The sequence below is a fragment of the Lytechinus pictus genome, chromosome 2 (assembly GCF_037042905.1).
Source record: "Lytechinus pictus isolate F3 Inbred chromosome 2, Lp3.0, whole genome shotgun sequence".
Taxonomy (NCBI): Eukaryota; Metazoa; Echinodermata; class Echinoidea; order Temnopleuroida; family Toxopneustidae; genus Lytechinus; species Lytechinus pictus.
In genome coordinates this window covers 61274714-61335661 of record NC_087246.1, presented here as the reverse complement: position 1 = coordinate 61335661, position 60948 = coordinate 61274714, and the positions used below count along the sequence as shown (strand labels likewise).

The 60948-nt window shown below is 34.7% G+C and overlaps 3 protein-coding genes across 3 annotated transcripts; 1 reads left to right on the top strand and 2 right to left on the bottom strand.

The window, feature by feature from the left end:
- The first annotated feature begins 494 nt into the window (after positions 1 to 494).
- LOC129269220 (centrosomal protein of 89 kDa-like) lies at positions 495 to 18514 on the top strand. Its single transcript, XM_054906691.2, has 16 exons — positions 495 to 722; positions 961 to 1396; positions 2547 to 2667; positions 3219 to 3301; positions 4540 to 4612; positions 5487 to 5696; positions 6475 to 6621; positions 7109 to 7236; positions 7534 to 7790; positions 7924 to 8042; positions 9702 to 9882; positions 10554 to 10721; positions 11212 to 11353; positions 11999 to 12088; positions 13176 to 13345; positions 14625 to 18514. Exons 1-16 carry the CDS (start codon positions 601 to 603, stop codon positions 14794 to 14796), a joined length of 2619 nt encoding a protein of 872 aa, XP_054762666.2. The 5' UTR covers positions 495 to 600; the 3' UTR covers positions 14797 to 18514.
- Positions 18515 to 19088: 574 nt separating this feature from the next.
- LOC129269277 (sorting nexin-16-like) lies at positions 19089 to 42709 on the bottom strand. Its single transcript, XM_064095307.1, has 6 exons — positions 38720 to 42709; positions 38116 to 38264; positions 32776 to 32845; positions 29284 to 29429; positions 28260 to 28412; positions 19089 to 25160 (listed from the first exon to the last, which is right to left on the bottom strand). The coding sequence occupies exons 1-6, from the start codon at positions 38723 to 38725 to the stop codon at positions 25046 to 25048; spliced, it is 639 nt and encodes a 212-aa protein (XP_063951377.1). The 5' UTR covers positions 38726 to 42709; the 3' UTR covers positions 19089 to 25045.
- Positions 42710 to 49884: 7175 nt separating this feature from the next.
- Positions 49885 to 52171, bottom strand: LOC129269268 (uncharacterized). The gene has a single exon (XM_054906746.2). It carries the CDS (start codon positions 50653 to 50655, stop codon positions 49885 to 49887), a length of 771 nt encoding a protein of 256 aa, XP_054762721.2. The 5' UTR covers positions 50656 to 52171.
- Positions 52172 to 60948: the final 8777 nt, after the last annotated feature.

Genomic DNA, 60948 nt, shown 5'->3' with positions numbered 1-60948 from the left:
CTTTGGCCACGTTGGGGGTATTTGTTGAATTGCCATCATATCTCTATAAGTGTATTGGTCTAGTTCATAAAACGTGGAAATAAGAGTAACCAAGTATCACTGAACGTCTTGTGCGAGTTATAGTAGTTTTCAAAATCAGCACTGCTGCTCTATTGAATCGCGTGATGCAGGTGAGACGGCCAGAGGCATTCCACTTGTTAATATTATTGATGGTCATAATCTTTATCATCAGTTCGTCATCTTCATTTCTGTTTCATTCAGTACAATCATTTATTTTTTTTGCATTCATTACATAACTTACTGATAAAATAAAAAGATAAATTAATTGATAAATAAATCAATATTTTAAATCGATTGATTAATTATCACTCAATTACTTTGTAAACATTTTATAAATGTATCAATGAAGAAGTGCATTAATGAAGGGAAAAAATATATACATTTGTTAATTAAAAAAAAAAATAATGTGACACTGTACTTCAATAAACAGCAAGCCCATCACCAAATAGTACCTTGCGGGCAACAGGTGACTTCACACCTAGGGAAGGAGGAGCACTGGATGCTTCTGAACAACAGCAGAGGAATCTGGAGAGTAGCAGTATGGCAAGAAGCAGCATGTATGATTACGATGACAGTGAAGAGGAGGACGATGAGGAGGAAGATCTGGATTATATGGGCATCAGTCAGAGGGAACGAGAGATGGAATACAATGATGATCCTGGGTATGTTTCATCTTTTTTTTTGCCATCTTGTTTACAGTGAAGTGTTAATATATTGTTATCTATAACAATACATTCATATATAATATACATATTATGTTAAAATATACGATGCCCATTTCATGGAAAGACTTAATCAGTGAAAACTCAGAAGGGTAGATGTCAAATAAAGCCAGCTTCATTTCTGATATTTTAGGAATATTTATATTGTCAGAAACTAATCGTTATTTTGATTCCTTAGTTATGCTCGGGTGGAAGATGTCCAAGAAATGCTCTCTCGTGAGAAAAGAGGCACTATATCAAATCGAGCTAGGATGGAGACTCCGTCTATTTCAGGGGAAGAGGAATCGCCCAGGCTTACAGACCGCACTGGAACTGATACAAACCGGTCTTATCCAGTTCCCTCTCCTCGGGATCCGTCCACATTGCCGAGCACCAGTTATGCTGCAGATATCCATTCTCAAGGTCCTGATGAAAGTCGGTCACAAGGTCACTCAGAAGGTCGTGATCAAAGACACTCATCAGGAGACCATTTGCAGGATGATGTAGATGGTGGAGGAAATTCTGGCAAGAGGAAAAAGAAAAAAGCGAAAGAGAAGGAGAAGAAACAGAAGAAAGGAAAGGATAAACCCAATGAGATTGAAGGGTTATATGCCCAACCAATCAAAAAGCATGAGGTAATACGACTTTTGTTGCCCTTGTTTTTTCAAGAAATTAATGGTCAGATTTAAAATAAGAATTAAGATGATAAAAGACCTCTGGCAGTGCAAGTTTATTTCATCAAAACTCATGCTATAATTTTTGTCTTGCCCCTATAGCTGAGCGAGACTATAGGCGCCGCTTTTACAATGGCGGCGGTGGTAAACAAGATCGCCTTGTCAACATTGAAATCTTAACCAAGGTTAAGTTTTTTAATTGTCATCGTAACTTAGAAAGTATGTGTACCTAGGTCATGAAATGTTGACATGAGGTTGATCAAGTATTACTAAAAATACTGCCTGAGTTTCAGGTCACATGACAGAGGTCAAAGGTCATTTAGAGTCAATGAACTTAGACCATATTGGGGGAATTAACATTGAAATCTTAACCAAGGTTAAGTTTTTGAAATATAATAACTTGGAAGTATATGGATCTAGTTCATGAAACTTGGACATATGAATAATCAGTATGAGTGAACACCCTGCATGAGTTTCAGAAGGTCAGTGAACTTTAGCCATGTTTGGATATTTGTTGAATTGCCATCATAACTTTGAAAGTTTATGGATATAGTTCATGAAACTTGGACATAATAGTAATCAAGTACCAGTTAACATCGATCCTGTGTGTTTCAGGTCACATGACCAAGGTCAATGAACGTTTGCCATGTAGGGGGGTATTCGTTGAATTGCCATCATAAATGAAAGTTTAATGATCTAGTACATGAAACATGGACATAAGGGTAATCAAGTATTGCTGATCATCTTGCACAAGGCTTAGGTCACATTATCAAGGTCAAAGGTCATTTAGGGTCAATAGTTTAATCATATGACCAGTGTTTTTTTATTTTTATTACTTGTTCAATAGTTTTTGTCTCGCCTGCATAGCAGAGCAAGACTATAGGCGTTGCCTTTTCGACGGCAGCGGCATCAACATAAAATCTTAACCAAAGCTTAAGTTTTTGAAATGTCATCATAACTTAGAAAGTATATGGACCTAGTTCATGAAACTTGGTATATGGGTCTTCAAGTATTAGTGAACATCTTGCTTGAGTTTCAGGTCACATGACCAAGGTAAAAGGTCATTTAGGGGGAATTGAATTAAACACGCATAGTTCTATGTTTCTTTCAGCCACTGGAGCGACATGCATCTATATTATCCAATGAAAGTGATTTTACTGGAGTATCGGCCGAAGACTTCTCAGATCTCATCTCACCAACACCATCGTGGAAAAGAAAACCACAGTCGCCAGGTTTGTCATCTGAAGCGTTGCCATAGATTTAGCTTAGAGTGAGATTAATCTCAATACCTATCCCTCAAAATTTGAGATCAATTTTAGTGTGAATTTGATAAAATATATTGTGACTCTTTGTAAGATAGACCCCAGGTTTGTATTAAAAGTTAACTCACTATTTTATGGCAGGAGGGGTGTCTTTATAAGTATTATCACCCCTAGAAACAATGAAGGTCCATTTGAATGTTAATTTGAAATTGAAAATGATCTTATTTTGTATTATTTGGATTAAATTAGACCTTTATAATATAGTAAATTATTCACATGTTGCTTATCCAAATTGCTCATTATTGATTATTACTCACATAAATGATTACCATCATATTGCCATATTCAAAGCAAACTGTTCTCATGATCCATGATCATTAAAGTTTTGTATGTGTTATATTTTTAAATGGCTTGCAATTGCAATAGAATCTACAATGTATTTTATCTCCTCAGTTACATGGCCGTGATAATGATTTTATTATGATTTTAAAATGATATCATTTTTGTTGTTATTGTAACAGATCTTGGCAATGCAGAGGTGATCTCCAGTAGAAGCTCTAAAACATCTAAAGGACCCAGATCGAAAAATACTTTTAATGAACCTGTGAGTGTTAACATAATCTGTGTCTTGTGTACAAAATGATGAAGCAATATCAGTTTTCCTAACAAGAATACAAACAATTGTATTAAAAAAAGAATAGCAAAACAAAGCATACAAAATATGGATGATAAGAAACAAAGTCCAAATAAATGTGTGATATTGTGTAGTGCAAATATTCCTTTAAACATGCTTTGTATGCTTTGTTTTGAACTATATTGGGTGTTTTGGCAGTGCATTAAAATGCATATTTTGGTCTGCTTGTTTTGTCTGTGCAATATCAGAGCTTAATGCATGATGCACCAAATCCCCATAGGACTATATACAAAAGTGTTGTGAAATATCATGCTATATTGGGCTCAAATAAATAATGATCATTAAAGAAGGTATTAATTTCGGATGGCATTTTTCATGGGATACAAGACCAGTAAAGGCCATCATCTATATAGAGCGTTTTAGCCATATATTAAAAACACGTATTTTGGTCTGCATCAATTGGTTGTGCAGTATAATGACCAAAATTCCGAAGAGTATCTCATAGGCTCCTGTCCAAAATTTGCGGTGCGCAGCATAAGAGCACAGCAACACTCAATGACGTCATAATGAATCACATGCAAGTCGCTCTCAACTACCAAATTTGAGAAGTGATGATGCCATTTATGTGATAAGTGATTATGACTTGTTTAATCAAATTTCTCCCTTTTTGATTGCTAGGGGTGGGATAGATGATAATAATTATATTGGATGGCTTTCTTTCATGGAATACCAGAAATATTCCACTTGTAAAGGCCAATATTCTACTCATCTTCGGTTTGTGGAATATTTGCCCAAACTCTTGGAATATATCTGGTATTCCATTCTGGGCCATCCAATATAATATAAATATTGCATTCATTACAATTTGTGCAATGTATCCCCTAACTCAAAAAATATTGGTAGTATCCCATTCTAAGCCATCCAATATACTATCAATATTACCCTGCAGGGTATAATTTATTTGATATTGCATGGAAATTTGCTTTGCATTTTTTATTTTGCTGAAACCTGAGACTATGGACGGTCATATGTTGTCATTAGCTATCTCACTGTGAATATTGTCTGGGTCAGGCTTATAACAGATTTTCAATCTTCTTTTTTATTTGATTTACTTTAACTTACACCCTAAATAGGAAAAAAAAAAACCTCATTTTTTAGTTTCATTGTGATATCTGGCCTATTGATATATTAATTTATATGTTTCACAGATGATTGAGAAAGTGAGAGTCGACAACAATCAGTATGCAGCAGCTCCATCTCCCCTAGCTCTTCAAGATAATGGTATGTGAATGAACCACCCTTCAATAGACATGATAATTCATATGATCTGCTATACATGTCAGCATGCTTGATTACTTAGCATTCATCAAAAATTATGTTTAAACCCCATTTTAGGTTATCTTGATAATTTATACCTAGGTTTAACCCTGGTCTAAACTATAATTTTAGGCAACACTTCTATGGATTGCTGGGTTTCGTAATATTCCTATCATATTAAGGGCCAAGATAATGTAACAAATAATTCATAAAAGATCATATTATTTTCGTATTTTCAAGTTCTTCTCATTTAAAGCCCAGGTATTTTTTTTCAACTTTTGGATGCAAGATTAGATTAATTTTTAGTTGGGGAATGAGTTGACATCTAGCATTCCATAAAAGTGTGGCCTAAGTTAAGCAAGGACTAAATATGGCTATCAGAATATTATCCATTCCCTTTTTTAACAAGCTTTTATGCAGTAACATTTCCACAGCACACGGCACATGTCAGAATTCACACTATTAGTAGTCATCAGTCATTAATTTGTGCAGACAACTCAACCTGTTCGCACAAGAAAACTAACTTGAAAGTGCAGCTTTAAACTTAGGTACAAATCTATTTCGTCTTTTGTGGAAAGTAAATGCAGGAAAGACGATGAGACCCAGTTTGATAACCCTTGAATCAACAGTTACAACTTATATCTCTACATGCATGGCTAATGCAAGCATACAACCTGCGCGGAGGAGACGATGGGGTCGGGGTTTTGACCTTTGATGCTCAACATTTGGTGATTATATCAATAGTATTGATCACTGTCAAGCATTTTGTGTCTGTTTAGATGCATGCAGAAGTAAAAGTGATTATAAACCAATATGTTTGATCTGTACTTTGATGCAGACATCTATAGTCATCTGAACCGTGCTGAATCGCTCAACCAGTCCGCCAGTGATGATTATCTGAGACGGACCAACGAGCGTCTAGAAACGGAGCTGGAGCTGATTCAGAAGGAGAGGAACGATCTGATGAACACTCTAGATCAACGCACAAAACAATTGGTTGAAGAGAGAGGGAGGAGATCAGATATGAATAAATCCTTGGGGCTTGTTGGTAAGTCACAGTCTGCATACTATTTACATTTGAAGTTGCTGTCACTCTTGGATATTTTAGCCAGGGTATGCGGATGAACGTATGGAAAAGTGTTTTGTTATTTAATCCTTTTTCTTGATCTAAAGAATTGCCTTTTGTTGACAACATTTAAAGTAATGTCTTCAAATAAATAAATTAATTTTCTGATACTTTTTGTTATTAAAAGGCAATTTAAGAAATAGGAGTAAATGAGAAACGGCTTGCCATATGTACAGTGGCATATGCTGGCTAAAGCAGTTGGGCAGGTGTTTCACAAATATTGAAGTGAGTCACACTTAAATTTCTAGCTGCATGTGGCAGAAAATATACCCCCGCATTACTGTGCATTAATCAGTGAGATTGCCGGCTAAATTTCATGTGCGTGTTGACATTTAATCATGACTTTAGGTTGCGTTAAACACTGAAACACCCCTCAGGCATGACAGCTTAATAAGACTTGCCAGGTTTCATTGTGGATGTAGAAAACGATAGGAATTTACCCAGTAACAGGTGTTGTCCATCTTCTAGAGTGAAATCAAGTTTTATGACCAAAAGACTGTATGTCATACTCTGTACATTTGACCAATTTCTTTACATGGTAAGGTAGTTGTCTCACTTTTCCTGGGCCAACAATGTGTGACCCTACTACTTCTATTACTTCTTCCGCCACCGCCACTACTACTTTATAGTCTCTGACAGTTCAATCCAACCATATTTCTTTAAATGTTAATATCAGTGCCTCATTCATTGACATTGTTAGCTGATCTAGAGGCCCAAGTGGAGGATTTAAGTAATACTTGCCAGCACCAGAGGGATGAGAAGCGGGCACTTCAAGAAGCCAATAAAAGACTCAAGGGCGAGAATATGAACCTACAGGACATGGCCCAGTCTAACCAGGAGGATGATGGTGAGAAGAGGGAGAAGGATGATGATGGTGATGGTGATGATGATGATGAGGATGATGAAAATGATGCTGCTGATGATGATGATTATAACTAGTGTGATGATAATGATGATTATGATGATAATGATGCTGATGATGGTGATGATGATGGTGATGATGATGATGAGGATGATGATGATGATGAGGATGATGATTATAACTAGTGTGATGATGATGATGATGAAGATGATGATGATGATGGTGATGATATGATAATGATGATGGTAATTGATACATGTAAATGTTGGAAATGGTGGTGCTGATGATGGATGCAATAATTATGATGTTAATGATGTAATGGTGTAATACCATATTTGGATTGGTGAAAAAAAAATCAAACATATTGATTGCATACTAACCGGATGAAATCATATCAGAGCACACCAGAATGTACTGCTATTTGAGTGAGATGATATATACACCCATGCATTATCTTTATTTCTATATGCAGGAATGTACTTGAATCAACTCAAGAAACAAGCAGAGGCAGTGATTCGGGAGAATGAAGATCTAAAAAATGTTATCCATAAACTCAACATTCAACTCAGTAGATACCAAGCCAAATATGCACCTCCACAGGTATAAATAGTTATCCCATCATTTATAATCTTTACAAATCATCTGAAAACCTCAGATTTTAATTCAACACTGAGCAGATACTTGTTCTTTTTTTTTTTAAGTAGAGCACACTAGTAAACCTGAGGGAAGGGAGGGAGGGGGTGCAGTGCTGAATAGACCCCCCTGATAGAATTTTGGTGACCATTTTTTTTTTTTGGGGGGGGGCTTGTCAGAATCTTCATCTGTCTCTCTTTCTCCTTGGTCTGTCTGTGTTTTCATATCTCTGATTCTATCTCTGTCTCTCTTTTTCTCTCTCAGAAAGGGGATCCTCCTGGTCTACCTTCCAGAGGAAGTACCCCAAGATGGCTGACAGACACCAAGTACCTCTCCCCTCTCATCACCGCCTACGAGGCTCAACTCGTGGAGAAGGAGGAGGAGATCCAGGCAAATGTGGAGGAGGTTGAGGAGCTCAGAAGGAGCGCAGAGGAGGTGATCAGGGAGAACCAGAGGCTCCTTCGGAAGTTGGAGGAGACCGGAGGAGGGGCGGGGCCAAAAGCAAGGCATTCAGAGAGCTGGTAAGTGTGCTCTGCTACTTCCACTGCCGCCGCCGCCGCTGCCGCCACCACCACCACCACCATCATCATTATTCCTTGCTGCTGCTTCTATTTTTATTACTAAGAGCAACCCATTCCCCTTCTTTTGTTCCAGGTTGAATGAAATAGAAGAACAAGCTAGACTGGTCCTGGAAGAGAATCAAGTGGTCCTAGAACAAATGGACCTTCAACAAAAGAAACTCCATGATCAACAGAGGAAACATGCTCAGGAAAGTGAGTACAATATAAAAAAAACGAATAGCTGTTTCTCAAGCGTTAAGTTTCAGATTAGTCTGCACCCGCTCTGTCTACTTTCCATTTGGTCTCATCCCACATGGTCTTATTCTCTTCCATCTGCAAGCTTTTTGTCTACTAACCATTTGGTCTAATTACCACTTAGTCCATTTACCATTTTGTCTTATTTCCAGTTCGGCTACACTCGTTTGTGTGATAATATTCAATATGGAGTGTTGCAAGACACCAGCAATTGATTGAAAGTCACTTATAGGTCTCCCAAATCAGTTGAAAGTCATGTATTTTTTTGCAGATTTGCAATTGATTGATAGTCTGCTTCTTGCATCAACAAATATAAATTGATTCACTTTGGTTAAAATTGATCTATCACTTGTAAATTTTCATCTGAGATGTGTCGCAAATATATTCTGCAACACCCCTATCACCACTTAGTCTGTTGGATTAGATGAACTATCTATGAATCAAATTTTCATCTGAAAAAGTGTGAAATGATTAGTAGACGAATCGGAAATGAAACCATCTAGGCATTAGACTAAATAATAATTAGACTAAATGGGTATAGATGAAGTGTACTGTAGACCAAACCACAATTAGACCAAAATGATAGACCATGTCAGTTCGTTGGCCTTGTGATATTAGACTGTCTGAGAAGAAGACCAACTGCTTATAGACCAAATTAATATGTACCACTCAAGCAACAAGGTGAAGCTAGAATGCAAACACTGACAATTACCAAAGTAGTCATCACCTGTACTAAGCTATTTAACACCAAGAAGAATGTCAGATCTATCCAAGAAGCCTGAATTCATCCATCCGCACAATGAATTTTCCAGGACCATGAGATAATTTTCCAAATGTTTTACTTTTCTTTTAAAATGCCTGAATCTTATCTTGGCTAGAAATTGCATAAAACTCCAATGCCTGTGTGGTACACTCCATCATTGCATTGGTCAAAACATGCTTATTGGATGTCCACTAGTATCATTCAATGAATTTTTTTACACATTGAATATCATGGATATGTTGGTTTTAAACCTGTCTTTTGGTCAGACTTAAAGGGGAATTTCACCCTGATAATAATTTTGTTTTAATAAAAGTAGAAAAATAGAGAATGTATTGGTGAAAGTGTGATGAAAATCCATCAAAGAAATACAGAGATATGAATTTGTAAAGCTTTTATTTTGAGGTCAGAGATGAGGAGCTCATCCATTAGTCATGTGATACAATTTTTTTCAAAAATTGACATTTTCTCAAAAAATTATAATTTCTTTTATTTATGCAGTAGATATATCATCAGACACATTTCATTCCCCCTTCTTTAAGAAAACAAATTTGCATCCGTCATTTTCCATTAAAAAATACAAATTTATGGAATTTATATCACATTATACATGGGGAAGCTGCTTGCATATAACGTCACTTGATAAAAACTTTAAAGATTTATAAGCTATTCTTTGATGGATTCTACCCGAATCTTCACCAATATCTTTCTCTAATTGTTTTGCTCAAAACCAACTTAAGGTCAGGGTGAAACTCCCCTTTAACTCTCAGTGAAACACCACTCTAAAGAACTACGCCACATTTATGCCTTTTTACCATTCAATGATAAACAATATATTTTTCCATTTTAAAATCAAGCAATAAGACTGACAAAACGCCTCACCATGGTAGAATCCGAGAAGAATAGCGTGGAGGGTGAGCTTTCGGAGCTACAGATGAAATATGGTGCCCTCAAGGACCAACATGAGAGATCAGTTCGAGAGGCAGAGAGTCAGATGCCAGTTCAGGAGCATCTTGATACTATTGCAGAATACAAGAGGTGATTTTGTCTGATAAAATGTGATCTTGCCAATATAACCACTCAGTTATCTACTTTTCAGTCAACCATATGATAACATTAGTTTTTATATCATAAACAAAATGCCTTCTCTTTCAATGTTGTTTACTGTGCCAGCCATAGTCTCTGTTTCTGTTATGACTCCAGTAGGAACTCGGCAGGACAACTTTCTGCTCTTTAATGCCAAACTGGTGTAACCCATTACATAGGAAATATTTTTACATCTCAGTTCATCAGTCATTGAGGCTGACCTTGTAGACGACAGAAATTACCCTTGGGCCTTGTATTACAATGGAAACAATGGCCGAACAAGGATTTGAAATCACAACCTTGTGATCATGAGTCCAGTGCTCTAACCACTACGCCACATGACCCACTTGTGTTCAGGAGTGTTGTTTACAGTCAGAATAAATTACAAATATTCACTATTTTCATATAATCACTTTCCCGTAAAGTATCTGTCCAACCCCTTATATATTTGACCATCCTGAAATGATATGTATCTGTTTTTTAGTTAATATGAACATTCGTAATGCAGTTGTGATTTTTTTAATGGAATTGCCTGCAATTGTCATCATAAAAACCCCCAAACACAAGCAGGAAATATTTTAAAACTTAATAGTTAATCAGTTACGTGTTGTTTTGTTTTGTAGGAGTATGCATGACATGAAGCGGCAGGTGGAAGCCGAGACGGAGAACACGCTTTCCAGATTGACAACGGTCGAGACAGAAAAACAGAGTGTTGCAATGAGAGTAGCTGATTGCCAAGCAGAGAACAGCCAATTGAAAGGAGAGATACAGGCAATGCAGAAAGCTCAAAAGTAATAGTCCTAAAATGCAGAAACTGAAATCTTAAGTAGATATGAACATGATTGAATTGAGTGATATCTTCCATGATAAAGACTGAATAGAGACATTTGTGTAGGAGGGGGGAGGCCTCAGATAGGGACTTTAAATACATGTAGTATGCTTAGCACTCAATTATGTATCCATCAAAGATCAGTGCAAAGTGTTTGTTTACCAGTATACATATACGGGTTTATAGCACAAAAAGCCTTATTTTCTTCTTTTTTTTTCATTGAAAATGTAAGCAAATTAAACTGAATTCTATCAACCTAACCTGTACATGTTTAAGTTGCAAGACAGTAGTTTGCCTTATTTGGAGATGAAAAATGAAAACTAGTTTTGGATTTTTTTGTGTCAAGCTTTTTATTAGACCTCTGATTGTATTCATCACTAATCCACACTTCCTCTATATATCTTCCTTCCTCTCTCTCCCCCTCTCTTCCTCTTTCTCCTTCTTCCATACAGACGTTTACAATACAAGCTGACAATGTTAGAGAAAGAGCTGTCTCATTCACAATCCAGAGAGCAGGCAGCCAATCAGCATTTAAATAGAGTCTTGGAAATAGCTGAACAAACGGCAGCTGAAAGAGATTCATTCAAAAAGATGGTGAATATTCCCCTCTTTTTTCCTGGGTAGAGGGGAGGCCCACTAAACTTTGGAGATATGTCCTGTATTCTGTAGCTGGATTTCATTTAGAACATGGTGTAAATCTGCTGGAATTATGAGAAGTCCAAAAAATGACAAAATTTTGTTTACATTTTATGTTTCTAATGTTTACTGTGATCTTTCCTAATTCTTTAATTAGCTGATTTATCCTCCCCAGACAGTTAAGAATGATTTCAGTGAGCTGATAAGTTGAACCACAACTTTATACCAGAGGTGAAATTAAACATGACTTCAGAATACTGGCCAATAAATTCTTTTTTTTCATAACCAATGGCTGGAATAGTAATACTCTGAGGCAAAGTGTTATTGTATCAGGCCTGGTTGCGTTCAAAAAGCCTTTCATAAAGTTATGCATGACTTTATGCACGACTGGAACATGTTCTCAGGTGCTAAGTCAGCTTCATATGGATATATCATGGAGCACAAGAAAGGGTCACCAGTCATGCATAAAATCATCAGTAACTTACAAACAGCTTTATAAAACACACCAGTACGTACTCAAAGAAAAGATTTCCTAGAAACAAAATTATGTCATTTAAGGCCATTCTATTTATCCTGCATTCTGAATTTAAATGTTATTTTTAGGCACATACACAGGCTCAAGAGAAGGAGAGAGCGGTCAACAAGATGATAGCGGGCAACGTTGCTATCGGGAGAATGGAAGAGAAACTTAAGGTAGGTACCAAAAAACAAAATCATGAAGAAAAAAAAACAAAGAAGAAGATTAACAAAATTAGAAACATAAACAAATTAAACAAACACATTATCACAAAAAAATTGTTAAAAAAAGGAAGTCTACCTGAGCCCCTTTGTGAAAAAGAATTGAGTTTAAATGCAACTTAATAATTGAGCACAAGTCCACAAAACTTGCATTTCATTGGTTGAAAGTCAAGTTGCAATTGATTTCTGGAGTTGAATTTGATTGCTACTCTTCCTGCATCAGGCCCCTTGATGAAATCTATAGAAATCCTTTAATAGAAAGCTCCTGGGATTGCAGCATAATTGATTACAATGCTGAGAGTGAAGCAATCAGTATAGTTTTAACTGCCACACAGTCAAGTGAAAAGTTAAATATACACATATAATCAACCAACCAAATGAAGCAAAGATCACTTGGCCCCTCTTCATTTAGAAGAGTGCAAGACTACATTGTCATCGGTGTTTCGTTGCTTAAAAAAAAATTCTAATGACTGCCCAAATCGCTCAACAGCTTTCTTTGCAAACTTTGATGGTGTGGTAAAATGATATGGCAACAAGAATCCTGATCTCAGCCTTTCTCTTGAATGGTAGTTACTTATATTTTAAATCAAAGAAAGAGTAATTAAATGTCATTATTTCATGAATAAATTATCCAAGGTAAAGTTGATTATTTGAAGATTTTTTTTATGAGACTATTCATAATATCTGGAAAAAAATTTGGACATGCAATGAATTTGATATGTGTTTGTTTGCATTTAGATCATTTAGATTTTTTTTGTGTTAAATAATGGATATATATTTAGGTTTAAGATTATTTCAAATTCATATAATTTTTTTTCCACATTTGGCTTCTCTTTTGTTGAATTCTAATGTTTCATTGTTTTTATTTTAAGAGATCTGTATATTCAGTTTTATTTTGTGCTATTTATTAGTTAAATACTAGTTATATAATCATAATAAATTGCATGTTCTGTACATGGCCATTGTGGAAAGCGATTATGTAAATGACGATGCCACCCTAAATAAAACTACAGATAAATGAATTAATATTTGATGATTGCAGATGTATAAACTGAGAGCTGGTAATAAAATGGATGACATCATGGGACGTATGAAAGACCAAGATGAGCTTCATACGTCAAGGTTGAGCCAGTATGAGAGAGAAATGAAACATCTTAGTCAGCTTGTCAGAGAAAAGCAAGATGCGTTAGACGAAGTGGCTGCTGATAAACAGTAAGTCTTCATTTCCTTTAGACATAATTTTGATATATAGTACTAGTGGGGCATTGCATATGCTTAATTTCAAATCAGTCAATCACTAATCCTGTGATGAAATGTAAATTTGTAGTTGATTTGAGTCAATTGCAACTCTTCTTTGCAACATCATATTGCACTTAGTTCTTGCTGCACCTCATAGGGCTACATTCATTTGACATTTTGAATACCATAGTAACATGTTTTTCAAAGATGTTTAGTTAAGAGGTTTAGTTTAGCAAGGGTTGTGTTCAAACGGTCTTTGACAATCGCAGGACTAAAACATCTTTCAAAATGCAAACATGTCCTGTGAAAAAGGTGCATTTAAGAAGGGCAATTTGGTAAACCATGATAAAATTTTTTTTTTTGTACAGTCCAATTCAGGTTCGATACTCTACACCAAGGGCTGCGTTCAAACCACACTTCTGTCCCCCCCCCCCCAACCCAATTTTTTTAAATTCAAAGATGGTTAGTACAAGCCACAGTCGTTGTTAAGTCAAATTCATCCACGAAATAAATGTCCTGTAAAATATGAGGTGATCACATTCCTATCACAGGTGCATGTAGGAGTACATTTCTAGATTCTTTGTTTGAGTGAACAATGGATGATATCTACTATGTGTTGTAGATTTCTGTCACCTTGCGTGGAATTTACATAAACATAGTTGATTTCATTCTGGTATTTCCTGTGTGGGTGTTGATTACTTGATTTGTTTGCTGGTACCATCATGAATAGCAAATCTTTATGATCTTTTGCTTTATACAGAAAATTTATTTTTCTTTCCAAATTCCTGGCTCAAATTTTGTTTTCTCTCTATTGTTTCATTTAGATAGGAAAAATTAATTATTGTGGTAATGTTTGTAGAATGGATTAATTTTCAGTATAATACAGCTTTGAGTATGAGATAATCTCAGTGAAAAAAAAAATTTGTTTCATTGAGGGACTTGTATTTAATTTTATTGACTAGTATGTATCCAAAATGAGACCAAATTAAAACTCCCACAATATTTGTATAATTGACCGGTATATTTAACATTAATTATGAAAAAAAAGAATAAACAAATATTTCACCTTGTGATATCAGTGGTATTCACATCATCATGGGCGATTTGGCAGGGTGCCATTAATGTCGCATCCACACTATGTTTTTTGTTTGTCTCCAGTAATGTAAGACCTGATTTTGAATCCTCATTGAACTTCCAAAATCATCATAAATTACATTCATGGTGCTTAAAATTGTACTATTCACTCTTGTAGGAAAGTTGAGGAACAGTTGGAGGTTGTATGGCAGAGTGCTACGGAAGACAATAAGAGATTAAAGGCACGACTTGCTAAGTCAATGAGATCATCATCCGCTGCAGACTCCAGTCACATGCCCTTCGGATCAGATTCGGACAATAGAGGGCTCCTGTCATCAGAGAGTGACTGAACAGTTTATACTCGAGCAGTCGGTATACTTCTCACTAGGTGGTTTCAAACCGCCTCGATCACAAGAATCCCCGTTAAATTACGAGAACTTTTTTAGGCTGAAAAATACCCATTAATTATTCCTGCATTCACACCGCCCTGAAACATACCCTTCGGGATAAGTTCCTGAAGTTACGAGCATGCGCAGTATGGTCTGATAAGCAGCAAGGCGCGAAATTCAAAATCACTAGCCCAGCAGCAACCCATGCACGGCGCCGCACCCAACGACACGCTGGGCTAAAAGTTCCCGGAATTTGCTTTCAGACCGCCAAAATACCCACGACCTTGGAAAAATCCCCGCGAAAGTTCTCGTAATTTCGCCAAGTACCTACTATTTATCGGGTATTTTCTTTCGGGGATATTACGCGTAGTTTGCTTTCACACTGCCAAAATACCTGGTATTTTCTGATCGGGGTAAATTTCCCGATCAGAGAATACCTGGAACTGGCGAACTTCGAGGCGGTCTGAAACCACCTACTTAGTCTCATACCATATTAAAGCCTATTTGGTCTACTATCAATTTGGATTAATTATCTTTTGGTCTACACTACACCTGGTCTGTTACCCAAATAGTCTACTTCTCAGGTCGTCTGATGCCCAGATGACTTAGTTTACTAAATATTTTGCATTTTTTCCAATGAAATTTTTTTCATTACCAGTTCATTCACCATTTAGATTAGATGGTGTTAGATCAAGAGGATAGATATAGATGAAATGGGTAGAGCCCACCTGGAAATTAGACAAAAATTGTTATTGGGCTAAATGGCCATTAGACAAACTGATTGTAGACAAACCAGGGTTAGACCATGTGGAATGCGGCCATATTGTAAGTAGACAAAGCGGGTGTAGAAAAATCAGCAAATTACTGATTGAACACATTGGCCTGTATTCAAAGTTTTCAATTCTACCATGGTACAAATCTGTGGACCACAGTTGTATGCAGATTTTTGTGTCATAATTATGCTAATTTCATCGCGTACACTACGAAAGGTCCATCTAAATTCCCGCTTTTGGCAAGGTGCGCTAAATTAAGGCTCAAATGAAACACAATAGTATGAGAAATCTGCATAGCCCATGGCTTTGTACCATGGTATATTTTTATTGGAACCTATTTTGAGAATACGGGCTATACAGCTCAAAGGTCGTAACCCAAATGTCTGTGATAAAAATGGTTGTAAAATGTGCAGGTCCCTGGCTCTAAGCCACTGATACACAGTGCCTGGTGTAAGGATTACTTTGATTGGAACCATTGCCATGACAACCAAAGACTCTGTTGGTTCATCATTTTGATTCTCTATTGGCTTTTAAACTAGTATCAAACTCAGGATTACTTTAAATGAATAAGTAAAGAACTACATGTAATTACAGATGTTCTTCTCTAGAGTACAGTATATGAATTTTCCATTTTGAATTATGAAAGAGTCAAGTTTCCTGGCCATGCAGAAAAATAAATGAAATGCCAGGGCTGGTATTGCAGTAAGTAATGTCTATGATGAACAGTGAGGATTGGCAATGGAAAGGAGCTGATAGGATACCTGCTGTAAAGACTCCGACTTTTAGAAAGGTACCTAATTACAGTACTGATAATATGAAATGGGATGTCACAATGTTTTGATTCTTTACAATGAATTTGCAAAGTAAGCAGGAATTTGAAAATACATTGGAATGTGTGAAAGGTAGTGAAATATTCTTATATGTAAGAATCATCTTCTACTTTTCAATTATCATTGCAATATCAAAATCAGGGTGATTTTGCTGGTTATCTTGAAATATATATATGTACATGTATATCTGAATTCATATGCTTTTGTTTGCTTAGCTTGCCATATTTTGAATTTACACTTGTATTCTAAAAAGAGAATGTCAAATTAGTGAAATTAGTGACTATCTTATGTTAAATAACATTTCTATCTATGTATTGTATTCTGAAGTGTTAATGTTGAATATGGTTTAGAGGATTCTGATTCCTCAATCGGTCAACTTCTTTCAGTGCTAATTCTAAAGTATTTTGTACTTAATTCTGAAATCTTGTCATATTAAAGAAAAATGATGACCGAGGTATAAAAAATAGAGAAAATAAACACATTTAAGTTGCATGATTGAAGAGAGAGAGAGAAAAAAAAACTACCAATACTTTTAAGGGAGTATACATATACCAAAGAAAATCATAGTAGAGCGCACAATTACCTTGAATCAATCTGTGTATGCGTCTCATTTTTTTCTCGAAGAAATGCCTTACTTTTAGTTGGATCACCCTGTATAACTTGGGAAAATATCTTGGCTTTGTGTCTTCTTTTCTTTATAATACTGGTATACATGCAGTATATGTCTCTGTAATGTACTAATTATCCATGTTTTCAATGACACATTCCTTTTAACTTTGATCTATCTTTGAATACTACATCACCTTAGTTTTTGTTGCATCACCCTGTATTTCATGGGAAAATATCTTGGCTGTGTGTTTTCTTGTAATTATGATTATAATATATTACATGATGTATGTTTCTGTAATTATCTGTTCAATGACTCATTCCTCCTATCCTTGATCTATCTTTGAATACTGCAATGCCTTAGATTTTATTGGATCACCCTGTACATCTTAGAAATATTTCTCAGCATTGCAATTTTATGTCATTGTATGTTTCTCTGTAATGTATAAATTATCCATCTGTTCAATGACACATTCCTTCTAACCTTGATCTATATATAAGCACCTTGATTGATTCACACTTACTTTAAAGTGTACCTTGTTTTATATCAGTTAAAAAAAAATCTTTGATGGAAAGCCAGATCGAGGCATATAATCATATACTTAAGGCCTAAAATGAGTTTGATCTGATTACATTTTTGCGATACTTGTACGTGTGTGCTTATTTAGGCTATGCTGATTTAGTGTACTTGAAAAACATAAAATGGGTTTAGCTGGGCCAGGTATTAGACATCTGAAACGTCTCTGGCTTAAACCTCTTTTATGAATTTAGGACATAAGGTTTGATTGCTTAGTGGAAATTCCATGCTTGTCATTTATTTGTTAATCTGAAATGCAGATTTTCACCCGTGAAGAATGGTGAAGATTTTCTGCTCAAATACTCAAGTGATTCAAGGGATTTATTTGTATAAAAGCAAAAATATCTATTATTACTCGACAGTAAAAAAGTATTCTTATTTCATGACAATATAGTAAAACCCCAATTTGACTATTATAAACATGATGCTAGCAGTTATATTTTAGATGGGCGGTTAGAAGGGTTTGTTAGTTCCATTTTATATTAAGCATTATTTGTATGAAAGTGAATTATTATTACTCAACAGTAAGCAAGTATGCTGGTCTAATTTCTTACTTCCAAGAGATTTCTTCTACGCAAAACCAGTGGGCATATATTCATCAGTCAATGATATGATAAACAACAATTTGGTATTTCTGAAATTCTTCTTAGTCTCAAAATTGGTGTTCCGATGTATTTTGTACTTAATACAGTTGCATATATGCACATAGACATAAAGTGGGAACTTCCGGTGATTCAATTAGTAAATATGAGTGTGCCAATTTCTTCTTTTGGTTATGATTTTTTTTTATTGTTATTCTAAATAATTGTACATGTATGGTTATTTCAAGGTCATTTTCTACTCTGTTTGTCATATCAGAAGCCTCGTGCTGAATAAAACTTGTACCTGATGTACATTTATAGAATACTAGTACTTTCTTGTTGGTTTGGAAGTCCTGCTAACTCATAGAGGTGCAGTTTTTTACAAGGTCATAATTAATCTTATTTTGCTCATCAAATTGGCAACAATCATCAATTTTTCTATCAATTTTTGTATTTTTGAAAGATATAATATGGATATACATAAGTCAACTTTTATTGGGCCATTTCTCAATTAATGAGCTGAATTAAGTAATTCCTGCTCAACATCTGCACAAATATGGTTTTATGCAGAAAAGATTACAATCACCATCTCCCCGGATTGAATATGAAAATCATTTTATTGTTTAAAGTTAAAACTAATTAGAAAGACAAAATGAGCCTAATTACAACCCTTGTATTTTTTCATGGGGTTCTATTTTTTCCTGAAAATCTAAAAACATTGAAATTTTGTTCTTTCAAGGGTCATAGAATTTACTACTGAAACGACAGAGCTACCAGATAACTAATAGAGACTAACAACATAAACATTCACACACTACATCAGGCTCGCACACATCCAAATCCACAAGAGACCAAAACAGAATGTCAGTAAAATACACATCAAACATTGTTCTTACCAAAAATCTTTATTACAGCACAAAAGTTAAATCTTACATTTGATTTCTGAATTGCAAAAATAGATTATCTCTTTGCCTAAAGGCCCTCCTAAAACCCTGTTAGGATCCCTTGATCATAAATAAATCTTATCCTCTAGGAAATAATCACTTCATGAATGATAAACTGCCGTAAATTTTTCATAGTAAATTCTTATTTTTTCTCATACTAATGACATTAATGAAGGCATCACGTGCAGTGTATGATTATAACTTTACAAAGTTATGGACTAAAAAATTGATCTAGCATTTAAATGAAAAATATATTACAAGTTCTAGAGAGAAATTGAGAAATGATGTTTAGGATACCCATAACTAGATAGCTATATGATAGAAAATATTCATCTCATGATTGGAGTACAGCGTTGTACATAATTGTATCCTATTCCTAGCAACAACAAAAAAAAAACCTGAAACTGCTAGCATCTACCAATACACCTTTGCACTTGCATTGTTTGTAAGAATAATCACATTTTAAATCATGAAGTCCTCTTTGAGATTGCTGTTTCTTTAAAGGTAAATGTAGAGAAAGCATTGTAAGAATAATCACATTTTAAAGCATGAAGTCCTCTTTGAGATTGCTGTTTCTTTAAAGGTAAATGTAGAGAAAGATTTTTAAAATGCATGAAAAAAATATCAACATATCAAGAAATTGAGAAAAAAAATGAAGGGCTTAATTGGAATGGTAAACGTATATTTCATTATATAAATGTCAAAAATTCTACTTTACAGCTACAACACCTGCAACTAAACTACTAATATCAAACTTAACAAAATAGAAACTCTTTGGCCCGTATTCTGAAGTCGGGTTTAACTTAAACTCAGGTTTAAAGTTGTGGTTTAAGTATGGGAAGCCAAAAGTATCAAAATTTTTATTAAGTTGTATATTTCTTATGTTTATTGTGCCCTTTCCTGAATCATCGATGGTGAAGACAATCATCTATTTATACTTCCTACACAATTATGAATGATTTGAGAGCCGAATGAGCTGAAAGTATGATATCTCTACTTATAGTGATTATGTAACCATTGGCTGTCCATACTTAAACCACAACTTTAAACCTGAGTTTAAGTTAAACCCGACTTTAGAATACGGGCCATATACTTTACTTTGTGCATACTAACTGATAATTGCTCAAAACATTATTGTATAAAAAGTAAATTATCATTTTCAGTGATTTTTCTTACATAAAATGTGCTTTAAGCCTGTCTCACATTGTGCGATCCGATACATTATTTTTTAATAAATCACGTTTTGCATTAAATATGAAAGTTCCAAAAAGAAAAATTACTTTATTTGCAGTTCGGCATAATGTTAGGAATAATGAAATCATAATTTTGCTTTGCGGCAAGCCCTGTTGTCGGAGTAAAGTCCAAATCAGCTTCAAGTCGCAGCCGATGATGACCTCATTACGATTTGGAGTTGAAGTTGCTTTCTTTCCTACATTGAGGCTCAAACTACATTGAATTTTGATTTCAGTAGTCCTACAACTATTCTGACCTCGAATTGCTAAGATTTTATTGGTTGGAATGTTCATGTCAAATGTTATGATTTCTTTGAAAATCGAATCGCATAGTGTGAGCTGGGCTTAAAAGAGTGATTTCCACATCAGATCCTTTGTCGGTATCCTGTGACATTTGCTTTTTTGCACTCTAATATCAATTAAGTGCTGCAAGAAAAACGCCATGAATATACAGACATTATAAAAATCAATTTTTCATGTATTGAATTAAAATATTCCAGCACCAAATTAATCATCAATTAATGATAAATACAATGGCAAGCTCTATAAACCTAACTGATTTTAAACTAATGCAGACAAAAACATAAAAATAAGTACCAGTACATAACATTACACCAATTACGGGAAATCTTTTGAAATTCATTGCAAAAAACAACAAAACTTCATTCTATTTACAAAATATTTCAGAAGCACAATGGAACTAATAGGAAGAACATAATTGCAATTATGAACAGATCTACCTCAAATCCAACAATAAAAATAACAAATACAACAATCACAACTATACATAAAAGAAAATAACAAGTTTGTACAGAACAAGTGCATTTTGAGAAAACAAAGGAAGAGACTCTAAAGGGAGCATTTCATGAAACGAACAATCGTTGATTTTTCAATGAAAACTGTTAAAAGCTACTGAAATCCTTGCATCTGATTGGCTCATATAACACCACCTGAATTTCTTGCCCAAGGGGCCCCATTGTATTAAGATTTTTAGGAAAATGCAATCAAAAGAAAAGAAAAAAAGAATAAAATTTCATCATGATCATCTGTACTTGTACATGTAATTAACATTGCTTTCATACGCAAAAATCAGAATTCCTAAACGGGGCATACGCTCCCCTCATGAATGATAGAATTGAAAAAAAAAAAAAACAGATGATACATACAAAAGAAATTTGAAAAAAGCATGATAATAAATAAGTTTATCTTAAAACAGCATTTTCATTTTAATTGATTTGTTTATAAAAATCACAAATACATATAGGGCTTCAGCTCCAACTCATTGTTTGTTTTTGTTTGTATGGTGAGCCTCCCCCCCACCCTATCCAAACCATTCTGTGACCCCAGTAAGAAAAAAAAATGGAATCCATTTAGAGGACCAAGACATTCCATTTGAGAGATATAGTACAAATTTGACCACAAATATTGTCTAACAACTGCTTTTTTTTGCTAACATTGTTCAGACTCCTAAGGCTCTGCTACTTTGTAGAGCATAAAACATACCACTCTGGTCCCTTATCGCTAGACAAACGATTTGATGTTCTTGAAGTGAAAAATGAGAAAGAAAAAAAGAAAGAAGAAATATCCATTGTTGATGCAAAACCCGTTTTTTCCCCTCATTTCGTTCTTGCATGTTCTTCAACTGTGTATTAAAGTATAATCACAATTGAATAAAAATACATTAAAAGCCAATTGATTAACTGATCCCATATAGAGGCAATTTCTGCAAATCAATACAGATGCATATCATAATACATTGCTATATATTGTGAAAACAGTTTTGTACAATTTAACATACAGTCTAACTCACTTTGGTACATTATTTCTCAAGCAAGCATGAATGTCATTTTACATTTTGAGAATAAAATGAGAAATCATATGTCATACTCAATCTGTGCATAATATATTACACAAATGCAGTTAAGTACATTCAAGATTTTCACTTTTAAGGAAGACATTTCAAAAACTAAATTAATGATTAGTAAGATAACATCAAAATGTATATATTAGCAAGGGAGTAAAAAACTAAATCTAAAAATGTGCTCAGTCTAATAGTGGACTTATACCATTCCGAGTCGCCTAACAGGGGGGACAAATCTGCATAATGTACTGGAAAGAGAATAAGAAAACTACACAAATAAGTATGACCCAAAACACAAAATATTATGTTAAATCTATTGTGCTGATGGAAATGATAGAACAAGATTAATGCCAGTACTACTTGGATTGTACTAATATCACAGGTCTTTACAGGTGTAATGATGATCTTTATTATGGTATTAGGCAAGATAACAACATCTGAGTTTTAGTAGATATGGGCAAATTCTATCTTGTTCATACATGATATAAAGTACAAGTTTGTGTAATATTGCAGGGTTCCAACAGAAATTTGAAAACAGAATTCCATGACTAAATTGCTGCTTTCCATGACTTCCTGTGACATCCCGGGAGTTATGTAGAATTTGGGATGTCACAAAACTGGGAAGAATGGAAATCATGAACATCATGAACGAGACACAACAAACTGGAAAGCTTCCAAAGCAAAGAGGTAAAAGCAATTCCATAAATTTTCTTAATTTTCCAAATTCCCTGACTTTCCATGACCACAAATTTTTCCAGGATTTTCCATGATTGTGGGAACCCTGATATTGCTCACTTTTGATAACTTTTCTCAAAGTATATTTCAATATTTTTGAATTACTTGTGATCAAAATAGTTTGGAACAAATAAAACTTTATTTTGGTACCCATTAAAAAGATGAACAATCTGTCATTACTCCACTGTGCAAATTCAATATATTCATTCACACTGAAATGATCATTTGCACAATGAAGTGCTTTACAGTCCTAAATTTCTAAAAATGAAAAAAAAAGATAAACTATTCTTCAAACAAAACAAATCTGAAATGATTATTTGCAATTAAAAGTCCCAAATTTCTTAAAGATGAAAACAAAAAATGTTTTCATTTATTTATTAAATACACTCTTTTTAAACTACAAAATGTAAATTCATCCAAAAGTGCATCTATATACTGGGTAATCACATTTACTTTACTGCTAAATAAGAATTTCATTTAATTGTCGCAAAAGTAGAGTTATCTTGCACATACATGTATATAGACACAGTGGCATGTTAAACTATTGCCTACTATACTCAAAGTGGTTCCATTACAAAGCTTTAATCTCAAGAAGTTACAACATACAGTAGTCAATGGCTTAAGAAATAGGACTGTTGATTGAAGAACTTAATAGTGAATATAAAACTTATATGACAGAGATGTAAAATGTACAGTAAACACATCAGTAGTCTCGTGCACATGACTACATATTATTCAAAAGAAAGAAAAAAATAAGAACCTCAAGTTGGTAAAATTAAAAATTCCAAAATGCACTAGTTCCATTAGAACAATGTATTATTTGAATAAATCAGAGTCCACAAATATTATAATTCACTATAAAAAAAAAAAACCCAAAATCAAATCAAAAGATTTGTCAATTGCACATTCCATTACATTCGATTTCTACATCACAATAATTCATTTCATTCAATATTTTTACCATCAATTCATAGACCTTCCTTGGCAATTTCAGCAGTCGTCTCTCAACATAGTGCATTTATATTCCTGTAGGAACTACACAACGATAAACAATGTTTGTGAATCATGAACTTTACCCACGCCTAAAGCAAAAGACGGATTAATTTGGTTTTGTTGATTGAATCTGAAAGGCAATACTACTTTTACTTTCAGACTTGAGCACTTAGGATGTAATCTATCTTGTCAATCATTGTATTGTTTTGTCTATATTTACTGAAAAACATTAAGAGAAGGTAAAAATATAAGAAAGACATAGGAAAGAGTTAAACCTAGGTTTATTCTAAGCATGCCCCATCTGTGGTGTAAGGGTGGGTGCTACTTTTGAAGTTTGGTTTTACGTTCGGTTTTACATACAGATTTTCAACAAAAGCAATCGTCACAGGTGTGAAGGTTGGGAAAAATCCCAGTCTATCAAACTCTTAATGATTGAGAAATAATTTTAAGATTTAAATCAGATTCTCATTGATTTGTAAAAATAAAACATGACTGATGCAAAATGTATATGAAAGCATTCCATAGAATTCTTTAATTGTGAATGATAGCTTTGATGATTGAAAGCAGGCTAGAACTGGCATCAGATAAAAGACTCCATAAATACCCAAATATCACACAAATTAATTTGCCTATAGATAAGCATGCAGAACACATGAAAATCTTAGTCATTACTCATTATAAAGCTCATGCCATTAGCTGATAAATTATTTTCTTTTTTCTTATAGTTTCAAGAAGTAAATATCCTATAGACTGAGAAGCTTTATGCACATGATGCTTATTTATAAATGACTAAAAATCCTTTGGTGCTTGGCTTACATAGCAATATGCATATACTACACTTGAATTTAATCGCTGTGCAGCATGATTTTATGTTCTACAGCATAGATCTCCACGAAGCATAATCATCATACACTGCTTTGCTTAGAATAAGGAGGCAATAACCTATCTCGCAATGAAAGCTCTATTTCTTCTTAGCTTCAATGCAACAGGTTTGCAACCAAAGGGCAATATATCCTGCCAATGTCTTTTCATCAATGGAAAGCTCCCATTGTCGTCACTCCTCGACAGTCGCATGATGTCATCTCGAGTCACCAACTACAGGTGCCGTTGACTGACTGATTGCCATGGCAACCCGATCTCTCTCACCAACCATATTCCCTATCTTTCCTGGTTCTTTTCCAAGGGTTTCAATCCTATAATGAAATGGAATGCAAAGACATTTAAAGAATGAGATAATGAATGGCTTATCTAATACAAAATTCACTGAAAAAAGTGTTGATTAATTCATAGCATACAGTAATGTCAAGAGATATTATTTTTTCTTCTTCTAGGGTCTGTTTCATGAAGAGTAACATCTGTTGTAACTTTGCCATCAATGACAACTACCATGGAAACCTTGATTTTGATAGGCTGCTATACCCTGTTACCAAAGTTACAATTGTTCTAACTCTTTATGAAACGAGCCCACCATTTTAAGCATAGAGAAAACATTTGAAATCTTAACAACATTTTCAAACAATAAAATATATTTTTCCAGATACTGCAGATCTTGACAGTTAAGGGCATTTATAACAAATGATGTTAAAAGGGTATTATTTTATTCCTGTTATTACTATAAAAAAGCATAAAGATGTCCAAGAATTACCTGCCCCAGATAAGATATTATATGTTAAACAGAAATAATAAATAGCATACACATAACACACCATACCCTGAAATCAAGGGTGATCCCAAAAATGATTTGACATTAAACATTGGAGGATTTGTCTCAAATCAATACAAATGCCCGACTCATGATCTAACAATCCTACAATATAGTATTACGAGAGCTTTCTTTCTGCAATTCTAGGTCGTGCCTTTGAAAGAAAATAGCCACTCATTAATACCATGTCCTAGATATATGATCTGTAAGCGACATGCACCAACCGAATCCCACTTTCATTATCCAAATTTAAAACTGATAAGTGTCTCGACAGGAAAATAAGGATAAAAAGGATAAAAGAATGATTGATGACAGCCATCCATCCTTCCTTATACAAGTTATTATGCAGCAATTATTGATTTTTGTTTCTGTTTAATATACAGTACATGTAACCCTCTGATTTGACCTAGAGTACATGTAAGCTATAAAAGGATCTGCAATAACCTATTCATTAATTGCAAAATTTTGTTCCTGTTTCTTATTTCTCAATTTATAACACAAACAAATTTTCTCAGGAATGAGAAAGTTATCTTTTCCTACATCTTTATAAATAGAACTGGCATTATTTACAGGTTCAGAACAGCGCTGATACTGTAGATGCAAACACAGAGTAAATAATAGAGTATCCCATTGGCAAAAAAAAATGATATTCATGTATGCACAATTGCATGCACTTTACAGTTTGCATTGGATTTTCAAGAAAGAGACAACACATCAGTATGAAGCTGGTAATACCTACATGTAATCCAGAAAATTAAATTTTACTTAAAATCTTGACAATTTAAATGTTCAATTCACAAATTTCACCAGGTATTTATTATTATCATTATTATTATTATTATTATTAAATCTTTAATTCACAAATTTCACCAGGTATATGTACATGTACTTTACCTTATATTATATGTTGGGGAAACGTGCTAAACTAATCATTTCTTGATTACCAATCTCAGTAATCGGTAAACCATGGATAATTTGTTTGCCTTGTGAACATAAGGTCCTTTCATACTTATCATAATAAGGTAACATTGCAAACATGAATAAGAAATCAAGGCAACAATTGTGGGCACTGTCTGATAAAGTTCAGCAAGTTCACATGATCAATGCTGACTCTCGCTGACCATCGATTCCGAGCATCGTAATATGCAGTTTAACCCAGGAAATCCAGGGACACATTGTAGAAAGAATTTAATTCAAATATATGAAATATATTTTTCTTGTATTTTACTCTGTTACTTAATTGCTGTTTGCTTTATAATAAGGTGATGCAAAAAAAATGAATTTCATCCAATGGTGACTTTCATTTGATTTTTCGAGTTTTAATTGAATGCATTTTGTTCAATTAAAGTGAGGTTGAACAATGAATATCATCCAATGATGATAATGGACTTGCATTTGATTTTTATTTTTTGTGTTTGATTGCACCTCTCTCTGACACAGCAGGCCAAGATTTAAAATGTTATCATAGAAGTAGGGTTGAGATCTACATGTTTGTTGAATGAGATCGCTTTTTAACATCCATATTTCTGAAGAATCATGTTACAGCAAGTGTCGTTTTGATGAAAGACACTTCAAATGACCAGCAAAAGCTTGCTATTCATGTCCGTGTTTTAACTAAGCATCTTTCAAGTGATCCCAGAATGAAAACTATGTTTGCTTTATAAATACAGCATGAGGATATGAAGGGTTTTATAGGCTATGTTTTGTTACCTAAGCAGAAGGGTCAACACAATCTGAAAATCCTTCAGATAACATGAACAAAAATTTGCACACTAATCATGTTCTATGTATAATTTTGTATCAATCTATCGGGCGACTTTCCTTAAAAGTACAACAATGTATCACAGGTATTTCTGACATATAAATAAACATTTTGAACATATCATAATTTTTTTTTGTAATTCACAATAAAAGTATTTTGTAGGTTTTACACTGCTCATGGTCTGTGTATAAATTCATATCTAGTTGTAAGGCAACTTTCTTTGAAGATCATAAAAGTACAGCGATATAGCCTACTGTATGTCATGAGTAAATATGCCTGATATATAAATCCAAAACTTAAACGAATTGGAGACTGCACTTCTGAGTATTAAAGTTCCTTTGAATAATGTACACTTTTTTGCTTTGATAGATCATCCCCTAGCTGATGTATGTTCATCAAATCACATGTTGATCCATGTGACACGACAGTAGCCATATCAATAACGTCTACTCTTTGGAGATATCAAAGAGATTCAAAACAATGGGGTCTGAACCAGTAAAATGTTTGCTGATTAAAGTGATGCCAAACCACAGGCATAAGTCATCATGACAACATCAGACTTTACATAAAAATAACAAAAACACCCTGAAGTTATATTGTAACTTTATTATAGCAGCAGCATATCCGAGAGCCATGCTGCTGTGAAAATGGCAAGTTAAAGTATGGGTACGTACACTGAAAAAGGGGAGAGCAAATCAATTTAACAAAATATAGTCAGCTCATAAAAAATTTATAGCAAGTACATAACCTGTGAGCTCTCTCTCTCTTGTCTTCATGGATTTTTTCCCCAAATTATGATAAACATCTCTTTGTGGTTGATGAACTTACTTGACTTTGAGTGAATTGTCCATGGAATCTGAGACTGACTCGACGTTAGCATCTGGTATCCCATGATCCATCAGGTCGGCCTCGACACATGATCTCTGATCACCTTCAACAGTACTGCTCTCACTCTCCTGGTCCGTACCAACAGGCTCACTTCTGACCATGACAAAAATGAAAGCGATGATTCATGAATTAATAAAAAATACTTTATTTAATTAGTTAAGTCTCCTAAAGTGAAATATAACCTTATTTTTTACTAGGGCCAAGTTAAACCAACTGGTCCACTGGTATTCGACCGATTCTGCTGGTTCATCAGTACAATTTCCTGCAGACCAGTAGACCGATGAACAAAATACACAAGAAATTCTCAGAGTCAAAGACTTTGATAATTAAATTTAGTAAAAATTACATATGACATTATGAACCAATTGGAACTAAATGGAAATAGGAAAACCAGACACGATTTTCAATCGTCTGGCTTGAATTTATAGGCCCATAACATTATGACATCACTACGTTTACACTACCACATTTATGCACAAATACTGCGATTTTCTCTTCTCGCCCTGAGATAGTGCTATAATATAAACCAAGTGGTACAGAAGAGTTAGTACAAATTGCAAATCAACAGAATAAATAACTAGAGGAAACAAAAGAACGCTTGGAAGCATTCAATAAAACTTTGATTTCTTTGCAAATATTGTGGTATGAAGGTAGAGAAGAGTAGTGAAACAAATCATTTTCTTGTGGATTACAGAAAGACTACAAAAATGCTGCATCCTGGGAATGAATCAAGGAACAAATAGTCAAGGACCCTGTTGCATAAAAGTTTATACTAACTATGCCATCCAATGAATAACTTGCATGGAATCCTCGATTCTGATTGGCTGTTGGGCATCATTACCATGGTAGTTACCTTTGGATGGCAAAGTTACCATAAAAAACTTTCATGCAATGGGGACAAGGTCCTAAACTGGTGCTGTTCAAATGGAATGTGGTGTATTGGTTTAGGATGATGACGACTTACTCCAGTGGAAGCCCTGCATTTTCTAGTTCTTGTAATCTAGCTTTTAGTCTTGCTATCTCTTCATCTCTCTTCCTCAATAATCGATCCCTCTCTGCTAGGTCTCTCTTCAGGTTATATGCAACTTCTTCCAAAGATTCTACCATGACCTAATAAAAAACAGCAATGAGAATAAGAAAACACAGGATTATAAGCACCGATTCCTTATAAAAGCAAGATCATAGAACTGTTTAAATACTCTGGACATCTTAAACCGGGAAATACTGCTTCCCATTGCAACACAATAAATTATCACTTTTAAATTGAAAAGCATCTGCAATATAATTAGTTTTTTCCCCAATCATCTCGAACAGTTTTATAATATCAATCATATCTGTCACATGTTTTACAGGTATGATCTCGCTTCAGTGGTTAGACCTTATCGCCTTCCACGGCAACTTCACCACATTAAGTGTACATGCAAGAAGGTTGTAACTACAACTGATTATTCACATCGCTTCCTGCCTTATGGCAGGCAACTCATGATAATGTCATAGCTTGGAGATTCTAAAGCACTGATGAATTAAAGGCTGGATTCAAGCAATGTTTGTTCTGTCGATTTTGGATTTGTCATTAAATTTCATACTCTGGACTTATATTAATTTACAAATCATGACAATGAAGAGACAATAATTGACGATTTAGAGTCCAATTACCATTTAAGTACATCTGTAGGCTTCAACAACAGATGTAAACAGTTTCTGGAGTCTATTTCATGATGATTTGCCATATCAAAAGCAAATCCTATAAAAATAGAGGCTTCCAGAAATGGCAAAATTATAAAAGTTTGAATGAAATCTTTATGAAACAGGCCTCAGTTGCCTGGGTAGTGAGTAGCAAAAGGGCAAAACTAAGATACTGAATTTTCCCCCACATGAATGAATAATCAAGAAATTTGTACTACTGTTTTCAAACGGGCTAATACCTCTATAGGTTAATACATGTATTTAGCTTTTTATCATAAAAGCCCATCATTTTCACAGGTAATATAGTGTTGTCAAAAACTAAATGGTAATAATCTGATTTTGTTTTGAAAATCATCAGTATTATCAATATTATATTGTATCATATAAAAATGATTATGAATTGGATTGAATTGAAAGGTTGAATATAATTTTGATTACCGGTACTAAATATTGAAAAGTAGAAAAAGTGGCTCTATTTTTCATGTAATATTGAATTAAATATTTGATTACTGATTTCCTTAAAATGTAAGTATCATGACTAAGGACCCCTTGATGAGATCAAGCATATCATTCATGAATATCGTCACTCCCTTGACATTTATAAGGGCACCCAACCCCCTCATTTATTTTGCTAACTTATTATTAACACGAAAAAAAAGGTCATATACATGTAGCAATAGGGAAAGAGAGTGACAGAGAGACAGAAAAAGAAGGAAAAAGCAAAAACGATGATAAATCTCTATAAGATTACACTTCACACCCAGCCTATACCTTATTTCTCGATTGGGCTACCCATTCATCTCTTCAGCTCTCTCATATCCCTCATGCTACTCCAATTGCCATCAAAGATTTCCCATGCAATATAGAATCTGTGGAAGTCATCAGGATACCATGAGGCATATGATAGGAAGCGGGATCCTAGCAGGATTTTAGAGGATGCTGAGAGCCTAAACACATCTACAAACTGGATGGAAGTGTTACGCCCAGATCTAAATCCAGATAAAGGGGAGTCAGGTTTCACGAGGCATCTTGTCAGTGACTTTCACTGACAAATCCTGCTATAAGCCAATCAGATTCAAGGATTTCAATAGCTTATAACAACTGTTGGTAAACTATTACTGACAAAACTGTGATGAAATGCTCCATAGATCCCAAGCTAGAATACAGACTAGGTGGAATAAAGCCAGGATGACTAAAAATAGAATTTGATGAGATGCAATAAAGGACCTAGCCCAGATGAGATTATAATAGATGTGTTATCTTTGGGAGTACCTCGTGATAAAGTTTATCACATAATCAGTTTTATCTGTCATCTGACTGAATGTAGTCCAACATGTAAATGAGTTTTGTAAATTTGACAAAAGAATGAAATGCATTCATAGATTTTAAGAATTTGAAATCATCATGTTATCATACCATTAATATTTTTATTCTACTTTTCTTTCCTCCATTTGTTTTTCAGTAAATTTAAAGATTTATTTACCAGAAAACCTCATTAATCCCTAGGCCATGAAAGTGACAGCACAGAATCATAATTGAGACCTCTGTTTTGTTCATGAAAGTTTTACTAACCAAGGTGCCAAAGAATAATCTTTCAAAATACAACTTCTTTCAATAGCAAATGTCTGCATTTTGTAAGACATATTTACATGTACAACTGATGAAAAATCACTTCCCCTGATGCTTGAATTATAAAAGTCTTTGACCCCATTTACACATGGGCCAGTTTCGAGTCGGCCTCATGCCGGCATCAAGCTGCCTCCAAAAAAAATCACGAAAGTGTGTTTACACATAGCTGAAAAGTCGGTTTCTGCCTTGTGTTTACACATACGAGTAGCGGCTTCACACCGCCGCAAAGGTGACCTCAAACCACCTCCAGAGGTGGACCGAAATTTGGGCAGCTTCAAGGCGGCGTCAGTCCACTTGTGTGTTTACACATACGTTCAAGGCGGCGTGAGGCCGGCCTCATGCCGCCTTCACTTGTTTGTGTAAATGGGCTCTTTGAAAACCATGTTCCTAGGTCAAGTTCTATGGCATCGACTGAACACAGCTAATGTAAAGAGAGGGGAATGAGAGGGTAGATGAAACCATGGACCTAGTAGGTCCATGACAAAACATACCTTGAAAGAAAAAAGTTGGGGGAAATACAGAAATAGGAATGTCAATGACTAACCATTGGCTTTGGGGAAGCCTTTACTGTTGAATGGAATTATTACATACAGATCAAGCAAAGGTAGATGATAGGTGAGGTAAGGTTGATACATGATTGAACTTTAAAGTCAAGTTTACCTCAATAAAACGTTGATGTGAATAAAGAGAGAAAAATCAAACAAGTAGAATATTTAAAATTTCCTCAAGATAGGATTTTTTAATATCAAATTAAGTTTTGATATTTTTAAGTTTTGCTTTTAATATTTTCATGAAAAATTCTAAAACATACTGGTCATCATGCAAGGGACCTGACATCAACCACTCATTCTAATATTTGTTCATCATGATTCATAAAGATAACGTATAAAAAATAGTGTGTGAATTCATCAGCTCTCTTATTCGCAAATCACCTTTGTTGCGGATATACATGTAACTGTTTTGTGAAAACAATTGAAAATTGACAATTTCACAGCTTTTTTCTGGTTTTGATAACATTTGCAGCGGTTAGCTGATTTGAATTTTCTCTTTTTGTTTGGTATAACTTTGTGTTTGGGTGGATTTGACCTTTAAGAAGGGGAGGGGGGTATAGCAAGCTCCTTGGGTATAGGAAGCAACTTACCCTGCTTTCCTCCAGACTGTCATGAGGTCCGGGTGGATCATTCAGACACAGGAACTCTTTGACTGGTGCACTGTAATACAAGATACATTGAATAAAAGTCAGATGTGACAAAGTGAACATAGTGGATATCACAGGGAAGATTGGGGTTGAAGTGTGGGTTAGTGTACAGTAGGACAGGAGAAAATTGTAAAACCCTTGAATCATGGTCATCAAAAAGTGTAAGCAACTCCCCCCCCCCCCCCCCCGAAAAAGGAAAATGGAATGGAAATAAAAGAAACCGTGCATTCTTTGTCATCAATAAGAAAAGCAAGGGGGGGGGTGAGGGCAGCAGCCAAAGGAATGAAATTAAAATTAGGCCTATACGTATTCAAAAAATATTAAAGCTTTGAAGAGCTCTATAGGCTACTATCAAGGAGAAGCCCTGGCTCTATGGCTGATGATGTGCCTCCCTATCTGGATCTACCAGTGCATTTTAGGGAACTATAAATTGAATACGAGATTGGTCTTCCTGATAATTCAAGGCTCAAGCATTCATCAACCATGCGACTAAAGCATTCTAACAGGCCTGTCAAGACAATAATAATACAGTAATAATGTCATCGGTTTTCAATAGTTATAGAAAGGTATTCGAATAATTGAAATACCATTTACCAATAGGCAATACCCATGCACTTGAAATTGTGATTTCAAGTGCAGTGACTGAAGCCAATGCAGCTATGCTTCAAAGACTGGGTGAATAAGAAAGAAAAGTTCAATTTTCTAAACAATTTCCCCCAGGGCTGACTTTGATGATAATTCTGTAATTATTCTGGCATGAGTTATTATAATTAGGCCTACATGTTTGTGAACTGCAATACATGTAGGTAATACCTAAGTGTCATAATACATTCATTGTAGAATATTTATTCGCTTTTTCTATTCTTAGCATAAAGGTGGCGTACCAGCATGTTGTATAGAGTATGCAAAAAAAACATTGTTATTTGAATTTGTTACTCCTTTGAATATTGGATAAGTTTAGAATTACATGTACTGGTATGTTGCATAGTGTGAGGAATATTTCTAGGGCTACAGAATGTATGGAATATTGACCTGGGAATAAAGACAAATATTCATATCATTATTTGAAATGCTTACTACAGATCAGAATAAAAAAAACCTTATATCGACTATTGGAATGTGTTAGGAGTTTTGAAACTTTCAAACTTGATTAACAGTTTTGGCCGTCAGGAAAATTATTTTTTTAAATAGTGTCCTACATTTTCTGGGTAGAAATGTTACAAAAATGCATCGTAAATAAAAGGGCAATTGAGTTGGAGAAGAACGTGAAGTAGACGAGTCAAGATCACAAGTCGAATGATCATGTAGAGGCCTACCAATGTAGTCAAGCAGCTCTATTGACTACAGATATTAAACAAGTGGAATGCCTCTGGCCGTCTCACCTGCATCACGCGATTCAATATAGCAGCAGTGCTGATTTTGAAAACTACTATAACTCGCACAAGATGTTCAGTGATACTTGGTTACTCTTATTTCCACGTTTTATGAACTAGACCAATACACTTATAGAGATATGATGGCAATTCAACAAATACCCCCAACGTGGCCAAAGTTCTTTGACCTTACATGACCTTTGACCTTGCTCATGTGACCTGAAACTCGCACAGGATGTTCAGTGATACTTGATTACTATTATGTCCAAGTTTTATGAACTAGACCAACACACTTTCAAATTTATGGCTGTAATTCAACAAATACCCCAATTTGGCCAAAGTTCATTGACCCTAAATGACCTTTGACCTTGATCATGTGACCTGAAACTTGCACAGGATGTTCATTAATACTTGATTACTATTATGTCCAAGTTTCATGAATCAGATCCATAAACTTTCAAAGTTATGATGGTAATTCAACAGATACCCCCATTTCGGCCAAAGTTCATTGACCCTAAATGATCTTTGACCTTGGTCATGTGACGTGAAACTCATGCAGGATGTTCAGTGATACTTGATTAACCTTATGTATAAGTTTCATGAACTAGGTCCATATATTTTCTAAGTTATGATGACATTTCAAAAACTTAACCTTAGGTTAAGATTTTGATGTTGATTCCCCCAACATGGTCTAAGTTCATTGACCCTAAATGACCTTTGACCTTGGTCATGTGACATGAAACTCAGGCAGGATGTTCAGTAATACTTGATTAACCTTATGGCCAAGTTTCATGAACTAGGTCCATATACTTTCTAAGTTATGCTGTCATTTCAAAAACTTAACCTCAGGTTAAGATTTGGTGTTGACGCCGCCGTCGCCGTCGCCACCGCCGCCGCCGCCGCCGCCGTCGGAAAAGCGGCGCCTATAGTCTCACTCTGCTATGCAGGTGAGACAAAAACCTTTCGATTTCACTTGATGTTTATGGCCATAGAAAATCAGACTGTGAATTCATGGGCACATTTTCAATGAACATAATTTATTTATAAAAAAAAACGCTTTTAATAACCCAGATAATCTATTTCAGATGTCCAGATTATCAAAAACAGTCCTATTTAACCAATTTTGAATACTGTTTGAAAATAACATGCATTACATTAGGTTCACTCTGGTATGTACATGTATGAACTCGCAAACATCCAACAGAGTATTCATTATGCATGCACTGTCCAAGACAAGGAAATTCGACAGGATGTCAAATAGATATTCATTACAAAGAATATCTGTCTTTACTGAACATCAGCCAAGATGTTTCTTTCATTCTAATAAGGCTACATTCACAAAATGCTTTAAAAAAAATAAAACTACAATTTTCAAAGATGTTTAATATAGGCCTATACATGTAATTCAGACTATAAAAGTTGCATTCCAGAAAGACAGTCTGAAATTGATTTCTGAAGAACCCCTGATGTTGGTTGAAAACTTAATCTATATCATGATTTTAGGCCATCTTTTGTTTGACCATGATAATACATACCTGGGTCAAACCATGAACTTAGGAAGAACTCCTACGTTCATGGTCAAACTCCCTTACCTCTATGGTGGGTGGGCTTAAAACTAAAGAGGGAAAACAATTTGTTTTATCAAGGGATATAGATAAGAGACAGACAAGCTTTCAAAGTACGGACTGATTAATTGAAAGCATCATCACTAATATTTCAAAAAATCAAGAATAGATTTTAATAGTCAGAAATCTTAAAGTTTTATTCATACTATTCCAGGCACTTTTCTTTCAATATGCTATTTCAGTGATTCTAGACTCAATGAGCACCTAACACAGAACAGGGATGCATGCTAGCTCAACAAGTTTTCTTTGACACAAGTTAAAAAAAAATGTTTATTTCAAAGAACATTTCAATGTAACTACTGTCAAAAATCTTCCAACCACTACTTTTATTTCACAAATTCACAGTACAGTGGATTTTCTGTTAAAAACAAGCTAGAGAAAGAAGCAGCCTTTTATCCTTCACCAATTGAAGTCAGTCAACAACAAAAAATGAAAGAAAAAGAAAATGAAAAGAATTTATTCCCTGTATGGCTGTATAAAAGATGACTGGATAATCTTAGAGTGACTGCCAAATTTCTAATTTTATTCTCAGTTGCATATTTCCCGTCTACATTAGAAAACCACTGATTGGTCATAGCCTCATCATATAGTGAACTATGCATAACAGTCAGGCCTACATCATATACTGTACTGTACATTATATAACAGAAGTGAGTAAATGAACACCCTGATAAACAATAAATGAATATTAAGGGGCATGTCCCACTCAACAAAAAAGTTGGTTTGAATGAGAGAAAAGAGAAATCGAAGAAGCTTATCACTGTCAATTTCATGAAAATCTGATGTACAATGTTAAAGAATTATGACATTTGAAATTTCACTTATTTTCACACACTGTTATATGCACATCTTGTTGGTATGCAAATGAGGGAACTGACAAAGTTTCCCACTTACTATTTCTTTTTTGCTTTATTGTATGAAATATGTTTTTTTCCTTATTGTAATGTGAAACAAGGTTTGATTCCTCATTTATTATGAGGTACTATTTTAGAAAAAGTTCTATCATGATTAGATGAAGAGTCTTTCATTGTCAAATCTGTGATTGTCAAAACTTTAAATAGTGAGTGTCCGAATGACATACAATTTGTAAGCAAAGTTTTAAAATGTCACAACTCTCTAATATTACAACTGATTTTTATGAAATATTCAGCATTATGCTCTGATTACTTTTTTTCCTCTATTGAATTTGAAAGAAAATCTTTGTTAGGTGGACATGCCCTTTAAAGCTTTTTATGCAGCTTCCTTTCATGGAAGCTGTAAAAGAGATATTTTGTCATGTCTTCTACATTATTTCATTGCTTTGAGTCCAGACAGTTTATATTTGTTGAAGATCTACACTAAAAGGTGAAAAGTTGATGTTTTGTGAGGGTTATGCCCCCTTGTGATGCATACTTTAACTTCAACCACTGTTTCAGCCTTCAGGTTTTGATATTCATATCACCCCCAAATGACTTTCAAATGTTTTGCTGCATAGCTTTATTTATAAATTTACAATGCATCCATCTGGAGTGAAATAAATTCCACACATCAGACGTAAAATGGAAACTCTTCATTCAGTCTAAATTTGGTTCATATTTCCCCTGCATTGGCAAGCCACACAGCCAAATTAGGAAACCTGCTCCCAGGAGTGAGAAAAGTGTGGTTCTGACAAGAGGGTTGCCCTCATACCAGGCAAACCCCCTAAATTCCAGAAGGACAAATCCCCAAAGGAGAGGAGAGAGGAAGAAATGCCTTGATTGTCTGGATGATGAATGTGAGTCACACAGCAGGGATATTCCTGGTTCAAAACTGGTTCAAAGGAAATGCCATATGGTGAATAATAAGCAATAAATGCAGGAGCATGAAGTCACTAACATTTCAATTTATGTTCTAAATCTGCCCAGGTGAAAAATTTCAGCCATTATTACTAGTTCATGATACATCTATTCAATAAAATTTCAGGGCTTTTCACTAATCTAGAGACCAACAAATGTTTGAGAATTGCATAATTTGCAAAATTAATGAGGCTAAAAAAATGCACATTTCTGTCGAAATGATTATACCATCTTGTTCCTTGCCTGAATATCTAAAAAAAATTCCAATGGCTGAGATCCTGTCAGGAAGATGCTCAAAATAGCCCAGTTAAGTATTTAAGGGTTTAATAAAGATAGCCTATTCACATCATTTGCTCAAATCAAAACAAAACTATTTCATCCTCAGCTTGAGAAAGATTTGGAAACACTCACTGTATAATACTCAATATGATTTGGTATGGCTTACACACAATCTTCATTGGATAAACCTACCTCTTCCTAATCTCTTTGTGACCGGTGATATTGTTGAGAAAGGCTTGGAGACCCAGCAGGCGATCTTCCAGAAAGATGGGGTCAAAGTTATTACCAAACCATCGCTTAGGAGGCAAGGCCAGGCGGAAACATGGGTACAGAATCTTCAGCTGTCATGCATATGGGATGGAAAGAAAAAATCAAAACATGATTGAAATGAAAAAGATACACTCTTCAAGTTCAGCATGTTGTTTCACTATTGTTGAGCAGAAAATTTTCATAGGTGCTAAGATTTTGTCCATGTTTGTGTGTCTGCAATGATGCAGAAAAACAATGATTTTAAGTGAGAATCTATTTTTCAATCCATTCATTCATCCTTGAATAAATGCAAGCGAAGAACATAATCTGATATTCAATAAATTCTCCCTTGATACCAGTAGATTTTTTATTTCGATTTTAATAGTGGTTCAAATTCACATTGTTTTGGGCATTTTATGCAAATAAAAACTTGAAAATAATTGATAATCGTTCACTTAAAAGCAATGATATTAATAATTGTATGAATTGTGAGGTAATTTCATTCTGCCTGATTATCAAATAAAGAATCACTTTATATCTCACTCACCTTCATATTTAGTCTTGTGAAATCTGTGTATCTCCGGAAGATAAAATATCCTTCAGTTGCTGTTTTCTGCACATTTAATTTGAAGACCTATAAGGGGTATAAAAAAAAAAGAAATATGTTAAATAACAGATTTTGTCATAAATATTTTGGTTGGTGAACTTGGTGTATATTTGGTGAATATTTCGGCTGACCAGTCTGAAAGATGGAAAGATTTTGATTTCAATTTCAGTGCTGACCGTTTAGTGTCTTGTTTTTTACATTCCCACAGCATAAAAATAAAAAAGAAGACTGGTCCTGGGAAAAGTTTCACTTGGTGTCAATCAATGTGATTTCTATGGTCATTTCTAAAACTCATCAATTACTTGCTCGATAGGACTCCTTTCATTTTCTTACATCTTGCTGGCCCAAATTCCAGATTCAAAGTTAATCTCAGACCCTCCCCCCCAAGAAAAAGCGATCTGAAAAATCACTGAACAGGAAAATACTGAGAGATGACTCTGATTTTCTGTTAAAACAAGGAATTCATTTACAGAAATAATAATTTTTCCTAATTCTAAATTTTATAGTCTCCTGAAGTCATAATTTGCTGGTTGGTAATTAAAAATAGTAGACCTAAAGAGAAATGAAAACTGAAACTACAGTATCATATTAATAACAGCAGAACAAAGGATTGATTAATTGGTTTAATTATGCATCCCATCTTACTTTCATGAAAGTCTAGAATAAGAATGTGAAAACATACATAATCAAGGTTAAAAGCAGTCTTGGGAAAGAGCAATGGATGACACTTTCAATGCTATGATATGAACTTCGTTTTAAAAACTCTCATATTATAACCAGATATTAATAAGAAAGCGAAAGTACATGTACATACAGTATGATTTACATTGGTAATTAAAGGAGAAATAAGAGGAAATGAGAAGGTTTGAAAAAAAATCCATGATCCATCAAAGACCAAGACATATTTTTTTTTTTAAAGGTTTGAATTTGTGACATCATATGGGAACAGTTACCTCATAATTTTATGTCATCTAATATGAATTCCATAATACCCATTTTTTAAAATGTTCATGATGAATAAAAATATTTATATGACACCTACATGTAGATAGATCCTTGTGATTTGATTTGTTGTTTGATATCATTCATTCAGCCCATTTTGCAATGACGTCATCAACCATGCAATTTTGGATCCATATGATTTTGTCCATTGCACTCGCGCACCGAGACTGCAGCTCATGCACCAGCAGTGCGCATGTTGTAATGACGTAACAATCAACAGATCGAACTCACACTACATGAGCATCTTTTGCATCGAAATTCATGAATTTCATATGAAAAAAAATAATCATATTTTAGGTGTCATATAAACCAAATAATGAATGTTTTTTCATTCGTGCAATGGACAGAATACTTCATTCGGTGAAAGATGAAATAATGATCCATTCAACGGGGCTACGCCTCCTTGAATGGATCATTTCATTTTTCACCTCATGAAGTATTCTGTCCATTGCACTCATAAACATGAAATAATGTGTCTGATGTGTCTGATGAAAGAATGAACCACAAATAACATCACTTCATATTTTCTGAGAAAATGGCAAGTAGAATTTATAAACCAAAATATCACTTGGGAACTGTTTCGTTATGGCATCACAAATTCAGAACTGTAAAATCCATTACCACTTTGATCTTTGATGGATTTTCGTCAAAATTTTTTTTCTGCTTTTATTACATGTACATGTCATACCAACTTAATGTCAGGATGAACCTACCCTTTAATATTCAAGATCAATAAAACTGGATGTTTCCTGGACCCAGGTACACCATCAGGAGTGAGGAAGCATAAATCCATTCTATCTCTTTACCACAGGGATCATGTAAATGTGACTGATGTCATAAATCTCATTGATTTATAGGTACTACATGCTTTCATGTAATGAGCCTACAGTACTTAAAATGATTTTATGCCAGATGCTGCAGAGCTATGGAATTGTTATGCATGCAGCTATGAAGCCTACTTTTTGCCAAGTTAACTAAATACAAAAAGTACTGCTCTAAACATACTTCGTTCTGATCCTTTTGTACAAGTTTTCAAATTACACGCATTCATAAATCTTGATGTGGGCAGTTCCACGGTTACGGAGTGACATTCAGAAACAATATTTTTGCATTCAAACAAAGATATCACCCATATTTGAATAGTTATTTGCAAAGAAATGGTACCTGACAGTAGTTGCTGAAACCCACTTTTCAAAATAATAACATTTGTTATTTTGATCCACTGAATTAATGAGATGTGAATATTCATAAACATGGTTACGGAGTGAAGCAAAAATGGACATGCATATTTGAGGAGAAAACATATTGCTCGAACTCTGCGAATTTTGAATTGCTATCATAATTTTGATTTATTGATTGGATTCTATGTTGTTCTAGCTTTAATATGTTGCATTACATTAAAAAATTGGTGTACATGTATTATTTCATTAATTACGACTAAAAACGTAAACCCATACCCGGTTAAGGAGTGACGGTTACGGAGTGACATCAGAAATATCCACTCACTGGCAACGTAAAATGAACTTATATTTTAAAATTTTTGTTTGATATGATGTAAAATGATGACCTTCAGATTATCCAAAAGAAAATTTTACAAAACAAGCAATAGTTTTCTGTTAATTTGAAATTAAGTAAAAAACAATATATGTAGTCCCATATATAGCGTTTTTTTGTATGGTTTGGATTCACCTATAAGGAGCTGCGTAAGAAAAAACAATTTTGGCTAATTATGCTCCCCTTTTGTGTTTATGAAATTCCATATGAGTTATGATTGAAAAATTTGATCCAGATTTGAAATAGAGCCAATATAATTTTTGGGAAAATGTCCACCGTTGCTTGGAATTGCCCATAGTGATACAAGTCAATTACAATATTTGACCACAAAAAAATCGGAAAATATCCTCTGAAAATGTCTTTCTTTTTTAAATTTCAATATCAATCAAACTTTCTTATTATTCATGTAATCTTCTAAAAACTTCCATTGATCTATTTCTTTAATTTTTTTCTTTCATATGATTTCAACTGGTTTCAAGGGTTTCATTTTCATTTCAGATCAATACAATGTAAGGAAGTGGAAAGTGGAAACTGAGCTAACAGGAAAGGATCCAATATCTACAAGTTATAGGAAACTTATTAAAAATAAAAGCATTGTATGATTAATGTTCCTCTTTAATATTGTTCGGTGCTTAATCATTGTCAAAGCACTCAACAAGCAATGGAGTATACAGTATCTAGTTGCAACATGTTTGGAACTTTCGAAAATAAGATGAGGAAGTGAAAAGTTTTTGTATGTATATACCTGTGCAGACATGTAGACCTATAATCATCTACCCTGGATGATAGGAAGTACAATTCAAAACAATAATAATGTGTGCACCGCACCATTTTAAAATGCAAGAAATCTGAAGACAAATTTATAAACTCTTCGTGTGTTGACTGTAAACTCCCGTGTTCTGCATTATTATAGCAGTTCACTGTGAACCCTCCTCCTACATGTACATGGTATAAAACATTTTAGAGGGCTTATAACTTTCATCTGAACATTTGAGATGTCGTGTAGCAAACTGGTGTTTTTATTTTATTGGGCTTTCTTGACATACTGTGTAAACTTATGTAATAAAGCATAGGAATTTTTTTCTAACATTTTTCATGACATGATTCTTTTTAAAGATACTCCTACAAAAATTGAGATAATCTGACAAAAATTGTCCAAACCACATTGAAAAAGAAAATAGAGTATAAAATCCTATGGTCAAAGTCTTTCTGACCAGGGACATGAGAGGGGGAGACAAAAGCATCTTTTTCACATACATGTAGGTGCAATACATCATGTACATGTAACTCCTAACAATTAACCTGACCTTGGTCATGTTTGTGAAGACGGTTTTATTGATTGATTTTCTCCTCTTGTTTTTCAATGAACTTCCTGCGTCTGCTGGTGGATCATGGATTCAGCGCGCGACACTGGCACTGGTCCAATGGTCCCAGACTGGTAAAAACTGCTGTCCGGCCAGAAACTTTTCAGAAATAGCCAGATTTACTGGTCCAATGTGACCAGACAAATATATCTAACCGATACAAATGATATTTCCTTCTTTTTTTGTAAGTTATAAAAATGGCTCTGGCATCTCAATGAAATGGCTCTCTAATATTGAGAAATTGCTCTCACGAATTATATTGTGTACATTTGTATGTATGTGTACCTTTTTTTAGGGGGGCAATAATACATGTAAGCAATAAAAGACAGTAGAATAAACTCAAGTCTATTTTATATTTTTCTTTATTTTTGGGACCAGTAAATTTTAGGTTCGGACCAGTAAAAAATTGAAAAATTTGGTATCTACTGGTCAGACCTGATCATATCGGACCATTTCAAAAACGGGTTAGTGTTGAACCCTATATTGATTTTTTTTTACTTGTAAAGAAGGTACAATAACTCTTTCAAAAGTGGTTTCGAAATTGAATGTATCCAAAACAAAGAAAACTATGAAAACTACAAAAGAGGCATCATAGGGAAGTATGTGGTTGTGCAAAAAAAAACCACGAAACGTGTCTACAGGTGTGTATTGATATGAACAAAACATATCAATCAATACAGGTCTACATCCTAAATGCCTACCCCATTACTATTTGCATCAAGTGTCTCTTTTCACTTCAAGTACCTTAAAGGGGAAGTTCACCCTCACAAATATTTATTGTAAAAATAGCCCCCTCCCCCAAAAAATTAATAATAATAATGCAAAATATTGGTGAAGAATTGAGGAAAATCCACCAAAGATTAAAAACGTTATTAGAAATCTGATTTTATGATTTGTGACTTCATGTATGCTAGCAGGTTCTTCATACATATCATGTAATAAAAAAAACAATGAAACATCATTTTCTAAAAAATTGAAAAGAGTTATTCTTGTACTTTCTGGGGAGCATTTTATGAAAGGACTTGTTGGATGTTTCATCCGACAAGTTCTGATTTATCCGACAGCTCTACCATAGGGACTCAGCCATTCAAAGTCATGGAAAGTGGTCAGATCCGACAACTTTTCAGACAAAAAATGTTGATGAAATGCTCTCTAGTATATTAACAAATTATTTCACACCCGGTCCTGAAAAATAATAGTCATCATAAACCATTAACAATTTGAAATTAATGCATTTTACACATGTACAGTATATTATATAACACAAGGGTCAGCTGCTTACTTTATGACATCAAAATCAAAAACTTAAAATTCTAATAATTTTTGTAATCTTTGATGGACTTACCTCAAACCTTCACCAATATTTTTTTATCATTTTTCTGGTATTTTTAATTTTTTACAACTTTTCTACAGGCAGCACTTCCCCTTTAAAACCTCATGACATGTGAGACCATAGCTAAAGTTTAAGGCCTTTTTTTTTTTTGGGGGGGGGGCTACTTTTCACAAAATCACAGAAGTACTGCCTAAGTACATGTACATGTATGCTACAAAAGATGGCTTAACACTTTAGTTGATGGTGATTTCCTAGGGCTCTTTTTAATTTTGCAACATGTCATTTAAGCATTTGGGGGGGGGGGGGGAGGGGTGAAATCGGCAAGGATAATGGCACTGTGAATAACGCCATACAATACCTTGTATCCCGTTCTCACTGCCGCATTTCTATTTTCCCCTGTGCTGTGCCCTACTCCCAGTGAATTCCATTGCCTCATTCCCACTGACAGTGTCTTCTCTCTCGACCACATTCCACGTACCAAGTACCTCATTCCAGTCCTAAACCCAGAGCCTTGTTGCTGCTCTTTTCCAATACCTCATTCGAAGGGTGTCTTTATGCTTACACTTTCCAGGCCAGAATCAGCATTTTCATACATGATTTATAGTAAAAAACAGTTGCGTCCATGCTAAGGCGTTGTTTATGCTTCCATTGCCAAGACAGACCAGCGTTTTCAAACGGTGTTTCAGAACGCCTATCGCAAACATGGTCCTGGGAGTTGTGTATGCTTAATTTTTCAGAGGCAAAATCACAATCTGTAGCTGACTTCACATCATAATTTGGTTGACCAGGAAAGCGGGGCCAATGAGCGCACCCTTTATCGAAAGTTATTTTTCCCCTGAGTGTTGTTAAGGTCAACCACTTTTTTAAATTTGAACAACTTTCGATCTATTAGTAATTGCAAGGAGCTACTTCTAGTACTTGGCATACCCATAGAATTTTTCACCATGGGAATATAGCGAGTCGCAATGTCACACTTTGTATGCGAGCATACTTTTATGGAATCGCATGTTTTTATCCTCACAAGAAACGGAGCATCATTATCATGTCTTTCACCAGAGCTAGTAGAAAGCAACCTTGAGCTTAAACCTAATTATGATCACCCAGACAGCAGATTATCTACTTATCCTTAAACACTTCCCCCTTCCTTGTTATAGTATTTACACCTCCATAATCATTTCCCTTTGAAGGAAACATCATATCCTATGTTCAGAAGCAGAAGGATGCCTACATGTTACCCTGCACAGAGTACATGAAATGCCACTTTGCTGTACATGTAGGCCTACTTATGTACAGAGAAATTAGGCCTCTGGCTCTGTCCAAAGATGCTGACCTTTAAAAGGTCAAGTCCAACCACAAAACAAGATTTTATAGAGAAACATCAACAAGCATTCTGCACTAACAAGTCATTCATAATTGAAAAAATATATAATATACAGTTTCTCTTATTTTCACAAATAAAAAATGAAAATAGCTCACTATGGGTAATGCAAATGAGATTGATGATGATGTCAATCACACTATTTAAAAATTATTTCAAGTTTTTGCTCTTTCAAATTTTTTAAATAAAAAAGTCTGATTGTTTTAATACAAAAGAGTGTATGTACATGTATACTATAACACATAAATGCGTAGAAACTAGAAAGGCTACAAAAAGTGTATGGCAGGTGCTGGGTGTTGTATCTGAATCCCCCCAAAAAAATAATCAAATGTACATGTATCCCTAATCCCTAAAGTTCCTCTTACAATCACATAATTTTTTTATCCTAATGCTAAAAAAAAGTTCATAATTCTTGGTTTCTTATTTTTTTCTGGGACCGCATCTACATATAAAAAACAAGTGGAATGCATCTGGCAGCCTCGCCTCCATTATGTGATTTAACAAAGTGAATATTGCATTTATACTGACTTTGAAAACAATTATTCACAAAAAAAAAAAAAAAAACACTTCATAATATAAAACACTATGTTCATTGACCCTAAATGACCTTAAACCTTGACAATGTGACCTAAGACTCAGGCAAAATGATCAGTGCTACTTGATTATCCTTATGTCCAAGTTTAATGAAATAGATCCATAAACTTTCGAAGATGATGGCAATTTAACAAATACCCCCAACATGGCCAAATTTCATTGACCTTAGATGAACTTTGACCTTGGTCATGTGACAAGAAACTCAGGCAGGATCTTCAGTGATACACCATTACCATTATGTCTAAGTTTCGTGAACTACTGTAGGTCCATATACCTTTTAAGTTATAATGACATTTCAGAAACTTAACCTTCGTTAAGATTTCAAAAGGGAAGTTCACCCTGACAAAAAGTTTATTGTGAAAATAGCAGAAAAAATAATGAAAAATATAATGTTGAAAGTTTGAGAAAAATCCATCCAAGAATAGAAAAAGTTATTAGAATTTCAATTATTTGATTTGTGACGTCATATGTATACTTATGCGAGCAGCTACATGTATCGTTCGGCAAAAAAATCAATGAAATGTAATTTTATCACAAAATTGATTTTGGTTTTTACTGTACCTTCAGCATATCAATAGACAAATCATTTCACGCCCGTTTCTAAAAAGAAAAAAAAAATTAGGCACCACGAGCCATTTAAAATTTGAAATTTATGCATTTTATATAAAATAACATATGGGGCATCTGCTCGTTTATGACGTCACAAATCCAAAATTTAAATTTTAATAACTTTCTTAATCTTTGATGGATTTTCCTCTAATCTTCACTAATATTTTTAATCATTTTTTCAACAAAGTATTCTTCAGGGTGTTCAAGAACAGTGGTATTTTATTAATACCACTGAAATTGGCCATCCTCCATATGATCTGTACGTTATGTTAAATTGAGCATGTATATATTTTTTATATGGAAATAAATACAAACATACTGAATTTCCCCTTTAATTGTTGACTCTGCTGCCACCGCCGTCGGAAATACATGTATTGTATACAACAGTCTGAGGTACAGTGTATAATGACGTGTCCTACAGTGTATTCCATTTCCATCTATAAATAGGGACAGTGATTTTCCGCGATCGCGGAAAACGGACGGAATTCACGGAAATTGCCTTGTGAAACGGAAAGTGCCATTTCAAACGGAAAATCACGGAAAACATATTTTTTCCTCAGAATACACAGAACAGCAACAGTAATTACTCCAAAATCTCAACAAAATACGAATATTAACTGGCCACAAAACCTCACAATACACGATCTCACTTCACTACAAAGTATGACAATTCACACATCTTGACTCCATCACTCTCGATCGTACCCCGCGGGCCTCGGCCGCGTCTTGGCCGGCGGCGCGGCGGGGTCGGCCGTATCGAAAACATTCACATGCAAACAACACGGTCGTGTGTTGCTGCCCTCTACGTTTGAAGATGTAACAGCACGATATTCCGGTCTTGAAATCCAAAATGGCGGATAGGCTACAGTCGTTGACTGGTTGAAACCATGTCCAAAAACCCCCAAAATTATCGATAAAATTTAATTTAACAAAAAAATAATGCTAATAATGTGAAAGGTAAGGATGTATTTATGTCAGATATGTTTGTGAAAATATTTTGTGTACCCGCATAGATCCGATTAGAGCGGATTCTACTGCGTTGTTGGTACAGTGGCAGATAAAAATTTTGACCAGCGCAGCGCGAGTGATATATTGCTACTGAATGGTAAACGGAATTGCCAATTTTCCGTGTACACAAAGTCTATGGGGAAACGGAATTTCAGTTTTCTGGCATGCTGAAACGGAATTTACGATTTTCTGAAACGGAAAAGGCAATTTTTTTAAACGGAAAATCACTGTCCCTATATAAATTTGGTCAATGGTACATGTACAAAGGTACTTCAGGAGATAAGAATTCAAATAAAATGACCTCTTTACAGGCAATCTGATGGTTCATAAAAACAAAGATTGCAGTAACTATATTTGATTAGGACAGCTCAAATCTGCTATTGTTTGTCAATGTCTGATGCTGTGTTTGATGGTGATTGTTCTGTACAAATATATACATGTACATGTAGAATTGATAATGAGAGATTTCTTTGTTCTTTGAAAACACTTCAGTTCAAGAACTTCAAGTTCAAAGCAGGCTATGTACAGTCTCCTAATAATAAAAACACACATGGTGACTCCATGATTACAGCGGTAATGCAAAAAGCAGGTTACTGTTTTGAACAATGCTCTGTATTTATACACATACAGTACATGTAGGCTATTTCTCAGTTAAAATTGCATTTACTTTGCAATGTGTGCAGAACTTTCTAATATTGCAAGAAAAGATTATGTACATACATTTATAACAGGTCTTGCACATTATGATTTAAAACAAGAAATGTACATACCCAAGGTACAATGTACCTGCATTTATTTCCTGAAAAATTTGCCCGCATAAGGTACAAGCTGATTAATTTCAATCAAGCATTATTGTAATCCACGTACATCTGCTTTTATCTAAAGTCTATTTTGGTACATAAAAAATCCAAGGAGTTTGAATTCTGTACAAAGTCAAGTTATATTGGACCCATGGGCGGATCCAGAAGGGCCTGCCCCCCCCCCCCCCGGAGGAAAAACTAGAACTATCACTGAAGGTGATTACCTCGCCCTATGCCATTACCATGGCAACAGTTTCCAACACATGGAAAAAATATATCTTGCCCATCTTTACCCCAAGACCTACATGTACATATCATGAGAATTGGTTACAAACTAATGAAGTAGTTTGAACCAAAAGATTTTGTTCTAATTTTTGACATTTGATGTATTGTTGCCAAAGCAACACAATATCCTAATGTACACATGCAAAAATATGTCCTGTACATCATTACCTCAAGATCAATTTGTGAGCCAAATTTCATGAGAATTGGTTGAAAACTGATCAAGTAGTTTGAACCAAAAGTTTTTACAGGTCACTTTTCGATCGGGTCAGAATGTATTTATCAAAATTTCTGCTCATGCTCGCAGTAGTTATCAAGTTACAAACGCATCTTGTTCAGGATCACAAACATTGCCCAGACTGTTCAATTTTCAGGGCTTACGAGATTATTACATATCATTTCAAAAGAATAGAACTAAGAAGTGAGTCAAGTGACTGAAAGGACTACCCCTTCAAAGGAACAAACAAAAATCAACTTCGGGTGGCCGATCAGGGAAAATATGGCTAAAAAATATTTTTGGCCTCTCTCTTGGCAAAAGCTGGATCCGCCCCTGATTGGGCCTATAATTTACTCTGGCTCTAACTTAAATGGTCGTTGCAAAGTTAACTGAGGATTTAAGAGACGATAAAGACCATGTCTGTCCTTCCAATTCAAGAGTGCAGCACACTTTACTATAGTATTTTCAATCTTTAGAAAGCTAACATATCTTGGAAGTTTTCAAGAGCAAAAAAAGTGATAGGAATTGGCAATAATCAGACTCACACACATTCAGTCTTGTGAACCTTTGGTCAAGTAGATGCTTAGACTAACATATCCCCCTGCCTGCTATAGCAATTGAGAATTAAGAGACATGGGGGGGGGGGGGGGGAAGAGGAATGGATAGTCCATTTCCCTTCAATCACCATACTAATAGGAGGCAGATGGAAATACAATGCTTCACTTCACAACAGGGATACAAGATCAGGGAGAGAGGGATAGAGAGCGAGAATAGAAAGAATGGAAGGGGAGATACTGTATACCGGTAGATGGGGGGGGGGGCGCATGTAAATGAATCTAGTCATACATTATAACACAGCAAGAAATTGAAATTCTGAGACATCACTACAGACTGCTATGAAAGTGGGCTTGGCATATGTGTGTACATACCGGGTATATACATGTAAATACATAAAAATATGTTTTTAATGGCCAAAATTATTTGGGAAAAAGTAGGAGTTCCTACTGATGTCTCTGCATAAATTGAATTTAATACTCACAGTGAACTTCGCCCTTTGTTCCATGACCTCGTATCCACTGATAGGCACATAGAGTTCATCTAATTGTTCATCCCCTCCTTCCTCATTGTTTTCAAAGACCAGAGGCGAGTAGCCCAGGATGGATCCTGCAACGTTACCCATCCCTTCAGCAACCTCCTCCCAATTCTCCTCCTCTTCTTCTCGTTCAAAATGTTCCCTATCCTGATTATAATTCCTTGTGAGCTGGCTCGGATACCTCTGGCCTCCAGCTGCCAGAGGTGTAGAAGTACTATAAGGTCTCCCTGCTGCAGAAGCGACTAACCCTGCAGAAGGTGCGGTACTGTTTTCGGCACAGATGGTTGCACAAGGTGTAGAACTGATGGTACTGCTTTGACAAGGAGAAGATCCAGCTCCCTGCGCTAGGGTACCATCACCATTTGAGTCATGGATATTCCTAACTGTCCCTGTAGACACGTGAGTAGTACTTTGTTTATTGACTTCAGCACTGTGACTGATTGATGTGACATCAGCAGCAGCTGAAGAGGAACCCTGATTGTCTGTTCTCTCAACTGAGAGGGCGCCATTTTCTTGAATGGACTGGCAGGATTGGGTAGTACTGGTATTGGGGTTGTTTGAGTGATGAGAATTGGATTGATCAACAAGGCTCTCAGGGGTTGCCTCCTCGGCAACCACAACGTCTCCGTCACTGTCTGACATCTTGATGTCTGGTGACTCAGGGACCTTTGACACTTCACATAGCTCTGTGGTATATAAGAATGAAACAAAGAGGGCAAGATGAAAGAAAGATCTGGAATTCCATTCCTAGATATTAAAGTGCTAATGGAGAAAAGAGAAACAAAGTCCAAAATCTTTTCCTCTACAATGGATAATTGAAAGAGGGTTATTCATATCACAAGAGTCGGTCTAATTTGTAACAGGGATGTCCAAATCATGGACTTTGATGCAAGGTCATAATGTGGCTAAATCTGGATGTGGTTGAATTCAGATTAAAAAAAAACTTTTTTTTAAATTGGAAAGCCAGCAAAGTGAGCAGCTAAAATAAATTATGGAATTTTTGTCAAAGATAATGAATAAATAAATAAAAGAATACAATGACAGTCATCTTGTAATTCTAAGGGAAATCCAATGAAAACTATGATGTAAAGATATAGATACTTTGGTGAAATTTTTACAGGTGGCTGGCTGGCTGCAGCCCCCTTCCAAAAAATCCACTAGTAGGTCAGTAATATGCCAGCCTGAAGAGAAAAGCATCTGCTTCACCAACAATTATGTTTTTATGTTATTTGATTCCCAAGCAAGTACTGTACGCCCCTCTGCCACATGATCTATGATCACAGACTGTATTATATTTACACCTGTATAGGTGGTTGAACTAAGGCAGAACTAATGACTAATACAGCTATTTCAATATTGGTGCTCAGGGTTGCAGTCGGGGCAAATGGAGATGGGGGTGGGGGGGTGTGCCTATCTTAGAACAAAGACCTTTACGCTTTGATGGTTCCATATTTGAGCTTCTAATTGCCACTCTAAAGATATATACAAATTTTGCATAAATCATTTTTGTCAAGATATTTTTATTGTGGAGACATGTTGATGTAACCCTTCCAAAATTCTTTGCAAGTTAAAACAGATTTGTATCTTTATGTTCATTTTTTTCACCCTTGGGTAGTCTGGTAAATGTAATTTTGTTCACGTTCTTCCTACAGTGTTATGCAAAGTTGTTACATTACAACTTACAATTTTGAAAAATTTCTACTAATTTACATGTAACACACAATTATTTCAGATATACAACAATAAATTTAGTTTATTTATTTAGTTTATTAGTAAGCTGACAAAACACCAGGTATTTCTGATCTGGGTATAATTTCCAATCAGAAAATACTGGGTATTTTCTGATCTGGGTATAATTTCCAATAAAAAAATACCAGATATTTTCTGATCTGGGTATGATTTCCAATCAGAAAATACTGGATATTTTCTGATCTGGGTATAATTTCCAATCAGAAAATACTGGGAATATTCTGATCTGGGTATAATTTCCAATAAGAAAATACTGGGAATATTCTGATAGTCTAATACCAGTTGGTCTGATTTTCAGATAATTTCACATTGATCACAGAAGCTACCCACTTGATCACAGAAAATACCCAGTATTTTCTGATCTGGGTATAATTTCCAATAAAAAAATACCGGATATTTTCTGATCTGGGTATGATTTCAACTCAGAAAATACTGGATATTTTCTGATCTGGGTATAATTTCCAATTAGAAAATACTGGGTTTATTCTGATCTGGGTATAATTTCCAATTAGAAAATACTGGATATTTTCTGATCTGGGTATAATTTCCAATCAGAAAATACTGGGAATATTCTGATCTGGGTATAATTTCCAATCAGAAAATACTGGGAATATTCTGATCTGGGTATAATTTCCAATTAGAAAATACTGGGTATATTCTGATCTGGGTATAATTTCCAATCAGAAAATACTGGGTATTTTCTGTGATCAAGTGGGTAGCTTCTGTGATCAATGTGAAATTATCTGAAAATCAGACCAACTGGTATTAGACCTAGTGGATACATAAAAAAAATTGTATTCTACATAGCCTACAATACTACATGTAAGGAGAAGGGGACTGACCCAGCAATGGGAAGATGGTTACAAGGTATGGCCACTATGCCACTGTATTAGATGTATGGAATTATGATGAGGCAGACAGATGGAAAGAAGAATTCATCACTGTCTTCTATTCAGAGATGTTACACTTGCTGCTGTGTTGAGATAATTGTTCAAAATTACATGAACATGTACTTTAATTTCCTGAGAGGCTTTGAGCATTCAATTCAAAGGGCATGTCAGAACCAACAAAGAGTAGATTTAAACATACAGTAATGCTGAAAATTTCATCAAAATTGCATGAGGAATAACACCAGCAAATTAGACCGACAGAAAGCAGCAAAAGCGGCTGCAGCGTCTAACCAGCGAAATTCGGGGGCTTGCCGACTTGCTGGGGATGAGACCCATAAAGTAATGATACTTTGAAATTTTGCTTATTTTCACATATGGTTGATGCAGAGGGAACCGATTGACGTCACCCATTCCAGGCACCCACTCACTATTTATTTTCTATTTTTGTCGAATGAAATATGAAATATCTATTTTTCCTCATTATGATGTTTTAATAAAGTTATAAACAAAACTGATTCATCATTTAATAAGTGGGATTATAAATTGTTGTGATGATTTGATGAAGAATCTCCTTATTGTCAAATTTGTGCAAATTTAATTCTTTTCTTCAAATATTGTATAATTCGTAGAAAGAAATAGTGAGTGACATCATCGACTCTCTTATTTACATAGCACAGTGAGTGTTGTGCATGTCATTGTCAAAATAAGCAAAACTCGCATCCAATGAAAATGTGTGAATAACATGGCACTTTAAATATGGCTTTAATATCAAAGTATGTACATGTACCTGTGTGACAGGGGAGCCTATAAAAGCTACAGATGGATTCATGTATTTCCAATGGGGTTCTTACATGTAGTATGATGTACATGTACCTTAAACAAAAAATCACTTGTGGAAACACACAATCGCAGCAAAAAACGCTTGTGAAAACACAAAATACACATGTGGCAGCAAAAAAAAAAAAACATTGTGAAAACAATAAATTGTAGTAAAAAACACTTGTGAAAATACACAAAATCGCAGAAAAAACACAAGTGGAAAAAATTGCAGCTAAATATCATGGAGTGCTACTACCCTTCCAAATTATGAACGTGACTAGATGTACATAGAACAAATGTATTTGGTTTTTCCAGTTGATTTTCTATTCATTTATATCAATATTTCTTCAGACTCCCACAAGGGCATGTGATGGCACTGAAAAAAAAAACCCGGGAACAAAAGCCAAACAATCAAGAAGACAGACATTGAAGTGGTCCTGTCCTTGCAATGTCTATTTAATTGGGAAGGGAATAACATTGTGTTGGACCAGTTTTATATATTACTACGTAATGCAAAGAAGAAACATGTAAATATGCAAATGCACAGTCCATAGAAATTGACAAGGAGACCATAATTACATTCATCATAGTCTGATTCCACAGGGACAATATATATGAGGGTTATTAATTTTCCTGCTCCTTTTAATTATATTTCACAATTTATTTACATTGGACCCAATGAGAATTTACAGGCTATTAGGCAACTAATACTGGGGTTAATTTGTATTCTTTTAATAGTAAAATTGTCCTCAGCTGCACCCTCACCTTTGTCTGTTCTGATACTGTAATAAATTTTCTAATAAAGAAATCATTCAGCAATTGAGTTCAATAGGAAACCTCTAAACCTATCAATTCTTATTTGGTCACTTAATTCTTTTGAAATGTCTTTTAAAACTTCATTGTATCAAAAAATGTTTTTCAAATATTGTTGGTATGAAAGACTATATATAGCTCAAAATAATGACTCTACCAGAAGTCATCAAATTACATGTGTAGCCTTGTTTTATCCCTTTTTTCCTTCCTCAATCGTTTCCTATTGCTGACTTTACTAAAAAATGAATCTCTAGTTCACCCAAAGTACAAATACTATTACTGACACAAAAAAATTCATAATGGTGAATAAAGTACTTTAGGAACCAAAATAGGTAGGCACATTTTACATAGTACTTAGCACAAAATGTGGACATCTCCTAGCTTCACGTTTCACATTTCCAATGGCACACAAACATAAAGTGAACATATGGGTTATGATATTAATATCATCATTCATCAATGAAAAAAAAATTGTATACACAGTGGAATCTTTTGGGATCACAGAAATCTGAATGAGTTTGACTTAAGGTGTAAACAACATATTTTGCATGTTCTGGTGTCTGTTTCATAGAATACAATATATAAACAAATTTGCAATAGTACTGAAATTATTCAATTTTATTGGCTGAAAGCATGTACATTGTAGGTCCATGCTGAAAGTAAACTTGCTATGAAGTTTACAAGTACTTGGTAACAAGGCCCTGGTCTGATGAACCTGAAGATACTACCCAATTTTCCCTGACATTGTAATTTAATTCCTTGAAACATATAAGTTGGTGAGCTACTGTACAACTTACAAGATAAGGTAAAAAATAAAAATAGTACCTAAAGTCCTTGAGAAAGCACTTAAACAAGTTGGCTCATACTATGTTGTGGCCGGAGAGACAATGCTAGCTCCTCGTTTCATAAACCTTGTTTCATAATACCAGTAATAACACATGCACGATTTCTATAAGTAACAATTTAATATCAGCCAAACAAATTGAAGGCTTTCAGTATCTTTTAACTGTTATTGTAAATTTGTTATTGTAACAAGTTTTATGAAACAGACCCCAGACCTGATATTACAAAACTAGTGTCCCAAATATCAATACATGTAGGTACTATCATGTCATAACTAACGTAAATCATGATATAAATTGTGCATGCCACAACTAACTTCCCACAAAGCAAAAAAAATTAACTCTCAAAGAACAGTATATTGATCTTTTCCTTTCACCCTAAAATCAATTTGGATTCTATAAAAAAATGTGATAAATTTTGTGCATTAATAAACAAAAACGGTTTGGAAAAAAAATCCCTCAAAGAATATGCCAGAAGAATTTTCATTTTTTTAATGTCACATACATGTACAAACAGCTCTTCCATCATGTCATGTGTTATACCTGTAAATTAAAAAAGGCAGTTTTTCTGAGAATACTAAAATATTTTTCATGTACATATTCTCACTAATATTCTCAGACATAATATTTTCAGTCCTCATAACTACTGATAAACATGCGATGTCACAATCAAAATGTCAAAATTCCTATTAAACTCTGTTCATATGGATTCTCATCCAAACTTTAACTATTTCTCTCATTATAAACCAACTCGATATCAGGGGGAACCTCCCCTTTACAAAGATACAGTATTCTATTTCTAGTCTACATGTACATTTTCCACTCAGAAGATAGTCATTAGTTACAAGCAAATGATGACTGCAATGATGTCAGCATTTCCAGTGAAGTTCCACAATACAGCCATGATATTCCTTGCAGCCAACAATAATACACAATTTACATATCTCCACATCCTACGATTCTCAATAGAATTTTCATTGAATCAACAAACCAGTGGTTGAGTCTGGGAACCAAATTACAAGATCATTTTTCTGACTCATTAGGATGATAAAACGAATGCCAATGGAAAATAACAAACATTGCTTGGTGTTGACAAAAGAAGCATATTAGAATTTCCAGAGGGGATGATAGTTAAAGAAATATCAACACTCACCCATCCTATTCCACTTGAACCATGCTCACATTGACTGCCTTTTCATAAACACGGCATGGTACATGTGTACACTTTAGATCAGGTTTATGCACAATGCACCTTTCACAATGAGTACGAATCTACGTGCTCTGCCTACGTCCATTATTCATTATGAATTAATAACTAATTGAAAGGAAAACCTTACAAAAAAATATACAATTCATGTTGATCTTTTAAATGCTGAATAACATGACTGAATGTTTGTATTGAAATAGGCTAGTGCTTTTGGAAATTGTGAAATAGCTGTTTATTTTGAAGAGTTTACGTTAATTATGGTTTCATGATGCCACCCACTGTTTACACTGGTAAATAAATATATTGATTGTTGAGATGAATTTCATACTCAGGGAAAAGAATTACACAGGGGCTGGGGTCTATTTAGCCCCCAAAATACTCAAAAGAGTCCTGGAAACTATTTTTAAAAAAAAGTCCTGATAATCAAAAATCATCCCAATGTTAACTTTAAGCTATCCAATGTCGCATGTTTACGCAGTATGTTGTGAAAAGTAGACCCTGAAAAAAAAATTGCCTGATTCATACAAATGAATTCATGCAAAAAATAGCATGGTACTCATACAATGTTCGCTGGAACACATGAATATTTTCAACTACCTTCAGTAGCCTACAATGAGCATATAAAAACATGTGAACTATAAAGAGGCCATTCTCATTACGCTTTCTAAAACTAGTTTACTGGAAGCCGATTCAGGAAACCAGTTTGGAAGATCGCTTTGCTAGCGTTCCCACTTGATCCCACGAAAGTGGTTTTCAAAATCACTTCACGTAAAGCGATCTTGTTGCTATGGAAACACTCTCAGTGGGGTGACATGTTTTGCGTGAAGTTCTAAGCCGCAGCGTAGGCATTCTACACCTGTCATGTGGAGTAGCGCGTTCAAAATGTGCGAAGATCTTCCCGAAGAACGATTGTGTCTTCACTTATGCTTAAACCAGTTTAACGAGGCAAAGCGATCTTGAAAACTACATCGTGAGGTGGTTTTCTGATCCGGTTTGGAAGATCGCTTCGACCATTCTCACTACACGTTAAACTAGTTTCCACTAAACTACATGTAGTTTCCAGTAAACTAGTTTTAGGAAGGTAGTGAGAATGGTGTCATACTGTTTCAACACAAAGTTCATAGAGTTCAAGAAAAGTTAGAAAGCAGAATGACTGAATGTTATGTTAGTCTACACCTGTGATGCACAATCGGTATTATCCAGGTGGAAAATAGGTTTTGTCACACATGTATGTAAAAACATGAATAATTTTAAGGTGATGAAAATTTCTTTGGCTGCTCATCGAACTGAGGCTATAAAAACATTCTGTATTCAGGTTTTTCTTTCAACTCTGGACTAGTGATCAATTATCATGTGATTTGAAATCTTATCAAACAATTTGTTAAAAACAGTAAATTGACATTTTAATTTACATGTACATGTACAAGCCTACAGTGTATATAAGATTTACCAATATCCATTTTTTTTCTGAGCAATGACAAATTGTAATAGACACTGTATATAGGAAAATTTTCTTTCCTACAAACTTTAGCTTGTGAAAAAAGTTAATACATGTAATTCTCTACTTTTATGATTGATGTTTAACTCCTAGTAATAAGCAGTTTTAATACATTTTACATCAATATACATGGGATATGAGTAGACTTGGCCTTTATTTCGTTAATCATATTCGAGTCAACAGAAAAGAAACCCTACATGTACATCATACACATGTACATGTAATGCTATTTAGGATAAAGCATTGCATCATAATATATCCACTAGTCACGTGCATTTTAGCAATTCATCCTTCATTGATGAATAAATGAACTGACAAACATAGTTCTCTCTCTATCGATTGAGACATTTGTGATTGATTGGTTTTTATTTGATTTTCCTATCTGCACACAATATCTTCTCATTCTACTGTCGATCTTTCAGCCCACTGTATTGTAATTCCTCAAACATGCAAGGTTTCCCATCCCATTTTCATTCCAGGCCATTAGCCTTGTGTATCCTACAGTCTACCTAATTTGTTTACAATTCATCTAGATCACATCTCCCATGCATGACGCTGGCAGGGTACAAAAATATTTAAAAAACAATGATCTGTATCAGGTTTACAATTACAGGGGGAGTACATGTTATTGTATGTCTGTACTTTCCTGAGGATTGACCTCATGACTTTTGACCTTGATTATTAAAGAAACTTGTTTTTCGCTCATGAATATCATAACATTTGTGATATCCAAATTTGACTGAATACTTTTCTTCAAAATAATCAACAAAAATATTTTCTTATCAAAGTTCTCTGATATGAAATTTTCTTTGACCCTTACCTCGCAACCTGAAACTACATGTATACTCACCTGTAATTTCTTATCATTTTTAAATCATAATGCTGACTGATCAGTAAAGTACCCTTCACTGTTCTTTCAAGCTTTGAGTTCCCTAAAATTCCCCCTTTTTTAAGGTATGATCAGTTCATCAGTACACTCACATATATAAATAATAACAAAAGCCCAGGGCCCATAATCATAAAACCTTAAAGGGGAAGTTCACCCTGACAAGAAGTTGGTTTTAATAAAGCAGAAAAGTACAGAAAATATATCAATGAATCTTGAAGGAATATTGGCCCTGGTCTTTGAAATTAGGGTTCTTAAATTTCCTAACAATAACATCTCAATAACCTTCCTTAGTTGGTTGGTGAAGGAACAATAGCTGCGCTCAAATATGCACAATGTAAACATTTGTTATACACACACATACATGTACCATAGTGTGGATCTTGCAGGTTGGCCGTCTTGATAAATATATTTTCTTTGTTTATTTTTTGCAACTGTAATATTTTTTTTTTTTTCCTGCCCCCCCCCCCAAAAAAAGTGTTCAGTTTACTAAAAGGGTTACTTTGGATACTAAAACAAAACAAACTAGATTTTAATTTGTCATGAGGATGAATTCGGTGGTCTTTCATTATTTCCAACAGAGCTGAGTGATATGAAATAAATATTAATTCAATATTGTATGATTTTCAATATCACATTGTAAAACATATTCGAAATTAAAGGTCAAGTCCACCCCAGAAAAATTTTGATTTGAATAAATAGAGAAAAATCAAACTAGCATATCGCTGAAAATTTCATCAAAATCGGATGTGAAATAAGAAGGTTATGACATTTTAAAATTTCACTTATTTTTCACAAAACGGTGATATGCACAACTCAGTGACATGCAAATGAGACAGACGATGATGTCCCTCACTCACTATTTATTTATTTATTTTTTTTTTTGAATTCTACAATATTTCATTTTTTTACAGATTTGACAAAGGACCAACTTGACTGAACCATATAGTCAAGGCTTCAAACTAACTTTTTTTCTTGGTGGCCCGATTGGTCCACCAAAATCATCAATTTCATATTCTTGGTGGCCCAAAAAGCAAATTTGGTGGCCCTAAAACAATAGAAAACATTACAATTTATCAAAACTTTGGTAGCCTTACTGGGCCACCAATTGCAGGCTAATACAAAATTTTGGTGGCCAGACTCTCTATTTTGGTTGCCCCGGGCCACCGGGCTACTGCTAATGTTGAGCCCTGATATAGTATTAAACAATGCTTATTCCACATATTCAGGGACGAATTAATCGTTGTTTCACCTGACAATGAGGAGAAAATTAGAATATTTCATATTTATATACATGTAACAAAATACAAAAGAAATAGGGAGTGGATGACGTCATCAGTTTCCTCATTTTCACACCCACCAGGATGTACATATGACTGTTTTGTGAAAAATAAGCAAATCTTTGAAATGTCATAACTTTCTTATTTTACATCACATTTTGGTGAAATTTTCAGCATTATGTTTGTCTGATTTTTCTCTATTGATTCAAATAAACATTTATCTCGGGTGGACTTGACCTTTAATAAGAAGCAATTATTATTATCATCATTAAAGTGTTTGGTGGAATAGGGCCTATACGAAAGTGATGAAACGGAAAAATAAGGCAAGGGAAGCCCCGCGTGTTGGAGCTCAACTCTCACACTACCTGTACCTCAAGTGATGTTCATGCAGGCTCCACTCCACTTCACTACCGCTGCACTATGCTCCACCTACCCGAACATCAAGGTGCTGAACTGGCTCGGATATTCCGAGTGGCAAAGGTGGGAAAAAATGCATATTTATTGTGAAAAATATATGTTGAAACGGCATCAAAAAAGAATGAAAGCTTAATTTCTTACTTTACATCCTAATTTCGCTCCATATCCATCCTCCGATTAGTCTCAAAATTGGTGATTTAGAGCCAACATGGAGTTCCTCACACGTATAAATAATTCGCTGCCGATTTAAAAACATTGCATGCGCGAGGGTCTAAGCCCGGACCTAGCCTGGAGGCGTCTGGGGAGTGAAAGTAATATACTGTACGTATGGTCACTCCCCTAACGCCTGGCATTGTGATGTATAGACTCCTACGTACCGAGGGAAAAGGCAACTATGAAAATGCGCCAAACTGCTAGTTATGTTTAGAATCTGAGGTCACAACTGCTGTACATGGGTAACAATATTGGTTGGCAACGTTTGGCAAAAATGGATGGTAATGGTTACAAAATGACGAATAAATTATATAAAGTAAT

What these genes read in the sequence shown, in the direction of transcription:
- LOC129269220 (XM_054906691.2), top strand. Translation starts at nt 601, where the DNA reads ATGGCAAGAAGCAGCATGTATGATTACGATGACAGTGAAGAGGAGGAC. An exon ending in CCTAGCTCTTCAAGATAATG is followed by an intron (nt 4,613 to 5,486) that starts GTATGTGAATGA and finishes ACTTTGATGCAG; the next exon opens with ACATCTATAGTCATCTGAAC. An exon ending in GAATGGAAGAGAAACTTAAG is followed by an intron (nt 12,089 to 13,175) that starts GTAGGTACCAAA and finishes TGATGATTGCAG; the next exon opens with ATGTATAAACTGAGAGCTGG.
- LOC129269277 (XM_064095307.1), bottom strand. An exon ending in CACAAAGAGATTAGGAAGAG is followed by an intron (nt 32,846 to 38,115) that starts GTAGGTTTATCC and finishes CTTGTATTACAG; the next exon opens with TGCACCAGTCAAAGAGTTCC. An exon ending in ACAGTCTGGAGGAAAGCAGG is followed by an intron (nt 29,430 to 32,775) that starts GTAAGTTGCTTC and finishes GTTTTTTATTAG; the next exon opens with GTCATGGTAGAATCTTTGGA.
- LOC129269268 (XM_054906746.2), bottom strand. Translation starts at nt 50,655, where the DNA reads ATGTCAGACAGTGACGGAGACGTTGTGGTTGCCGAGGAGGCAACCCCT.